The following is a 71,223-nucleotide window of genomic DNA, read 5'->3' as shown; positions in this document are numbered from 1 at the left end:
GTGTGTGTGTGTGTGTATATATGTGTGTGTGTGTGTATATATGTGTGTGTGTGTGTATATGTGTGTGTGTATATGTGTGTGTGTGTGTGTGTATATATGTGTGTGTGTGTGTATATGTGTGTGTGTGTGTGTATATGTGTGTGTGTATGTGTGTGTATATGTGTGTGTGTGTGTGTGTGTGTATATATGTGTGTGTGTGTGTATATGTGTGTGTGTGTGTGTGTGTGTGTGTATATATGTGTGTGTGTGTGTGTGTGTGTGTGTATATATGTGTGTGTGTGTGTGTGTGTGTGTGTCTCCGCTAAAGGAATCCGCACTGTCATATTTAAAATCACAAAATTTTGCACAGACACCCCATGTGACTCAGGGAACGTCATAGACTATGTTTTGAGGGGAAAATTTTATTCCGCACTTTATAGTTATTCTCCTAAAAACCTGCTTACATTAAAGTCAGTTAATAGGAGCTGTGGTTGGTTGCTATAGGCAACGAAGGACATTCTTAGTATAAGAAGCTTATGTGTGAGGTAATAAGATGTCAGTAGAGACAGAAACAGAGAGACAGACACACACACACACACACAGACAGACATACAGAGACAGACAGACAACCAAAAAGACACAGAGACACACACACAGAGACACAGATACACATAGAGACAGACCCACACAGAGACCGAGTTACACAGAGACACACACACACACACACACACACACCACACAGAGAGACACAGTGACTGATGCAAAGACACACAGAGACTGATACAGAGACACACAGAGACACACAGAGACAGACACCCAAAAAGACACAGAGACACACACACAGAGACACAGAGACAGACCCACACAGAGGCATAGATACACAGAGACACACACATATACAGAGACACAGTGACTGATACAAAGACACACAGAGACTGATACAGAGATACACAGAGACAAACAGACTGACAGAGACACACAGAGACAGACACAGGAACAGAGACACACACACAACAGAGACAGAGACACACAGAGACAGAGACACACAGACACAGAAACAGAGACAGACAGAGACAGACATACAGAGACAGCAACACACAGAAACAGAGACACACACAGGCACATAGAGACAGAGACACACAGAAACAAAGACACACAGAGACAGCGAAAGAGGCAGACAGATAAAGAGGGAGACAGACAGAGAGAGGGACAGTGAGAGAGACAGAGAGACACTTACTATCTCAGGCAACGCTTGGTACTACAGCTACGGTAGTAGATCCATATAAGTGAGAAAAATAAATAAATAAATGTGCATGGGCATCAGGGGCAGTGTGAAAAACAACACACTATCCGTGTGTCACTGTGGATTCACTGTGATTTCTTTTTTTCCATTCCCAATATTGTTGTTTGTAAACAAGCTCAGAAGGTTCTATCGGGGTGAGGGTCCGATCTCCGGGGTCTTCACTGCTGTGGGGACCTTGAATGCAGTTGTGTCTTGGCTCCGCTGATGAGGAAGACCGGCGCACTGAATCAGCAATTCAGCCCCTTCATTCTCAAGATTAGTCCATGCCCCAAGGTGGAGGCTTTATTAATCATGTAGTCATGTCATATCCTAACAATATAAATATTGAGATCTCCCTTTACCCCAGTCCTGCTCACACAGCTGAGAGGGTTTTGTTTTAATTTTACAGTTGCATCCAGTCTAAACAGTGCTCTGTAATGAAAACAGTCTGGACTGATACATTGTCACTGACTATCATGACGACAGGGAGATTTGTGATGGTGTCTTTAGCTCATAAAGAATTATCTGGACTGGATACAATTAATAATTTTTTAACAATAATAATAATTTTATTCATTTATATAGCGCTATTAATTCCACAGCGCTTTACATACATTGTAACAAACCCTCAGCTTTGTGAGCAGTCCTATGATCAGGATAGGTTTCCAGTCACTGAAAGAAGCAGAGATCTTGAAAGAGATGAGAAAGTGAGAAATAAAATTAAAATGTTGCAAACCTCTTCTTTGTTTAGAATTGCGCTTTACTTACATAACTCTCGCTCCTCCTATAATGTGAGCCTATATAGTAAGGCTGGGGGCCACACATGCAAACACACAGTACTCTATTCTTCCCGGATGGGGGGGTTTCGGGGGGGGGGGGGGCACCCTGTATTATATTCTTTCCCACATTCTTTGATCTTCTGTTCTTATCTGTTCTTCCAAGGTAATTATACAGATGTGACAATAATTAGTGATGTGGAAAGATAAGGAGCCCCACTGAAGGATTATGGCCGCGCTCCCCAAGGATGTTCCAAGCCCAAGGATCTGGCAGGCTTTTATCAATAGGGAACATTGTGAACTGCCTTGACCCAGTATAGATGCACGCACTGCGCTGCGGAGGATAATAAAGTCCATTATATTAATCATTTACTAAAAATATCATCCTAATATTCTAAGGAGGCAAAGCCCTAAAATGTTCTCCCCGGGAAATATATTTATTCCTGCCTCCAGTCTTCTGTGTTCCTCTGCATTATGGGTCGTGTACACCACCATATTTTCAGTATAAATGCCATCCGCATAAGCAGCAGACCACACTCGGACCAATGTTATTCTATGGCTGCTTTCACACTTGCGTCGGTTTGAATCAGTTGCAATCCATTGTGTGACTGATGCAACGGATGCGTTGCAGATAGTGACACAACTGATGTGACTGATGCTGCAAAATAACGATCCGTTGTTTTGTTTTTTTACTGTTTTACCGGCGGCCGCTGGGCAATCAGCCGATCGTTCGCAGTAGCCAGGCGATCAGCCAATCATTCACAGTAGCCGGGCGAACAGCTGATCGTTCACAGTAGCCGGGCCATCAGCCGATCGTTCACAGTAGCCGGGCCATCAGCCGATCGTTCACAGTAGCCGGGCGAACAGCTGATCGTTCACAGTAGCCGGGCCATCAGCCGATCGTTCACAGTAGCCGGGCCATCAGCCGATCGTTCACAGTAGCCGGGCGAACAGCTGATCGTTCACAGTAGCCAGGCGATCAGCCGATCGTTCACAGTAGCCGGGCGATCAGCCGATCGTTCACAGTAGCCAGGCGATCAGCTGATCGTTCACAGTAGCCAGGCGATCAGCTGATCGTTCACAGTAGCCAGGCGATCAGCTGATCGTTCACAGTAGCCGGGCGAACAGCTGATCGTTCACAGTAGCCGGGCCATCAGCCGATCGTTTGCAGTAGCCGGGCCATCAGCCGATCGTTCACAGTAGCCGGGCCATCAGCCGATCGTTCACAGTAGCCGGGCCATCAGCTGATCGTTCACAGTAGCCGGGCGAACAACTGATCGTTCACAGTAGCCGGCCGCCGGGCGATCAGCTGATCGTTCACAGTAGCCAGGTGAACAGCTGATCGTTCACAGTAGCCGGGCGCCGGGCGATCAGCTGATCGTTCACAGTAGCCGGGCGAACAGCTGATCGTTCACAGTAGCCGGGCGAACAGCCGATCGTTCACAGTAGCCGGGCGAACAGCCGATCGTTCACAGTAGCCGGGCGAACAGCCGATCGTTCACAGTAGCCGGGCGAACAGCCGATCGTTCACAGTAGCCGGGCGAACAGCCGATCGTTCACAGTAGCCGGGCGAACAGCCGATCGTTCACAGTAGCCGGGCGAACAGCCGATCGTTCACAGTAGCCGGGCGAACAGCTGATCGTTCGCAGTAGCCGGGCGAACAGCCGATCGTTCACAGTAGCCGGGCGAACAGCCGATCGTTCACAGTAGCCGGGCGAACAGCCGATCGTTCACAGTAGCCGGGCGAACAGCCGATCGTTCACAGTAGCCGGGCGAACAGCCGATCGTTCACAGTAGCCGGGCGAACAGCTGATCGTTCGCAGTAGCCGGGCGAACAGCCGATCGTTCACAGTAGCCGGGCGAACAGCCGATCGTTCACAGTAGCCGGGCGAACAGCTGATCGTTCGCAGTAGCCGGGCGAACAGCCGATCGTTCACAGTAGCCGGGCGAACAGCCGATCGTTCACAGTAGCCGGGCGAACAGCCGATCGTTCACAGTAGCCGGGCGAACAGCCGATCGTTCACAGTAGCCGGGCGAACAGCTGATCGGTCACAGTAGCCGGCCGCTGGGCGATCAGCTGATCGTTCACAGTAGCGGGGGAGGGGGGGGGAATCATGTGCATAACCCGCCTGGATATTATCTGGAGAAGTGCAAGTGTCAGTCAAAAACTGGATGAATTTTCAAATTTCATAAACTTGGATTTCACAGCCTAAACATCCGAGCTGCCCACCGATGGTATATACAGCCTGTGCCTCATAGTGCCAGTACTGCACTGACTTTACCTTTATACCAAAATCCTGAGGTTTGGTTCCTTTTAAAACAGCAGTTGATTCAAGGAACTATTAGGCTATGTGCGCACGTTGCGTAAATTCATGCAGTTACGCTGCGCTTTGCAGCGCAGCGTAACTGCATGCGTCCTGCGTCCCCTGCACAGTCTATGGAGATTGTGCAGGGGCCGTGCGCACGTGGCGTCTCAGAGCGCAGCGCTTCGGCTACTGCCGAAGCGCCGCGCAAAAAGAAGTGACATGTCACTTCTTTCCTGCGCTTTGCCGGCAGCTCCTGCTCTGTCTATGGCAGGAGCTGCAGGCAGAGCGCATGGAATCGGCGCTCACTACGGACATTTCTGCAGCGATCTAAAGCGCACATGTGCTCTTCAGATCGCTGCAGAAATATCTGCAGGGCTTGTACGCAACGTGCGCACATAGCCTTACAGTGTATCAATTTGTATACATAGTTCTCACCATTGAAATTGTAACACCAAGAAGGAAAAGTTGCGTAATTCTGGAAAATAGAGGATGGATAGATATGTTAATGATATGCAAAGGAGGGAAAATGGAAATATTTTCCAAATATCTGGATTTCTCCAATTTGGAGCCTAAGGCGGGCTTTGCAAGCCGATGCTGCGATGTCGCACGCGATAGTCCCCACCCCCGTCGCAGGTACGATATCTTGTGATAGCTGGCGTAGCGAAAATTATCGCTACGCCAGCTTCACATGCACTCACCTGCCCTGCGACCGTCGCTCTGGCCGGCGACCCGCCTCCTTCCTAAGGGGGCGGGTCGTGCGGCGTCATAGCGACGTCACACGGCAGGCGGCCAATAGCGGCGGAGGGGCGGTGATGAGCAGGATGTAAACATCCCGCCCACCTCCTTCCTTCCATATAGCAGCCGGCGGCAGGTAAGGTGAAGTTCCTCGCTGCTGCGGCGTAACACACAGCGATGTGTGCAGCCGCAGGAACGAGGAACAACATCGTACCATCGCTGCAGCAAAATTATGGAAAAGTCGGAGCTTGCACCGATGATACGATAACGACGCTTTTGCGCTCGTTCATCGTATCATCTAGGATTTACACACTACGACATCGCAAGTGACGCCGGATGTGCGATGTCGTAGTGTGCAAAGCCGCCCTAAGCCTCGTGCAGAAATGTTGGCACATACAGCCTCAGACTGTATAACTGAGGTTATTAAAGGGAACCTGTCAGGTCCAATATTCATCCAGATCCACGAGCAGTTCTGGGTACATATTGCTAATCCCTGCCTAACCGTCCCTGTATACACTAGCATAGATAAAGAGATCTTTAGAAAAAGTATTTCTAAATATCTTTTATCGTATGCTAATGAGCAAAGGGACTAGTCCTCTGGGCATTAGTTCCCCTGGCTAGTCGGCCCCATTAACATGTTAGTACGTCCCTGTGGGCTCCTGTGGGCATGCTATCATGCTAATGAATACGCATCGTCACAGGATGATCTCACTCACCTCTCCGCCGCCATTGCATCCGATGGGGGATTTCGGCTCATTGCGCATGACCCCAGAGTTTGGGTCGTGCACACAACTTCAGTTTGAAGCCAAGACGCGTACACCCGGCTTTATAGTGCGCATGACCACAACTATGGATCATGCACACTGAGCCGAAATCCCCCGTCAGACGTGATGGCTGCGGAGAGGTGAGGGGTGTACTAACATGCTAATGGGGGCGACTGGCCGGGGAACTAACGCCCAGGGGACTAGTGCCCTAGCTCATTAGCATAGAGTAAAAGATCTTTAGAAATACTTTTATCTATGCTAGTGTATACAGGGACGGTTAGGCAGGGATTAGCAATATACACCCAGAACTACTTGTGGTCCTGGGTGCATATTGCACCTGACAGGTTCCCTTTAATGCTTGTCATATGTTTTCCATAGGACATCCCCATGGCGCATATTGCTTGCACGACTTTGTGAAGCCTGCGTGGCCTAAACCTGCTCCCACTGCTGCAGCGTCTCCGGACAGATCTCCATTGAGCACATCTGGACGTGATTGGTCGGTGATTGCACAGGAGCTGCTGGCAGTGGATTTTGACGATTAACCAGGAGAATCTTCCTCAGATGACCATGAACCCCTTAACGACTGCCGATACATACCAATACGGCGGTCATTAAGGGGCCTTATTCCCTCATCGCCGTTTACCCCTGAAGAAGCCTCTTTGTTAGAGGCGATACACGTGAAGTTCTTCCCCTACTTTCTATTTGGGTGTTTTTTTCCACATCTTTTTTTTTCATTTTGCACATAGCCATAACTTGCTTGCGGTTGTATTTCAGGTGTGCAGTTTTGTTTGAGTCTTGTTTGGTTACCGGCGATACTTCCTACATCCCATCAGGTGTTCTCTTATGTGTTGCTCATTATATTAACTCTATTTGCATTGTGCCTCTTATCATATGTGGATCTTTTATAAACACCCTTATTATATTCATCTTTATGCCTTTGTCCTATTGCAGACAGGTTCTATGTTTTTTGAACCTTTGGGTTTTTTTTTATTTCTGGTTTTAATGGTTTTTATTGTTAGTGTATTTTTGCAGTTTTTCAATAAACATTAATTTATTGCTTCTACGCTTATGTTCTTTAGTGGGCTTATGGTGAATGGTGATCCCTTATTTAAGTGGTGCCCTCCCCCCATTGCTTTGCAATCATTAACCCCTTAACGACCGCCATTACGTATAAAACCGGCAGTCATTAAGGGGCCTTCTTCTCTCATCGGTAATAAGGCTATAGCGCCTCCTTGTGGCTGAAAATTGCACAGGTGATAGCTGTATATAACAGCAGACACCCCCAACTGGTTTTAGAATTGATCGGGGCTGATTAACCCCTTAAATACCACTGTCAATCACGACACCGGTATCAAAATGGTTAAAAACAGGTTAAAAGACCCCCTTTGACAGGATTGGCCACCCGCGATCATTGCCATGGTACCATGAGGTCATCGGATGACCCAAAAGTACGGTGACCTGTTAGATCCTGCTATGAGCACAGTCTAACAGGCTCTGTCAGTGAATCAGAAGTATATCAGTGCATGAGACCAGTGATCAAATAATAATTAATAATAATAATAATAATTTTATTCATTTATATAGCGCTATTGATTCCACAGCGCTTTACATACATTGGCAACACTCAGTGGCGTAACTAGAGTGTGATGGGCCCCGGTGCGAAAGTTGGACCTGGGCCCCCCTCCGGACGTTGGTCAGATGAATGGGCACCTGTAGCGTTTTAAATCCTGTCCTGTCTCTAATGCATAATTAAAAAATATAAATAGTTTTAAAAAAATTCTACTCATCTTGCCTCTGCTCCCACATCACCAAGTGTCCTCTGTAGCGAGCGCGGAGTGGCCTGCAGTTGACATCAGAGTGTGTCCTATAGAGCATGACGGTACTACCATGCTCTGCCCCCAGTCACGGTATGGACGTCAGCTGCCAGCCACTGTTTGCCCGGCAGCGGGTATAGCAGTGCAGGGACCCAGCGGGTCAATGTGCTGTGATGCATTTCAGCTGGATGTGCGCCCTCAGACGCTCATCCAGCTGAAGTAGGAGCTGGGGTTGGCGTGTCCCCTGTACCTTTGGGCCTGGTAACAATCTCTGCGTGTGTGATCGTTACGCCCCTGCCTGCTCTCCTCACCCCAACCACCAACTATAGGCTGCTGAAGTCAGCTCACGTATTGTAAAGATAAAGCACCCTCCCAGGACATACTGCATCAAATCTACTTTAGGCCATGTGCTCACATTGCGTTTTTATGTGCAGAAAATCTACACATAAAAACGCATGTTTGGAACAAAAAAAAGCAACTGAAAAAAATGAGCATTTTTTATTGCGTTTGCGTGTTTTTTCACCTACTTCTTTTTGAGCGTTTTTTAGTCATGGCAATCATGGGGGTTCAAGCGCTGTACCCCCGCGGTCGCCAGGTCCTGGCTCTCGCTGCCGGGAGCAGTACCCGCGCCGCTCTCGGCAGTTTAACCCTCTAAATGCTGCAATCAATGTGATTGCTACATTCAGAAGGCAGGGAGAGGCATCGCTTACCCCTCTCTGGCGATCGGGTCCCTGTAGTGCAATCACAGGGATCCGATCACTGCCATGGCAACCCTGGGTCATCACCATGATGACCCCGGTTTACTGAGGTATGGATCGCCTCACAAACCAGGGCACCTCCGTCACCAGAGTTCCCTGCAACAAGGTCCCGTGGTAAAGACCATGAGGCCTAGGTGCAGGAAACCCTGGTAACATCACAAGGTGAACTGAGTTCATGGCGGCGGATCTGCAGGACACACCGGTGATCCGCAGGCATGAACTCGATTCACCGTGTGATATCACCAGACTTCCCAGAAGCAATGTCCTGCAGTAAAGACTGAGATAAGGAAATGGCTGCAGGGAGCCCCAGTGACATCAAAAAAAGCATATAACACACAAATATTCAACGTGGGCATTACACATGCATTTTTTCCTGCATTTTTCACTGACTCCATTGAAGTCAATTGGTTAAAAAGCAGGAAAAAAATGCAGAAACAACTGACACGCTGCTTCTAGTTTCAGCAACAAAAACTGCAAAAAACAGCGTGGGCACAGCAAGTCAGGATTCTCAGACTTTGCTGAGATGATTTTTCCTTGCTTTTATAGATTAAAAAAGCAAGGAAAAACGCATGAAAAAAGCCACATGTGCACAAGGGCATCTGTGTATGTAGCAGAGCAGTGCACAGTAATTTACCTGGATTTAGATACAGGACCTGGCTGTGCGGCTTTCATCAAACTGCTGCACCCTTCCCCCACTGCCCACATTGTGCCTGATTCTGTGGGATGGCGACCCCAATCACCTGATCAGCCTCATCCCCCCCAAATCCCAAAGTGTCCAAAGCAGCATACATTATTACATTAAGATAACATAGAACGTAAAGAAGGTCAGATGCACTTTCCTGCCACAGCTCACCCCTCTCCACATGATCGCACATCAGTAAATAAACAATCAGACGCTGTCGGTGACTGCACAGAGCGATGGAAGGGAGGCAGAGTATATACAGCCTGCGCTGCTGCCCTCACCTGTTATATCTCCTGCAGAGGCCGGCAGCACAGTGTACAGTACTCACGTGCAGAGACTGGAGGGGGCAGAGCTCACGCTGCCCGGCCGCTGCTACTGAAAATGCAGGAACCGCTCTCACTGACAGGAGCGGCTGCTGATCTGCAGCGCGGGCCCCTAACCTGCGGGCCCGGTCGCAATCGCGACCCCTGCGACCGCGGTAGTTACGCCCCTGGCAACACTGTCCCCATTGGGGCTCACAATCTAGAGTCCCTATCTGCATGTCTTTGGAGTGTGGGAGGAAACCCACGCAAACACGGGGAGAACATACAAACTCCTTGCAGATGGTGTCCTTGGTGGGATTTGAACCCTGGACCCCAGCGCTGCAAGATTGCAGTGCTAACCACTGAGCCAAAATGAAAATATATTCATGTCCCACAATGGGAATAAGTGGAAAAATAAAAAAAAAATTAAATAAAATGTGTAAAAAAAAAAAACCCCCACAACAATGACAGCACACAAAAATCACGAAAAACAGTTTTGGCACTAAAACAGAGCCCTTGTGTTAAAAAAAAGGAAAAGTACACATAATTGGTATCGCTGTGTCCCGAACTGTCACTATTTATTCCAAACAACAAACACCATAAAAAAATGCACCAAAAATGACGCTTTTTCATCATACGGACACAAAAAAAAATGTAATACAAAGCGATCAAAAAGTCATATGTAAAAAAAAAAAAAAAATTGTATAAATGAAAACGTCAAACAATTTTAAAGTATTTGAGAGTACAGTTTATAAAATGTTATCACTTTTGGGGACTTTCCAGTATATGGGCCCCTCAAAGTCCATTTAAATCTGAATAGGTGATTAAAAGAAACAGGTTTTGTAAATTTGTTTGTGAAAAACAACCCCAGGAATTGTTAATAAATGTTTAACCCATCAAACATCCTAACAAAATAAAATGACGTTTGACAAATTATTATAAAGTAGACTTGTGGGAAATATTATTGATTATTTTGTACATTAACTGGTTTGAGGATATTAAAATTAAAAGTTTGAAAACTGCAAAAATGTCAAAATTTTCACCTAATTTTTTACAAATTAGCAAAAAAAATATATACCTAGGTTTACCACTAAGGATCATCCTGACATCAGATCCTTCCATTATAATTAGTATTAATAACCCGATTCCCGTGTGCACCCGGTGCTGAGCTCAGTGTGTCCGGCCGTCACAGGCTCCATAATGAGGCTCCTGCAGGTCGGGGCTATTAATCACTGAGGCTTCTGTTTCCTGCAGGATCTAATAATGAGGTTTGGTTTATTGTCTTCTTTGCTGATCAGATAAACGACAATCATTAGGTATCATCCTCAGGCAATGAATCCATGGTTTCTTGTCACTAATACCAAACCACCCAAAAATCATTGATGGATTCAGTCTCGTCCTCTGTAGTGAAACATAAATAATGAGTAAATTATAATAATATTTTTTATTGATATAACGCCAGCATATTCTGCAGCACTTTACAATACAAAGGGGACAATATCAGACATTACAGAGTAACAGGTCATACATCGAACGCATACAGCAAAACAGTAGTTACATCCATCCATATAGTGTTGTACATACTGCCTTATAGTGCTGTTAATACTTCCCTATGGTGCCCATATAATTCTCTACATACTGCCTTATGGTGCCCATATAGTGCTGTATATACATCCCTATGGTGCCCATATAGTGCTATACATACTGCCTTATGGTGTCCATATAGTGCTGTACATACAGCCCTATGGTGCCCATATAGTGCTATACATACTGCCTTATGGTGCCCATACAGGGCTGTACATACTGCCTTATCCATATAGTGCTGTATATACTGCCTTATGGTGTCCATATAGTGCTGTACATACTGCCTTATGGTGTCCATATAGTGCTGTACATACACCCCTATGGTGCCCATATTGTGCTATACATACTGCCTTAGGTGCCCATACAGGGCTGTACATACTGCCTTATCCATATAGTGCTGTATATACTGCCTTATGGTGTCCATATAGTGCTGTACATACAGCCCTATGGTGCCCATATAGTGCTGTACATACTGCCTTATGGTGCCCATACAGGGCTATACATACTGCCTTATGGTGACCATACAGTGCTGTACATACTGCCTTATGGTGTCCATATAGTGCTGTACATACAGCCCTATGGTGCCCATATAGTGCTATACATACTGCCTTATGGTGCCCATATAGTGCTATACATACTGCCTTATGGTGGCCATACAGGGCTATACATACTGCCTTATGGTGACCATACAGTGCTGTACATACTGCCTTATGGTGTCCATATAGTGCAATACATACTTCCCTATGGTGCCCATATAGTGCTGTACATACAGCAATATGGTGCCCATATAGTGCTATACATACTGCCTTACGGTGCCCATACAGGGCTATACATACTGCCTTATGGCGCCCATATAGTGCTGTACATACTGCCCTATTGTGCTCATATAGTGCTATACATAATGCCTTATGGTGCCCATACAGGGCTATACATACTGCCTTATGGTGCTGTACATACTGCCATTTACAACAGTGCCATACTTCGTTAAATCCGTACTGTACTCATGCATCATTAAATAATAAATTAAGCCCCATAACGCCTACAGACAGCTTCTTCCCATCACAGTGCAAATTCTTTGACCCCACTTCTGCTACAGGAACGCGATGCTGCCCCCTGCTGCCGGCCTCCAGTGAATCTAATGCTGTCCATTACATAATATTATACAAAAACTGATGCGTGGTGATCCTAAAGCCACTTTCACACTGCGTTCCTCTCCCTGTTCAGTGGTCCGTCGAGGCTTTCATCCGAACCCCTCCACAAAACAGGTTTTGGACATATGCACTGATGGGGCCACTGACTATAATTGTGCAGATGGGACTCACCATGTGCTCTGTCGTGGACCATTTTCAGCAGTATACACAAATTGGAGATGGACACCCATAGTAGACACTGGCTCTCTGCAAATCATGTTATCATGCCCACAGGCTTGGGATATCGTGCTGAGTGGGTCGACTAGTCTGGGGAAACTAATGCCCAATCAACTAGTCAAAGGGTAATTTACATATGAAAAATACTTAATAACCTTTTTACAATATGTGTTTAGGTGTCAGGCAGCATAGAGGGCTGGTGAGGCAGGGTATATAGTAATAAATATATAAATGTTGGTGGGTTGGAGGCATGGGGGGACCTGCCAGGTTCCCTTTAATGATTACTAATTAGTCATACGTTTTTCTTTCATTTGTAAAGGATCCATTTTTTGCTCACTGGATCCGTTTCAAATCTAAAGGTACCGTCACACATAACGAGATCGCTAGCGAGGTCGCAGCTGGGTCACGGTTTGGTGACGCAGTAGCGATCCCGTTAGCGATCTCGTTATGTGTGACACTTACCAGCGATCAGGCCCCTGCTGTGAGATCGCTAGTCGTTGCTGAATAGTTCAGGCCATTTTCTTCAAAGGCGATGATGTTCTGCTGGGCAGGAGGCATCGCTGTGTTTGACACTGTGTGACAGGGTCACAGTGACTGCTGAGATCGTTATACAGATCGCTACTGCGACCTGTATTGTTCCTGCATCGCTGGTAAGATCTGACTGTGTGACATCTCACCTGCGACCTCCCAGCGACTTACCTACGATCCCTATCAGGTCGCATCGTTTTCGGGATCGCTGGTAAGTCGTTGTGTGTGACTGGGCCTTTAGATAAATAGCAATCAGTTAATGGATGTTTTTCCATAGACTCCAAAGTTAAAATAAACCGGATCCTGCAAAAATCTATTTTTTCAAATGGACAAAAAGTGTGTACAACTTTATTGCCTACGGATCCGTTCCAATGGATGATTACTGGACATGTGAACTCAGCCTTTTAAGGACTCTTGCTGCCCCTCAGCCACTGCCAACGCCTCCTCCCCCAACGATCCTCAGCCTTTGCCCCGCCACCCATCCGCCTCTGTTAGCCCCCGCCGCCCCTCAGCCTCTGTCCCCGCCAATTCTCAGCCTCTGTCAATCCTCAGCCTTTGCCCCCGCCACTGGTAAGCCTCTACCCTCACCTCTCCTCAGTACTCATCACCCCACCGCCTCTGCCCCATTGCCCCTCAGCCTCCACCACTCTTCAGCCTCTGCCCCTGCTGCTCCTCAGCCTCTGCCTCCACCACTCTTCAGCCTCTGCCCCTGCTGCTCCTCAGCCTCTGCCTCCACCACTCTTCAGCCTCTGCCCCCGCCACTCCTTGGCTTCTGGCCCGGTCGCCCCCTGCCCCTCAGCATCTGCCTCCCCTCAGTCTCTGCCCCCGTCAACCCTCAGCCTCAGCCCCCGCTGCCCAGCCACCCCTCAGCCTCTGCCCCGCCGCCTCTCACCCTCTGCCGCCCCTCAGCCTCTACCGCCGCCTCCCCACAGTCTCTACCGCCGCCTCCCCTCAGTCTCTGCCGCCACCACCCCTCAGTCTCTACCGCCGCCACCCCTGTCTCTTCCGCCGCCGCCCCTCAGTCTCTACCGCCGTTGCCCCTCAGCCTCTGGCCCCGCCGCCCCTCAGCCTCTGCCGCCCCTGAGCCCCCGCCACCCCTCATTCTCTGCCCCCGCTGCATCTCAGCCTCTGCCCCCGCCGCCCCTCAGCCTCTGCCGCCCCTTAGCCCCCGTCACCCCTCATTCTCTGCCCCCGCTGCATCTCAGCCTCTGCCCCCGCTGCCCCTCAGCCTCTGCCGCCCCTTAGCCCCCGTCACCCCTCATTCTCTGCCTCCGCCGCCCCCCAGCCTCTGCCCCCGCCACTTCCTCGGCCTCTGCCCCCGCCACTTCCTCTGAGTAAAAAGCTGTGGAGAAGAAGCACAATAGGGTTTTACCCCAATAACACACAGGTAGAGATAGGGAGCAGTAATACTCACCAAGTGAAGTTGTGAAAGTCACAACTACTATACAGGCATGGAAAGTTTTGATCACGGCAGCAGAAACCCAGACTGCAGATAACAGAGAACAATAGAGGAAAATCGGGTTTTTTTGAGCCGCGCCAATGATCACTTCTCAGGTATTCAGATTAATGGATCTTTATTTTGCACAGGTCTACGCGTTTCTGGAGTCTCAGCTCCCTTCCTCAGGACCATCAGGCATAAGAACACATCAAATCACATCGATTGTAAATTGTCTAACTTTGCAATTCTTTAGACATCAGTCGGTCATCTGTGGCCTGGATAATGACGTGTAGTCTCCAGATACAAACGTAACGCACCTGATGTAACTACAATTCCCAGCATGCTCTCTGAGACAGGCACAGCTACAAAAGCATAAGCAGTAACTAGCTGCAGGGCATGCTGGGATTGACAGTAGTTTACACTTTTCTCCTCACTCTCCAATGGTGTAGGTTTTCTCATTTGCGGAAGTGACGTAATTTATAGTAGCTCCCACACACTGACTTCCGCTCTCTCCAGTAACCTAGCAACGCGTCGTCCGTTAGACCCGCCCTCAAGCTTTCCAACCAATCAGTTTTCTGGCGGCTGCAGCGGCGCTCTCCGTCCTTAACCCATCGATATCTGGACGGCAACTGCGTGCAATGCTGATCAATGAGGAGAGCGGAGGCTGAGGGGTAGGAAGGGTTAATAGGCGCAGAGCGGCAGATTCGTACTGTGCGCCGGGATCAGTACAGGGAAGACGGAGGCCAGAGCCATGGAGCAGCCGGTGAGTGCGGACTGGAGGGACTACAACTCCCAGCAGGAGTTCTGCATTTAGGATATGCTGACAATTGTGGTTCCACAGACGGTTCCCTGTGATGTCATCTTGTGCCACAGCTGTGACCCCCTCTAGCGCCTCAGGACTGCGGGGGGCAAAATGTGTGACCTGAGCGCCCCAATATCTGCGCGACCCCCGGGGAGGGTCCGTGCGCGCGCGACCTGTAGATTGGGGCCGTCCGTCCGTCTGCGAGCGACCTGTAGATTGGGGCCGTCCGTCCGTCTGCGAGCGACCTGTAGATTGGGGCCGTCCGTCCGTCTGCGAGCGACCTGTAGATTGGGGCCGTCCGTCCGTCTGCGAGCGACCTGTAGATTGGGGCCGTCCGTCCGTCTGCGAGCGACCTGTAGATTGGGGCCGTCCGTCCGTCTGCGAGCGACCTGTAGATTGGGGCCGTCTGTCCGTCTGCGAGCGACCTGTAGATTGGGGCCGTCTGCGAGCGACCTGTAGATTGGGGCCGTCCGTCCGTCTGCGAGCGACCTGTAGATTGGGGCCGTCTGTCCGTCTGCGAGCGACCTGTAGATTGGGGCCGTCTGCGAGCGACCTGTAGATTGGGGCCGTCTGTCCGTCTGCGAGCGACCTGTAGATTGGGGCCGTCTGTCCGTCTGCGAGCGACCTGTAGATTGGGGCCGTCCGTCCGTCTGCGAGCGACCTGTAGATTGGGGCCGTCTGCGAGCGACCTGTAGATTGGGGCCGTCCGTCCGTCTGCGAGCGACCTGTAGATTGGGGCCGTCCGTCCGTCTGCGAGCGACCTGTAGATTGGGGCCGTCCGTCCGTCTGCGAGCGACCTGTAGATTGGGGCCGTCCGTCCGTCTGCGAGCGACCTGTAGATTGGGGCCGTCCGTCCGTCTGCGAGCGACCTGTAGATTGGGGCCGTCCGTCCGTCTGCGAGCGACCTGTAGATTGGGGCCGTCCGTCCGTCTGCGAGCGACCTGTAGATTGGGGCCGTCCGTCCGTCTGCGAGCGACCTGTAGATTGGGGCCGTCCGTCCGTCTGCGAGCGACCTGTAGATTGGGGCCGTCTGTCCGTCTGCGAGCGACCTGTAGATTGGGGCCGTCTGTCCGTCTGCGAGCGACCTGTAGATTGGGGCCGTCTGTGAGCGACCTGTAGATTGGGGCCGTCTGTCCGTCTGCGAGCGCCCTGTAGATTGGGGCCGTCTGTGAGCGACCTATAGATTGGGGCCGTCTGTCCGTCTGTGAGCGACCTGTAGATTGGGGCCGTCTGTCCGTCTGCGAGCGCCCTGTAGATTGGGGCCGTCCGTCCGTCTGCGAGCGACCTGTAGATTGGGGCCGTCCGTCCGTCTGCGAGCGACCTTTAGATTGGGGCCGTCTGTCCGTCTGCGAGCGACCTGTAGATTGGGGCCGTCTGTCCGTCTGCGAGCGACCTGTAGATTGGGGCCGTCTGTCCGTCTGCGAGCGACCTGTAGATTGGGGCCGTCTGTCCGTCTGCGAGCGACCTGTAGATTGGGGCCGTCTGTCCGTCTGCGAGCGACCTGTAGATTGGGGCCGTCTGTCCGTCTGCGAGCGACCTGTAGATTGGGGCCGTCTGTCCGTCTGCGAGCGACCTGTAGATTGGGGCCGTCCGTCCGTCTGCGAGCGACCTGTAGATTGGGGCCGTCCGTCCGTCTGCGAGCGACCTGTAGATTGGGGCCGTCCGTCTGACCGCGAGCGACCTGTAGATTGGGGCCGTCCATCTGACCGCGAGCGACCTGTAGATTGGGGCCGTCCGTCTGACCGCGAGCGACCTGTAGATTGGGGCCGTCCGTCTGACCGCGAGTGACCTGTAGATTGGGGCCGTCCGTCTGACCGCGAGCGACCTGTAGATTGGGGCCGTCCGTCTGACCGCGAGCGACCTGTAGATTGGGGCCGTCCGTCTGTCCGCGAGCGACCTGTAGATTGGGGCCGTCCGTCTGTCCGCGAGCGACCTGTAGAGAGGGGCCGTCCGTCCGTGGGCGACCTGTAGAGAGGGGCCGTCCGTCCGTGGGCGACCTGTAGAGAGGGGCCGTCCGTCCGTGGGCGACCTGTAGAGAGGGGCCGTCCGTCCGTGGGCGACCTGTAGAGAGGGGCCGTCCGTCCGTGGGCGACCTGTAGAGAGGGGCCGTCCGTCCGTGGGCGACCTGTAGAGAGGGGCCGTCCGTCCGTGGGCGACCTGTAGAGAGGGGCCGTCCGTCCGTGGGCGACCTGTAGAGAGGGGCCGTCCGTCCGTGGGCGACCTGTAGAGAGGGGCCGTCCGTCCGTGCGCGACCTGTAGAGAGGGGCCGTCCGTCCGTGGGCGACCTGTAGAGAGGGGCCGTCCGTCCGTGGGCGACCTGTAGAGAGGGGCCGTCTGTCCGTGGGCGACCTGTAGAGAGGGCCGTCCGTCCGTGGGCGACCTGTAGAGAGGGCCGTCCGTCCGTGGGCGACCTGTAGAGAGGGGCCGTCCGTCCGTGGGCGACCTGTAGAGAGGGGCCGTCCGTCCGTGGGCGACCTGTAGAGAGGGCCGTCCGTCCGTGGGCGACCTGTAGAGAGGGGCCGTCCGTCCGTGGGCGACCTGTAGAGAGGGGCCGTCCGTCCGTCCGTTCGTGGGCGATCTTTAGATAGGGGCCAATCTCCCTTTATCACTGCCGGACATTCAGGAGTCTGTGAATGCAGAGAGCCCGTCACTGTGGACCCTGCAATGGCGGCTTCACATCCCATCAGACGTCCGTCCAGTAATCTGTTATTACCCCGGCTCACGTCTGACTTCTCTTCTCAGGAGGATCCGTCCCTGGAGCGGAATTTTAAAGGTCACAGAGACACCGTCACCAGTGTTGACTTCAACCCCAACATGAAGCAGATCGGTGAGTGACAGGAGAGCGCAGAGATTCAGGCAGGTGTGGGGGAACCCTGCACAGTAAGGCTATGTGCACACGCTGCAGATTAGGTGCAGTAATTTTCTGCACGCTGTGGCAAAAAAAACGCGTCAAAATCGGATGCGGTTTTTGATGTGTTTTTTTTTTGGGCCAGCAAGAAAGAAAAATGTCAATAAAGCTAGGTGAAGTAATAAAAAAAGAAAAAAAAATGATGTGCAGCTCCGAGCAGAGAGAGGCCGACAATTGACAAGAAGAAGATAAAGAACGGCTCATCCCGTGGCTCTGGTCTGGTGGCACACAGGGTAATATATGATGTTGATACCAGCTGTAATGTCAGTTGTAAAAGTTTATTAATAATAATAATAATAATAATAATTAATTAAGGCTACGTGTGCACGCTGCATCTGTTTGGTGACCAAAAAAACACATCAGTGGCAAAAACACACACAAAAAACACAGGTGTTTTTGGTTTTTTTTTTACCTCGTTTTTGTCCACGTTTTTCAAATCTATTGATGGATAGAAAGAAAAACATATAGAATAGAGAGAAATAACAGAATAGCTCGATAAATAGAATGATAGCTTGTCCAGCTGTTTTTTGGTTTTTGTTTTTATTATCTTTTTTGGTAAAAAACTGCCGTGGGGTCCCCCCCCCCGTTTTTTTTTTTTAAAACCAGCCAAGGTGGAGCACACAACTGCGGCCTGATATTATTATTAGGGTGGGAAGGGCCATGGTAATTTGACCCTTTCCAGCCTAACAATAACAGCCCCAAGCCGCCCCAGAAGTGGCTCATCCATTAGATGCGCTAGTTCTGGTGCTGAACCCGGCTCCTCCTGGTGCTTTTTCAATCGGGGTAATAAGGAGTTAATAGCAGCCCACAGCTGCCACTGAGTCCTAAATTAGTGATGACAGGCGTCTATGAGCGGTGACTGCACATTGCCTGCATCCTCAGTATTCTGTGACCGCCCGTCGTCTCCTTCGTCGGTATTCGGTGACCGCCCGTCGCCTCCTTCGTCTGTATTCGGTGACCGCCCGTCGCCTCCTTCGTCTGTATTCGGTGACCGCCCGTCGCCTCCTTCGTCTGTATTCGGTGACCGCCCGTCGCCTCCTTCGTCGGTATTCGGTGACCGCCCGTCGCCTCCTTCGTCGGTATTCGGTGACCGCCCGTCGCCTCCTTCGTCGGTATTCGGTGACCGCCCGTCGCCTCCTTCGTCGGTATTCGGTGACCGCCCGTCGCCTCCTTCGTCGGTATTCGGTGACCGCCCGTCGCCTCCTTCGTCGGTGACCGCCCGTCGCCTCCTTCGTCGGTGACCGCCCGTCGCCTCCTTCGTCGGTGACCGCCCGTCGCCTCCTTCGTCGGTGACCGCCCGTCGCCTCCTTCGTCGGTGACCGCCCGTCGCCTCCTTCGTCGGTGACCGCCCGTCGCCTCCTTCGTCGGTGACCGCCCGTCGCCTCCTTCGTCGGTGACCGCCCGTCGCCTCCTTCGCCGGTGACCGCCCTTCGCCGGTATTCGGTGACCGCCCGTCGCCTCCTTCGTCGGTATTTGGTGACCGCCCGTCGCCTCCATCACTTTTTTCTGTCACTTGTACTCAGGTTATGAAGGAGCTCAGCAGGAGATTGTCCCAAATATCTTAGAGAACTGACCCCCAATCTTCTGGGTATGAGGCTTGTGCGGATCCTTCTGTCTCTTCATATGATCCCAGACAGATGGATGATGTCCGGCTGCACAATAAATTTGGAGCTGATGAGACGCCTCCTGATTGTGTTACATGATGGAGAAGTATCTGCCTGGATTTCTCAGCATTGAGGATTCAAGAAATGGCAACATTGAGGAACATAAGCAACAGAACTGCCCCTCACACCTGCATCATTAACGTTCCGGGGGCTCCACAGCTTGAGTGGGCAAGAAGATAAACGCAACTGGAAAAAGTCAGAGGATAAAACCCATCATGTACTGCCCTTCTAAATCAGGCATACAGCAGTGCCGTCAACTCTGACCTGGCAGTGACCACCAGTAGGAGAAGCCACACCGTCTACTGCCGAGAAGTCTGGTCAGAAGTCACCATGATGGAGGAATTGTGGCCAAAAGCCTTCTACATTGAAACAAGCAAAACTCAACTGTGGGTGGAAACCTAGAAACTGGACTGAGGAGGAAAATGGGAAACACTCGATATGCAACAGAAGCAGATTGTTCCCTGGGGGGGGTCGTAGAGCGGCACAATAATGAGGGTCTGCAGGAGCAGTGACACACGGTGGAGGATCCGGCAGGTTGGGGCTTTATTTCAGCAAATTGAGTTGATTTGGGCAGGAAATTCTGGCGGAAACTTTATTATGTAACACCATCAGGAGACGTCTGATCACATCCAAATTTATTCTGCAGCAGGACCATTTATTTTACTTGCGTAGTACCAGTATATTCTGCAGCACTGTATAGATGTAATCACTGTCCTCTTTGGGGCTTGCAATGGAAATTCCCTGTTGGTATGTCTGTGGCGTATGGGAGAAGACAGAGAACCCGGAGGAAACCCACACAGACACAGGGAGAACATACAAACTCCAGTTTATCTGGGATCACAGGAAAATACAGAAGGATCCACACAAGCCTGATACACAGAAGATCAGGGGTCAGGTCTCCAAGATGTTTGGAACAACTTCCTGCCGATCTCCTTCATAATCTAAATACAAGTGACGCGAAGATGTGCTGGAGGCGACGAGCGGTCACCGAATACTGATTGGGATTTACATTTCTGCATTTTGTCAATTGATAAAAAATTAAACTATTAACACCTAATTATGAGAGGTCTTCCTTGCTTTGCACAATATATGTGTGTGTATACGTACAGTGCCTACAAGTAGTCTTCAACCCCCCGCAGATTTAGCAGGTTTGATAAGATGCAAATAAGTTAGAGCCTGCAAACTTCAAACAAGAGCAGGATTTATTAACAGATGCATAAATCTTACAAACCAACAAGTTATGTTGCTCAGTTAAATTTTAATAAATTTTCAACATAAAAGTGTGGGTCAATTATTATTCAACCCCTAGGTTTTAATATTTTGTGGAATAACCCTTGTTTGCAATTACAGCTAATAATCGTCTTTTATAAGACCCGATCAGGCCGGCACAGGTCTCTGGAGTTATCTTGGCCCACTCCTCCATGCAGATCTTCTCCAAGTTATCTAGGTTCTTTGGGTGTCTCATGTGGACTTTAATCTTGAGCTCCTTCCACAAGTTTTCAATTGGGTTAAGGTCAGGAGACTGACTAGGCCACTGCAACATCTTGATTTTTTTTTCCCTCTTGAACCAGGCCTTGGTTTTCTTGGCTGTGTGCTTTGGGTCGTTGTCTTGTTGGAAGATGAAATGACGACCCATCTTAAAGATCCTTGATGGAGGAGCGGAGGTTCTTGGCCAAAATCTCCAGGTAGCCGTGCTATCCATCTTCCCATGGATGCGGACCAGATGGCCAGGCCCCTTGGCTGAGAAACAGCCCCACAGCATGATGCTGCCACCACCATGCTTGACTGTAGGGATGGTATTCTTGGGGTCGTATGCAGTGCCATCCAGTCTCCAAACGTCACGTGTGTGGTTGGCACCAAAGATCTCGATCTTGGTCTCATCAGACCAGAGAACCTTGAAGCAGTCTGTCTCGGAGTCCTCCAAGTGATCATGAGCAAACTGTAGATGAGCCTTAACATGACGCTTTGAAAGTAAAGGTACCTTACGGGCTCGTCTGGAACGGAGACCATTGCGGTGGAGTACGTTACTTATGGTATTGACTGAAACCAATGACCCCACTGCCATGAGATCTTCCCGGAGCTCCTTCCTTGTTGTCCTTGGGTTAGCCTTGACTCTTCGGACAAGCCTGGCCTCAGCACGGGTGGAAACTTTCAAAGGCTGTCCAGGACGTGGAAGGCTAACAGTAGTTCCATAAGCCTTCCACTTCCGGATGATGCTCCCAACAGTGGAGACAGGTAGGCCCAACTCCTTGGAAAGGGTTTTGTACCCCTTGCCAGCCTTGTGACCCTCCACGATCTTGTCTCTGATGGCCTTGGAATGCTCCTTTGTCTTTCCCATGTTGACCAAGTATGAGTGCTGTTCACAAGTTTGGGGAGGGTCTTAATTAGTCAGAAAAGGCTGGAAAAAGAGATAATTAATCCAAACATGTGAAGCTCATTGTTCTTTGTGCCTGAAATACTTCTTAATACTTTAGGGGAACCAAACAGAATTCTGGTGGTTTGAGGGGTTGAATAATAAATGACCCTCTGAATAAACTTTTCACAATTTAAAAAAAAATAAAAAAAGAAATAACATTCTTTTTTGCTGCAGTGCATTTCACACTTCCAGGCTGATCTACAGTCCAAGTGTCACAATGCCAAGTTAATTCCGAATGTGTAAACCTGCTAAATCTGCAGGGGGTTGAATACTACTTGTAGGCACTGAACAGGAGCATATATGACTGAGTAAGGACAACCCGTCCGAAACGCGTCCTCCTAGCATGGCATAATGGACTTTTTAATGGTTTTTCAATAAAGGACTTTTAGTTTTAATCAAATGCACCGTGCTGGATCAACTTCTTTGAATCTTGGATACTTGTAGGCACTGTATGTACAGTACAGACAAAGTTTGGACACACCTTTTCATTTAAAGAATTTTCTTTATTTTCATGACTCTAAAAATTATAGATTCACATTGAAGGCATCAAAACTATGAATGAAAATATGTGGAATTAAATACTTAAAGTGTGAAACAACTAAAAATATGTCTTATATTCTAGGTTCTTTACAGTAGCCACCTTTTGCTTTGATTTCTGCTTTGCACACTCTTGGCATTCTCTTGATGAGATTCAAGAGGTAGTCACCGGAAATGGTTTTCCAACAGTCGTGAAGGAGTTCCCAGAGATGCTTAGCACTTGTTGGCCCTTTTGCCTTCACTCTGCGGTCCAGCTCACCCCAAACCATCTCGATTGGGTTCAGGTCTGGTGACTGTGGAGGCCAGGTCATCTGGCGTAGCCCCCCCATCACCCTCCATCTTAGTCAAATAGCCCTTACACAGCCTGGAGGTGTGTTTGGGGTCATTGTCCTGTTGAAAAATAAATGATGGTCCAACTAAATGCAAACCGGATGGAATAGCATGTCGCTTCAAGATGCTGTGGTAGCCATGCTGGTTCTGTATGCCTTCAATTTTGAATAAATCCCCAACAGTGTCACCAGCAAAGCCCCCCCACACCGTCACACCTCCTCCTCCTCCATGCTTCACGGTGGGAACCAGGCATGTAGAGTCCATCCGTTCACCTTTTCTACAAAGACACGGTGGTTGGATACAAAGATCTCAAATTTGGACTCATCAGAACAAAGCACAGATTTCCACTGGTCTAATGTCCATTCCTTGTGTTCTTTAGCCCAAACAAGTCTCTTCTGCTTGTTGCCTGTCCGTAGCAGTGGTTTCCTAGCAGCTATTTTACCATGAAGGCCTGCTGCACAAAGTCTCCTCTTAACAGTTGTTCTAGAGATGAGAAGGTGTGTCCAAACTTTTGGTCTATACTGTATGTATGTATGTGCGTGTGTGTGTATGTATGTATGTATGTATGTATGTATGTATATGTGTATATATATATATATATATATATATATATATATATATATATATATATATATATATATATATATATATATATATATATATATATATATATATATATATATATATATATATATATATATATATATATAATCTCAGTGCCTACAAGTAGTATTCAACCCCCTGCAGATTTAGCAGGTTTACACATTCGGAATTAACTTGGCATTGTGACATTTGGACTGTAGATCAGCCTGGAAGTGTGAAATGCACTGCAGCAAAAAAGAATGTTATTTCTTTTTTTATTTTTTTTTTTAAATTGTGAAAAGTTTATTCAGAGGGTCATTTATTATTCAACCCCTCAAACCACCAGAATTCTGTTTGGTTCCCTTAAAGTATTTCAGGCACAAAGAACAATGAGCTTCACATGTTTGGATTAATTATCTCTTTTTCCAGCCTTTTCTGACTAATTAAGACCCTCCCCAAACTTGTGAACAGCACTCATACTTGGTCAACATGGGAAAGACAAAGGAGCATTCCAAGGCCATCAGAGACAAGATCGTGGAGGGTCACAAGGCTGGCAAGGGGTACAAAACCCTTTCCAAGGAGTTGGGCCTACCTGTCTCCACTGTTGGGAGCATCATCCGGAAGTGGAAGGCTTATGGAACTACTGTTAGCCTTCCACGGCCTGGACAGCCTTTGAAAGTTTCCACCCGTGTCAAGGCCAGGCTTGTCCGAAGAGTCAAGGCTAACCCAAGGACAACAAGGAAGGAGCTCCGGGAAGATCTCATGGCAATGGGGACATTGGTTTCAGTCAATACCATAAGTAACGTTCTCCACCGCATGGTCTCTGTTCCAGACGAGCCCGTAAGGTACCTTTACTTTCAAAGCGTCATGTCAAGGCTCGTCTACAGTTTGCTCATGATCACTTGGAGGACTCTGAGACAGACTGGTTCAAGGTTCTCTGGTCTGATGAGACCAAGATCGAGATCTTTGGTGCCAACCACACACGTGACGTTTGGAGACTGGATGGCACTGCATACGACCCCATGAATACCATCCCTACAGTCAAGCATGGTGGTGGCAGCATCATGCTGTGGGGCTGTTTCTCAGCCAAGGGGCCTGGCCATCTGGTCCGCATCCATGGGAAGATGGATAGCACGGCCTACCTGGAGATTTTGGACAAGAACCTCCGCTCCTCCATCAAGGATCTTAAGATGGGTCGTCATTTCATCTTCCAACAAGACAACGACCCAAAGCACACAGCCAAGAAAACCAAGGCCTGGTTCAAGAGGGAAAAAATCAAGGTGTTGCAGTGGCCTAGTCAGTCTCCTGACCTTAACCCAATTGAAAACTTGTGGAAGGAGCTCAAGATTAAAGTCCACATGAGACACCCAAAGAACCTAGATAACTTGGAGAAGATCTGCATGGAGGAGTGGGCCAAGATAACTCCAGAGACCTGTGCCGGCCTGATCAGGTCTTATAAAAGACGATTATTAGCTGTAATTGCAAACAAGGGTTATTCCACAAAATATTAAACCTAGGGGTTGAATAATAATTGACCCACACTTTTATGTTGAAAATGTATTAAAATTTAACTGAGCAACATAACTTGTTGGTTTGTAAGATTTATGCATCTGTTAATAAATCCTGCTCTTGTTTTGAAGTTTGCAGGCTCTAACTTATTTGCATCTTGTCAAACCTGCTAAATCTGCAGGGGGTTGAACACTACTTGTAGGCACTGTATGTATGTGTGTGTGCGTGTGTGTATATAATATATATATATATAATATATTGTAATTTACACATTAATTGGTATGAAAGTGTTTGCTGCCTTCCTGATTTCTTATTCCTTTACATGTTTGTCACACTAAAATGTTTCACATCACCAAACAAATATAACTATTAGACAAAATAACACAAGTAAGCACAAAATGCAGTTTATAAATAGGTCTTTATTATTAAGGGAAAAGGAAATCCACACCTACAGGGTCCCATATGAAAAAGTAATTCACCCAACCCCCACCCATAGAACATAATTTAACTCGCCTCTTTTGAAAGTTGAGTTCCATTTCGGTAGCCACATGCAGGTCTGATTACTGCCACACCTGTTCTCAATCAAGAAATCACTTAAAAAGGACCTGCCTGAGGCCTCCGACACACTTCCGTGAAACACGTGCGTGTTTGGCCCGTTTCCGTATATACCAGAGACACGGACAAACGTGCACCAATGTTATGCTATGTTTGAGGCAGGGCTGTGGAGTCGGTAAGCCAAACCTTCGACTCTGACTCCGACTCCGACTCCTCAAATTCTCTTGCACCGACTCCGACTCCGACTCCGGCTCCGACTCCGACTCCGGCTCCGACTCCGACTCCTACATATATTGCTTATAGTTAGGTGAAAAATTTATTGTAGTACATGAATATGTGTATGTGAACATCAGACATTTAATAATTTTTATGATACAATAATCAAGATATTTGGATAGAACATAAAATATATTTATTGGAATACAACTTTAGAACACAAAAAACTGTAATAAATTGTAAATATGTAATACACTATAATATACAGTAGATTACATATATATCTTGTGTGTGTATATACACTATATATATATATATATATATATATATATATATATATATATTTTACATATTTACAATTTATTAGTTTTTTGTGTTCTAAAGTTGTATTCCAATAAATATTTTATGTTCTATCCAAATATCTTGATTATTGTATCATAAAAACAATTAAATGTCTGATGTTCACATTGTACTACAATAAATTTTTCACTTAAATATAAGCATTATACTAAATGTTATTATTTAGTAAAATATTCAGCACATTCTGCATTGCACTCCTGTCCCCAATTTATTATATATTTTAGGAGTCGGAGTCGGTGCATTTTATACCGACTCCGACTCCGACTCCACCAAAATGAGCTCCGACTCCGACTCCACGACTCCGACTCCGACTCCACAGCCCTGGTTTGAGGTCACCCGTGAGTTATTCCATACGGTCCGTGTCCGTGATACGTATGTGTTTCCGTTTTGAATGGAAGCATGTTCGTTATCTGCACGGAACACGCACACACGGACACAATAGAAGTCTATGGGTCCGTGCGCACACGTACGTGACACTGATGCATCTCCGTATGCTCCGTGTGCATTTTGTGCTTTTTTTCTGTGTCGGTCATGTCGGTCATTCTTTCTTTTTCTGTGTATGTCGGTCAATCTCCCTCAGTCTGTCGGTCGGTCTCTCTGTCTTTCTGTCTTTCTCTCACAGTCTGTCAGTCAGTCTCCCCCCTCTCTCATACTCACCGATCACCGGCGCGGCGCTGCACGGCTGTTAAAAAAAAAAACTCCGGCGGCTTTTACTATTTTGAAAAAGCCGGCCGCTCATTAATCAATCTCGTATTCCCTGCTTTCCCCGCCCACCGGCGCCTATGATTGGTTGCAGTGAGACACGCCCCCACGCTGAGTGACAGCTGTCTCACTGCAACCAATCACAGCCGCCGGTGGGCGTGTCAATATCGAGCAGTAAAATAAATAATTTAAAAAACAGCGTGCGGTCCCCTCCATTTTGATACCAGCCAGGGTAAAGCCATACGGCTGAAGGCTGGTATTCTCAGGATGGAGAGCCCCACATTATGGGGAGCCCCCCAGCCTAACAATATCAGCCAGCAGCCGCCCAGAATAGCTGCATCCATTAGATGCGACAGTTCTGGGACTCTACCCGGCTCTTCCCGATTTGCCCTGGTGCGTTGGCAATCGGGGTAATAAGGAGTTAATGGCAGCAGCCCATAGCTGCCACTAAGTCTAAGATTAATCATCTCCGGCGTCTCCCCGAGATACCTTCCATGAGTAATCTGTAAGTTACAGTAAATAAACATACCCGAAGAAATCCTTTATTTGGAATAATAAACACTAACAAATACCCTCGTTCACCACTTTATTAAACCCGAAAAACCCATCCATGTCTGGCGTAATCCACGGAGGTCCTGCGTCGCTTCCAGCTCTGCTACATGAAGGTGACAGGAGCTGCAGAAGACACCGCCGCTCCTGTCAGCTCCACACAGCAACTGAGGTGAGAAGCGCGATCAGCGATGATGTCACTCAGGTTACTCCCGGCTACCGCTGGATCCTCCAACTGTGACAGCAAGTCGCCCGAGTGACAGCGATGAAGTCACAGGTGAGTTGCGGTCACGGGTGGAGGATCCAGCTAGCCGCGGGTAACCTGAGTGACGGCACCGCTAATCGCGCTGCTCACTTAAGTCACTCAGGGGATTAGCGGTCACCGGTGAGTCCTGCACGGGTGACCGCTAATCAGTACGCGACACACAGACAGAGCCGCGGCATGACAATGAAGTCGGGTGAAGTTCATCCGGGTTCATTCTCATCACGCGTCACTGTCTGCTGTCAGCCGACATGTATCAACGACATTGTGCATCACACACGGACATTTCACACGGGCAACACACGGACATGTCACTTGCGTATCTCCCGCACACACGGGCATTCAACACGCACACACGGCTAGCATACGCAATACACACGGATGCCACACGTACCATAAAAACGGACTTGAAAACGGACCAGAAAAATGGAACGTAACACACGTGTGTGCTTTTCACGGATGTGTGTTGGAGGCCTGACAAAGTGAAGTAGACCAAAAGCAAGACCTCCTACTGCGATCCAAAGAAATTCAGGAACAAATTAGATCTGAATTACTTTTTTTCTATCGGTCTAGAAAAGGTTATAAAGTTATTTCTAAAGCTTTGGGACTCCAGCGAACCATGGTGAGAGCCATTATCCACAAATGGCGAAAACATGGCACAGTGGTGAAGCTTCCCAGAAGTGGACTGCTGACCAAAATTACCCCAAGAGCGCAGCAACGACTCAAAGACGTCACAAACAACCCCACAACAACATCCAAAGAACTGCAGGTCTCACTTGCCTCAGTTAAGGTCAGTTCATGATTCCACCTTAAAAAAAAAAGAGACGGGGCAAAAATGGTCGGCATGGCAGAGTTTCAAGACAAAAACCACAGCTGAGCAAAAAGAACATAAAGGCTCGTCTCAGTTTTGCCAGAAAACATCTTGATGATCCCCAAGACTTTTGGGAGAATATTCTGAGAACTGACGAGATAAAGTTTGAACTTTTTGGAAGGTGTATGTCCCATTATATCTGGCATAGACGTAACACAGCATTTCAGAAAAGGAACATCATACCCACAGTGAAATATGGTGGTGGTAGTGTGATGGGCTGGGGCTATTTTGCTGCTTCAAGACCTGGAAGACACAGTGGTAAATGGAACCATGAATTCTGTTGTCTACCAAAAATCCTGAAGGAGAATGTCCGGCCATCTGTTCCTGACCTCAAGCTGAAGCGCACTTGAGTTATGCAGCAGGACAATGACCCACAACACACCGGCAAGTCCACGTCTGAATGGCTTAAGTAAATAAAAATTAAGACTTTTGAGTGGCCTAGTGAAGGTTCTGACTTTAATCCAATTGAGATGCTGTGGCATGAGCTTAAGAAGGCGATTCATATACAGAAACCCTCTAATGTGGCTGAATTACAAGAAATCTGCAAAGATGAGTGGGCAAAATTCCTCAAGAGCATTGTAAAAGACTCATTGCCAGTTATCGCCAACACTTGATTGCAGCTGTAGCTGCTAAGGGTATCTAATATTTTACATTTGTTTGGTGATCTGAAACATTTTTGTTTGACAAACATGCAAAAGAATAAAAAATCAGGAAGGGAGCAAACACTTTTTCCCACCACTGTACATATATACAGCTGGTTAAATAAGTATTGAACACGTCACCAATTTTCTAAGTAAATGTTTCTAAAGCCTGCTTTACACGCTGCAATGTATCTTACAATGTGTCGGCGGGGTCACGTCGTAAGTGACGCACATCCGGCATTGTAAGGTATGTTGTAGTGTGTGACAGCGACGTGCAATTGCGATTGAACGAAAAACCGTTCATCGCATGCACGTCGTTCATTCCTGACGAATTGAACGTCAGATTGTTCATCGTACCCGGGGTAGCGCACATCGCAGCGTGTGACACCTTGGGAACGATGAACAGATCTTACTTACGTCCTGCTGCTCCCGGCCCACAATGCGGAAGGAAGGAGGTGGGCAGGATGTTTACGTCCCGCTCAGCTCCGCCCCTCCGCTTCTATTGGCCGGCTGCCGCGTGACGTCGATGTGACGCCAAACGTCCCTCCCACTCCAGGAAGTGGACGTTCGCCGCCCACATCGAGGTCGTATGGAAGGGTAAGTACGTGTGACGGGGGTTAATCGTTTGTGCAGCACGTTCAACAAATTGAACGTGCTGCACATACGATGGGGGCGTTGCAAATCGCATACGATATCGTATGCAAAATTGCAACGTGTAAAGCAGGCTTAAAGGTGCTATTGACATGAATTTCTCACCATATGTCGGTAACTGCCCATCCAATCCACACAGGCAAAGAAATCGAATAATAGATGTCCATGAATTAAGTTATGTGTAATAAGCAGAAATGACATAGGGAAACAGTATTGCGCGCTTGATGAATGAGTGGCACAAAAAGCCATCGAAAGTCATAACTCCAGCTGAAATCTATCAGTAATTAGAAAGCAATCCTGCCACTTAGTGAAAAATATCAGCTGATTAAACTTTTGGCCTATAAAAAGGTGTCTCATTACCAAGGTGCCACACAAGAAACATCTCATGATGGATAAAACCAGTGAGCTGTCTTTGCAACGTTATTGTGGCAAAACATATTGATTGCATTGGTTAGAGAAGAATTTCTAAACTGCTGAAGGTTCCAGTGAGCATTGTTGGGACATAATCCAGAAGTGGAAAGGACTTCATTTCACCATAAATCGTCCATGACCAGGTGCTCCCTGCAAGGTTTCAGACAGAGGAGTAAAAATAATTATCAGAAGAGTTGTCCAGGAGCCAAGGATCAACTGTGAAGAGCTACAGAAAGATCTGGAATCAACAGGTACAATGGTAAACAATAAGTAACGCACTCCCCCTCCATGGCCTGTATGCACGCTCCTGTATGCACACTCACCACACATGACTCCATTGCTGAACAAAAAGCAGGTTCAAGAGCGTTTAAAGTTTGATCAACAACATTTAGGCCATGTGCGCACGTTGCATTTTTTTCTGCGTTTTGGCTGCGTTTACAACTGCACTGTGTCATTGTCAAAATGCATGCATTCTGCTTCCCCAGCAAAGTCTATGAGAATCATGCAAAATCCGTCCGCACGATGCTTTTTGAAACGCAGCGTTTTGATTGTCAAGAATTTGCCAAAATCTCTGCGTTTAGAAAACCAGCATGTCAATTGTTTTGTCCGTTTTGGCAGTGTTCTACACCAATTGAAATCAATGAGTTGTAGAAAATCGCTGCCAAAATGCTAAGCAGTGCGTTTGCATTGCATTATTGTTGCGATCCGCATGTTTTTTTGACATAACAAAGGCAGGTCTTTGGTCTCTCTCTGTCCATGTCGGTCTCTCCCCCTCTCTCATACTCACCGATCCACGATCACCGGCGCGTCGCTGCACGGCGTTCACACTGTGGCGGCTTCTCTTTTGAAAATGCCGGCCGCTCATTAATCCATCTCGTATTCACTGCTTCACCCGCCCACCGGCGCCTATGATTGGTTGCAGTCAGACACGCTCGCACGCTGAGTGACAGCTGTCTCACTGCAACCAATCACAGCCGCCGGTGAGCGTGTCTATATCGAACAGTTAAAAAGAAAAAAATAAATAAAAAAAAAAAAGATGTGCGATTTCACCCCAATTTGGATACCAGCCAGGGTAAAGCCACACGGCTGGTATTCTCAGGATGGGGAGCTCCACGTTATGGGGAGCCCCCCAGCCTAATAATATCAGCCAGCAGCTGCCCGGAATTGCCGCATCCATTAGATGCAACAGTCCTGGGACTTTACCCGGCTCATCCCGAATTGCCCTGGTGTGGTGGCAAACTGGGTAATAAGGAGTTAATGGCAGCAGCCTATAGCTGCCACTAAGTCCTAGATTAATCATGGCAGACGTCTCCCCGAGATACCTTCCATGATTAACCTGTAAGTTAAAGAAAATAAACACATACACCCAAAAAATCCTTTATTTGTTATGAAAGACAAAAAAACACCCTATTTCACCACTTTATTAACCCCTCAAAAACACCTCCAGGTCCGACGTAATCCACGCAAGGTCCCACGACGCTTGCAGCTCTGCTACATTGGAAGCTGACAGGAGCGGTAGTAGAACACCGCCGCTCCTGAGAGCTCCATGCAGCAACTGAAGTGAGTCGCGCGATCAGCTGTGCTGTCACTGAGGTTACTCGCGGCCACCGCTCTCAGGTGGAGGACTGCAGCTGTGGCCGCGAGTAACCTGAGTGAAAGCTCAGCTGATCGCGCGGCTCACTGCAGTCACTCAGGGGATTTGCGATCACAGGTGAGTCCTTCACGTGTGACCGCAAATCAAGCCGCGGCACATGCACAGCCGCGCGATCACAATGAAGTCGGGTGAAGTTCATCCGAGTTCATTCTGATCGCGCGGCACTGTCCGCAGCCAGCCATGACAGTGACAGTGCGGTCCCACTCACTCTGCTGCAAGTCTATGGGGATGCTGCAGAGCCGAGTGGGACCGCACTGTCAAAAATGTGCGTTCTGGATGCTTTTCCCACTCTGTCTATGGCAGAGAAAGCATCCAGAACGCATGAATTCTCCAGGAATGTGCGTATGTTGCGTTCTGCTGAATGCGTCTCAGAAGGCAGCTTTTTCGGCTGCGTTCTGAGACACACAAGCAGTGACTTACACGCTGCGGAATAGAACGCAACGTGCGCACATAGCCTTAGACAAGACTGAAATACTGTGAGAATATAGTCTGGTCAGATGAGAACAACATTGAACTCTTTGGATACCATAATACATACAATGTTTGGAGGCCAAAAGGCAAATCACCCCCAAAACACCAACAACCTGCCCTGACGAAGCCGCTGGTGCGGCGATACGCGTCGGCCTCTAATCTAGAGCACCCGGCCTGACCGCCCTCATGATTTGACTGACCACCCCTGGACTTATGATTGGTGACTATATGACATCTATACTGTCCCCCTCTACATGACAGGACTCCGGCCGTATGGCCTCAGGTAGCTGACCACTTTGTATTGGACCGTTTCTGGTATACATTCGGTTTTCTCACATGCAGGCATCTTATGGGTGAATACTAGCAGTCACCCTTCGGCCTCTAAACTTGGTTAGATTTCCATCTCCTCTTTCCCACTACCTTCAAGGAGTCATTATACTCCTAGGACCAGTTCATGCTCATGGTCGCGTTAATGTGGGTTAGAATACGGATGTAATCAGTGCTCAGCACCTCTATTTACTAAATCGGACAATCATTTTGTGGTATAAATTGACGACCATTTATGGGCTTATGTGGTTCCGTATCCTTTATTGCACATACGGAATACAGCACACTGCACCCGTTGTGCGGTTCCTGTTGGCCGCATTGCAGCTGCGTCTCCACATTTTGTATACTAACGCATATCCTTTGCAGTTACTACTTTGGGGTTTTTGGATTGCCAAATTTTCACCACTATACGCCCTGGTACTTATATAGGATTTATGGTGTGGCTATTAAACCACATGGTTTTCGCCAGGGGCATATCACACTAATTATCATCAAGTGACTTATATTGGTCCCTACAGCATTCCTTATATGTCCTCCTGATACAGGACATGGGTTTGCAAAGTCCGGCTTACATTGTAATATGCGTGTACTTTCATATGTATTGTGATTAACATCTGCCATACCCTTTCAGTCCTTTGGTGCCACTACATGGTTTGTTATTATCTATAATGTATGATATGCAATACTTGTCCTTTCCAGGGTTTTGGTCTTTCTATCATTTTTGTATTTTTTGATATTATACTGTACTTCTTGACCATTTTGGTCATTTGTGATACACGTCACTTGTGGCATTGGGTCTCGCCTCAGTGGTGCTTCTATGTTGTGTTGTATGTTTTTTAATGGTTTTTAATACGTGTTTCTTATGTGCAATAATAAAGGTGTGTTTTTTACATTATATCATTGGTGTGCCTCTGCTTGCATGTGCGGATTCTTTTTCTCTCCTTGGTTCAAAACACCAACAACAGTGAAGTGTGGAGGTGGGAACATCATGGTGTGGGGCTGTTTTTCACCATACAGCACAGGCAAACTTCATATTGAAGGAAAGATGAATGGACAAATGTACTGAGACATTCTAGGTAAAAATCTGCTGCCATCTACCAGGATGATGAAGATAAAACGAGGGTGGACATTTCAGCAAGACAACGAGCAAAACACCACAGCCAAGGAAACTCTCAACTGGTTTCAGAGAATATAAAGCTGCTAGAATGGCCGAGTGATCTCCAGAGCTGAATCCAATAGAAAATGTATGGAAGGAACTAAAGTTCAGAATTAATAGAAGGAGCCCACGGTAATTCAGGATGTGAAGTGTGCTTGTGTGAAAGAATGGGCCGAAATCCCACCTGAGCAATTCAGGTGACTATTATTTTCTCCATACAGGAGGCATCTTGAAGCTTCATCACCAACAAAGGCTTTGGTCTGAAGTATGAAATAAATTTCAGGAAGTGTGTTGAATACTTTTCTCTGTGTCATTTCTCATTATTACTCATAATTAATGTATAGCTATGGATTTATTTTTTTGCCTGTGTGGATTGGATGGGTTGTTACTGACAGTAGGTGAGAAAATCATGTCAACAATATCACCTTAAGAAATATATTTACTTAACCTCATAACGACGGCCGTACGACTTAAAGCGGCGGCAAAACAGGGTACTTATTCTGTTCCGCCGCTTTAAAGCGGCGGCCCGAAAAAACCCTGTAGTGCCCCCCAGCGACCGAAAATCTCAGGGGTTTCAGCTACCGGGGGTAGCTGAGACCCCCCCAGATTATGAATCGGGGTGTTTTTTCTGGACCCCGTTAATGCGATCGCCGGTATACACCGTATACCGGCGACAACATTAAAAAAAAATAAATGGCCGGTAAAATTGATTTATTTCTCATCTGACGTGATCAAACATGTCAGATGAGAAATAAATGTGAGCCCTTAGTGCCCCCAAAGCCCCCGGTACCGGAGAAATCTATCCAACACCCCCCCCCCCCCCGGAAAATCCAAGATGGCGCCGACGCGCGCTGAAAACTCCCGCCGCCGCCGGCTCTGCATTCATTTCCCTCCGATCTGAAATAATCAAACATTTCAGATCGGAGGGAAATGTCCTCCCCCTGACCCCTCCTCCGGTACACCGGAGATCTCTGGTCCCCGGAGCCCCCTCCGGGTCTCCAGAGCCGCCTCCCCCCTCCCCCCTCCGGAGCGTGGAAGATGGCGGCCGCATTCATCCTGCTCTTTCTGCCGCATGTGACACGTCACATGCGGCAGAAAGTTGTCCCCCGTCACCCCCCCCCAGCCCCCGGTTTTACGTTACCTGGCTGCTGGTGCTCCGGCCCCGCGATCACGCCGCCTCCTTCTTGAAAGCTGGCGGCGCATGCGCAGACAGCGGCTGTCAGCTGGATCCCTGCAAGCAGGGACGCTGACGTCGCTACTGCACAGGCTGCTCCACTGTGGACCGGGGGAGGGTGAGTGCGGTAATCTGCAGCCACACTCCTCACATGGAGAGACTGCTGTTCTAGAAAATGGGGGGTACGTTCTGTGAGCGTGCCCCTCATATTCTAGAATGAGGTTACTGCAGGTCACTCTGCCCTAGGTTGGACCGGGGCAGTGTGAGTGCAGTATTCTCAGATTACTGCACCCACACTGCTCATGGAGAGCTTGCTCTTCCAGAAAATGGGGGATACGTTCCCTGAACGTGCCCCCCATATTCTAGAAGATCCAGAGTCGGCGTGGGACCTCCAAAATGGCTTACAGCGACCGAAATTTATTTATTTTCAATAAATTGGTAAAAGAGGAATGTTTCGGGGAGGTTTTTTTTTTCAAAATTTTTTTTTGTCTTTATTTTTTTCTATTACTTGACTGGGTTAGTAATGTCGGGTATCTGTTTTAGATGCCGTGACATCACTAACCCCAGGGCTTGATGCCAGGTGACATTACAGCTGGTATCAACCCCGTATATTACCCCGTCTGCCACCGCACCAGGGCGCGGGATGAGCTGGAGCGAAGCGCCAGGATTGGCGCATATAATGGATGCGCCACTTCTGGGGCGGCTGCGGCCTGCTATTTTTAGGCTGGGAAGAGTCCAATAACCATGGCTCTTCCCACCCTGAGAATACCAGACCCCAGCTGTCCGCTTCACCTTGGCTGGTGATCTAATTTGGGGGGGACCCCACGTTTTTTTGTTTTTTTTTTTAAAAACCGCCTGGGGAGCCCTCCAAATTGATCACCAGCCAAGGTGAAGCTGTCAGCTGTGGTTTGCAGGCTACAGCTGTCTGCTTTACCCTAGCTGGCTATCAAAAATAGGGGGGACCCCACGTCGTTTATTTTAATTATTAATTTTTTGGGGGGCTAAATACAAGGCTAGGCACCCTTTAGTGCCACATGAAAGGCACTAAAGGGCAACAGCTTAGAATATGCAGGGGGTGGGACGTTATATTTGTTTGACATCTATCCATTCATCCATTGTAGCATTTTAGGCTGTGCGCCCACAATCGGGGTTTGCAGCGTTATGGGCGCTGAGTGTGTCCATAGTGTTTTCCCTGCATCCATGGCGCTGCATTGTGCAGTAGAAGCACAGTGGAAGGATTTTTAGAAATCCCGTGCCCAATGTGCTTCTTTTCTCCGCAGCATACACTGACGTGTGGTGCAGCTTCCCGAGCCTCAGCATGTCAATTTATGCTGCGGAGATGAGTGTTCTCTGCAGGTAGCATAGAGCTCCACAGCGGCCTGAACCCAAATTGTGGGCATGGGCAGCTGCGTTCTCCCGTGGACAACACTCACATCTCTGTAGGAAGGCTGACACTGTGTACTAGACGCCGTGTCGCTGGATCATGGCCACGTAGCCTAAAAGTGAGACATTTGTTGCTACATCAACATTTTTGTGAAGTACCTGTGGATTCAAAATGCTTACTATACTCCTGAATAAAATCCAGTTTCCAAAATAGAGTCACTTGTGGGGGGTTTCTAATGTATAGGTACCCAAGGGGCCCTGCAAATGTGACATGGTGCCCGCAATTTATCTCAACTTTTCCAGAATTCAAATGGTACTCCTTCCATTCCAAGCCCTCTTATTTATCCAAACAGGGTTTTTGGCCACATGTGGGGTATCCCTGTGCTCATAAGACATTGGATAACAACCTGTTGGGTCCACGTTTTGTTGTTGTCTCTTGAAAAAGTGAGAAATTTGATGCTGAAGCAACATTTTTGTGAAAAAAAATGAAAATTTTCAATATGGCAACCTAAGCTTATCAAATTCTGTGAAGTATTCGTGGATTCAAACTGCTCACTATACACCTAGATAAAAGCCTTGAGGTGTCTTGTTTCCAGAATGGAGTCACTTGTGGGGGACCGCCACTGTTTAGGCACCTCAGGGGCTCTCCAAATGCAACCTGGCGTCCGCTATTGATTCCAGCCAATTTTGCAGTCAAATGGCGCTCCTTCCCTTCCGAGCCCTGCCATGCGCCCAAACAGTTGATTTCCACCACATATAAGGTATCGCCAAACTCAGGAGAAATTGCACAATAAATGTTATGCTGAATTTTTTCCATTTACTCTTGTAAAAAAAAAAAGCTACCTGGTTGAAATAACAATTTTGTGGTAAAATTTTATTTTTTTTTTTTTTCATGGCTCAACGTTATAAAATTCTGTGAAGCACCTGGGGGTTCAGGGTACTCACCAAACATCTAGATAAATTCCTTGAGGGGCCTAGTGTCCAAAATGGGGTCACTTGTGCGGGTTTCTGCTGTTTAGGTACCTTAGGGGTCCTCCAAATGTGACATGGTGCCCGCAATCTTTTTCAGCCAAATTTCCTTTCCAAAATTCAAATATTGTTCCTTCCGTTCCAAGCCCTCCCATTTGTCCAAACAAAGGTTTCAGACCACATGTGAGGTATCACCGCGCTCATAAAAAAGTGGTTAACAAACCTTGAGGTCAAATTTTTGGAATTACCTCTTGAAAAAGTGAGAAAATTGATGCTAAAGCAACATTTTTGAGAAAATTAATAAAATTTTCAATATGACAACGTAACGTTAACAAAATCTGTGAAGTACCTGTGGATCTAAAATGCTCACTATACCCCTAGATAGAAGCCTTGAGGGGTCTAGTTTCCAAAATAGTGTCACTTGTGAGGGATTTCTTCTGTTTAGGTACCTTAGCGGACCTGTAAATGCAACATGGTGCTCGCAATCTATTTCAGCCAAATTTGCTTTCCAAAATTCAAATATTGCTCCTTCTGTTCCGAGCCCTCCCATTTGTCCAAACAGAGGTTTCTGACCACATGTGGGGTATCGGCGTGCTCATAAGAAAGTGGGGAACAAGTTTTGGGGTCCATTTTGTTGTGTTATTTCTTCTAAAAGTGAATAAATTTTGGTTAGAGCAACATTTTTAGGTAAAATTTTAATTTTTGCTTTTTTTCATATCACATTGCTTTTGTTCATGTGAAGCACCTAAAGGGTTAATAAACTTCTTGAATGTGGTTTTGAGTACTTTGGGGGGTGCAGTTTTTATAATGGTGTCTCTTTTGGGTATTTTCTGTCATCTAGGCCTATTGAAGTCACTTCAAATGTGATGTGGTCCCTAAAAAAATGGTTTTGTAAATTTTGATGTAAAAATGAGAAATCGCTGATAAACTTTGAACCCCTCTAACTTCCTAACAAAAAAAAATGTTGTTTCCAAAATTGTGCTGATGTAAAGTAGACATGTGGGAAATGTTATTTATTAACTATTTTGTGTCACAGAAATATCTGGTTTAACGGTATAAAAATTCAAAAGTTGAAAATTGCTAAATTTTCAAAATTTTTGCCAATATTCAATTTTTTTCATAAATAAACGCAAAAAATATTGTCCTAAATTTGGTACTAACATGAAGTCCAATATGTGACGAAGAAACAATCTCAGAATCACCGGGATCCGTTGAAGCGTTCCAGAGTTATAACCTCATGAAGTGACACTGGTCAGAATTGCAAAATTTGGTCTGGTCATTAAGGTGAAAATTAGCTCCGTCACTAAAGGGTTAAATAAAATTGTTGACGTGTTCAATACTTATTTCACCCACTGTGAGATATTATATATGTGTACATACATTACATTACTTATCCTGTACTGATCCTGAGTTACATCCAGTATTCTACTCCAGAGCTGCAGTCACTATTCTGCTGGTGCAGTCACTGTGTACATACATTACTTATCCTGTACAGATCCTGAGTTACATCCTGTATTATACTCCAGAGCTGCACTCACTATTCTGCTGGTACAGACACTGTGTACATACATTACATTAGTTATCCTGTACTGATCCTGAGTTACATTCAGTATTTTACTCCAGAGCTGCACTCACTATTCTGCTGGTGCAGTCACTGTGTACATACATTACATTACTTATCCTGTACTGATCCTGAGTTACATCCAGTATTCTACTCCAGAGCTGCACTCACTATTCTGCTGGTGCAGTCACTGTGTACATACATTACTTATCCTGTACAGATCCTGAGTTACATCCTGTATTATACTCCAGAGCTGCACTCACTATTCTGCTGGTACAGACACTGTGTACATACATTACATTAGTTATTCCGTACTGATCCTGAGTTACATTCAGTATTTTACTCCAGAGCTGCACTCACTATTCTGCTGGTGCAGTCACTGTGTACATACATTACATTACTTATCCTGTACTGATCCTGAGTTACCTCCTGTATTATACTCCACAGCTGCACTCACTATTCTGCTGGTGGACATATGTAATGGTGTAATGATATATTTGCAGCCAGTGGATCCATGGACTCGTGTGTGATGGTTTGGAACATGAAGCCTCAGATGAGGGCGTACCGCTTTGTGGGCCACAAGGACGCAGTGATGTCTGTGGAGTTCTCGCCCTCCGGTCACCTCTTAGCTTCGGCCTCCAGGGATAAGACCGTCCGTCTTTGGGTCCCCAGTGTGTGAGTATCAGGGTCTTGTTCTTTATGAACATCTGCAAGATCTCTGCTTGTTGTCAGTGATGGGAAACATTCACAGTTCTGAACTCTCTTCCTGATCGTGGAGCTCTTCCCCCCCCTAGTGGTGGATTTAGTTATTGCTCCTGACTTGCACTCCCCTCTCCTCTTCCTCCTTTACTTTGGCACAGGCAGTGAATGTTCTCTGTTTGCACCAGGGTTGTTCCTGCCATATGATTTATGGTCCCTGCCCCCCTAAGGGAGCAGTTTAGGCAGTAAATGTTGGGATTCCCAAAGTTTTACTCCTATAGAAAAAAGCAAGAGATGTGAGACCAGACATCAAGAGTGAGAAGAGTCCAGAACAGACCAGTGGAGTGAGGTCAGACCTGTGCATCTGCAGGATTGATTAGCCGTGTCTGATCTCCTCCGGGCCGGACGGTCAGTCCTGGGGGCTCATCCTTTTTCAGCACCCATGACTGCACCACGAGAATGTAAGGGTGCCGTCATGGGTTCAGAAAAAACACATTACCGGTAAGTAATCATGTATTTTTCCAGCACACATGACGGCACCCTTACATTCTCGTGGTGCCGTCATGGGTTCAGAAAAAACACATTACCGGTAAGTAATTACGTATTTTGATGCCGTTTCCCTCTGTTCAGACCACCCGACATTACACGTGTCACTTTATTTTCCAGGAAGGGAGAGTCCACTGTGTTTAAAGCCCACACGGGCACGGTGCGGAGCGTCGGCTTCTCTGGAGACGGGCAGTCCCTGGTCACTGCGTCCGACGACAAGACGGTGAAGGTGTGGACGGTTCACAGGCAAAAGTTCCTGTTCTCCCTGAATCAGCACATAAACTGGGTGCGCTGTGCCAGGTACGGGCTCGGTAGTGGGACTTCATGGTTTCCCACAGCAGCACAGAGGATGGGATACACCCTGCCCCAATATTACACATATACACATATAGTTCCTCACTGTCTCTTTGGTGCTTTGATCGTCTCAAAATCAGATGCTCAGTATTCACTTAACTTTTGGCCATTTTTGACCCCGTAGGCTCCTGCCTATGGCCAGTAAGTCACTGGGCCTGTCTATAACCAGCCTCGTGAGCATCATGGTCACAGTCCTGCACCTTCTGTACTCTATAGATGAGTGCACAAGACAATGGTCGCTCTTACACTGAGGTCTGAATGTCCACGTGACAGCCCACGTGGTCCCAGGTAACTGTGGCTGCAAACACCTCCAGGCCTTGTAAAGTAGATAGCAGGGTTTGCAGACCTGACTGCCTGCGCACTCTTATCCTCTGCAGCACTACTCTCATTTTCTCCTCCTGCAGGTTTTCCCCGGACGGTCGGCTGATCGTGTCCGCCAGTGATGACAAAACCATAAAACTGTGGGACAAGACCAGTCGGGAGTGCACACACTCATTCTGTGAGCACGGCGGGTAAGGAGCGCTCAGACACTAAACTACAATTCCCAGCATGCCTAGTGAGGGTTAACGGGTCTCCCAACCCCCACATCATCCATATGCATTTACATAACAGAGGGCTATTGATGAGAATCGGGATGCATTCCTCACCATTTTCCATATCTCTGCTTGCTGTCAGTTCAACACTTTCCACAGCTGAGGGATTGTTACAGTTGTATGTGCTCTGATACATTGTAACAAACCAAGAGCTGCATCTCCCTCATTAGAAATAGTAATTTCTTGCAGTCTGTGGGGTCCCTGCACTGACACGTGGGCGGCTCGTGTGCTTTGTGCTCCAGGTTTGTGAACTTCGTGGACTTTCACCCCAGCGGGACGTGCGTGGCGGCTGCGGCCACTGACAACACTGTCAAGGTTTGGGACATCCGGATGAACAAACTCATCCAGCACTACCAAGGTACGGTGTCCTGCAGCGAGGGCCCCCGGGGTCCCCACCTACAGCTATCTGTGGAATCACACACAATATGTGCCTTATCCAGCTAGATGTCATGGGAAACAGTCAGCAAGGCTGCCGACAGATGGCGCCTCAACAGCTTATTGGGGAGTTATGTTATTAAAGGGACATGCACAAGTGTCACCACTGGACGGCCTGATACTTGGTGGTTCATCATAACTGGAGTTTGGGTGCATTCGGCTTCCGTGGTGACAACTTTGGTGGTGATGAGAGGCAGGAGGCTGAGGGGCAGGTGGGGCCGAGGCGCCCTGATGAGGGGTGGGGGGCATGGGGCCGAGGCGCTCTGATGAGGGGTGGGGGGCGTGGGGCCGAGGCGCCCTGTTGAGGGGTGGGGGGCGTGGGGCCGAGGCGCCCTGTTGAGGGGTGGGGGGCGTGGGGCCGAGGCGCCCTGTTGAGGGATGGGGGGGGGGGCCGAGGCGCGCTGATGAGGGGCGGAGGGGGGCCCGAGGCACGCTGATGAGGGGCGGAGGGGGGCCCGAGGCGCGCTGATGAGGGGTGGGGGGGGGGCCCGAGGCGCGCTGATGAGGGGCAGGGGGGACCGAGGCGCGCTGATGAGGGGCAGGGGGGTCCGAGGCGCGCTGATGAGGGGCAGGGGGGACCGAGGCGCGCTGATGAGGGGCAGGGGAGGCCGAGGCGCGCTGATGAGGGGCGGGGGGGAAGCAGAGGTGCCGCTTCCATAATATATAATACTCCGTCCGTTGCTCAGACGATACGGCGTCCAGTAATGATAGTAAGTGTGCCCCAGAGATAACACACAATGTGATGCCACGGTGCCGAAAACTCCAAGCACTCCACCATTTTTCCGTGGCATGTGAGCACACAGAGAGCAGATGACGTTACCGTCCCTTTAAGCAGCACGTTGTGTATGAGGCTGCACATAGGGCGGAGGAGGGTTGGAGCGCGGTTTTCGCTGAGTCACTGTGAGGCGGGCGGACGTGAAAGCTGTTGTAATCCCCAGCATGCTCTGAGGCTACGCAGCTTTACCGGCATGCTGGGAGTTGTAGTGTCACACCAGCCCCTGGTTACAATCCAGACGCATTCTGGACCTTCAGACATTAGTAATGGACATCACAAAGCTGTTTCCTCTAGAACCCTGGTGATTACAGATCAATATGGCCGCCATAAAATGGTGCTCCAAATCCAGCAGGTGACCTGGCCGCCGCTCTCTGCTGACTTGGGGCCAATGGGTGTGATTTTGGGCTACATGGTGACCCCCCACCCCCCCACCCCACCCCACCCCTGGTCAGGGTAATGTACCCCCCTTTCCGGTTAGGGTCATGTGACGATGGACGCTGTGTTTCGGTGTGTTGCAGTACATAGCGGGGCGGTGAACTCGCTCTCCTTCCACCCGTCCGGTAATTACCTCATCACTTCCTCCAATGACTCCACCCTGAAGATCCTGGACCTCCTGGAGGGGCGGCTGCTGTACACGCTGCACGGCCACCAGGTGAGAATACGCCGTATACCTTTACTACGGTCCAGTCCGTGTGTAATGGAAGAGTCTGTAAATTACTAATGTCCTTTGGTTTTATTCTGTATTCTGTACTGTAGTCAGGATCTCTGCTTTCTGTCAGTGACTGAAAACTTATTCCCATTTATTTTGCAGGGGGCAGTGACTTGTGTCAAGTTCTCCAGAGACGGAAAGTTCTTCGCTTCCGGAGGCTCCGATGAGCAAGTGAGTGCAAGACGCTGAGCAAGTGAGTGTGAGTGCAAGACGCTGAGCAAGTGAGTGTGAGTGCAAGACGCTGAGCAAGTGAGTGTGAGTGCAAGACGCTGAGCAAGTGAGTGTGAGTGCAAGACGCTGAGCAAGTGAGTGTGAGTGCAAGACGCTGAGCAAGTGAGTGTGAGTGCAAGACGCTGAGCAAGTGAGTGTGAGTGCAAGACGTACATCCTGGGGAGCGATGAGGAGTTTGAGTACTGTTGACACCTGGGGGCAGATGTGCCATGTCAAGGTGCTCTGCTGACCCCGGGGGAAGCCGTGCCATGTCAGGGTGCTCTGCTGACTCCGGGGAAGCTGTGTCATGTCGGGGTGCTCTGCTGACTCCGGGGAAGCTGTGTCATGTCGGGGTGCTCTGATGACTCCGGGGGAAGCCGTGCCATGTCAGGGTGCTCTGCTGACTCCGGGGGAAGTCGTGCCATGTCAGGGTGCTCTGCTGACTCCGGGGAAGCTGTGTCATGTCGGGGTGCTCTGATGACTCCGGGGGGAGACGTGCCATGTCTTTGCGCTCTGTCGACCCAGGGGGAAGCTGTGCCACGTCGGGGTGCTCTGTTGACTCCAGGGGGAGACATGCCATGGGTGGTTGCTCTGCTGAGACCGGGAGAAGCTGTGCCATAATGGGGTGCTCTACTGACACTGTGGGGAGACGTGCCATGTCAGCGTGCTCTGCTGACACCAGGGGAAGCCGTGCCATGAGTGGGTTCTCTGCTGACATCGGGAGCTGTGCCTTGGGCAGGTGTTCTGTTGACATCAGGGGATGTAGCGCCATATGCGGGTGTTCTGCTCACACACACCAGTGGCGGAGCCGTGACGTTTGCCGCTCTCACTGGGAGCCTGGGATATTTGGTTCTCACACCGGTTGGGGGTTGCAGCCCCTGATGCTTGCTGCTGTCACTGGGGGGAGCGGTGACATTTGCTGCCGTTCACATTCCTTCCTTTCTCTTTTTAGATTATGGTCTGGAAAACAAACTTCGATTCCTCCACATACAGCGATGTCCTGAAGCAGAACAGGAGAGATGTTTTCATGAATGGTGGAAAATCCAAAGTGAGTGCGGCCGCTCTTCAGACTCCGCACTCTGCGGACCCTGTGCATGATCCGGTAAGGCTCAGCCGTAGTGATGAGCGGGCACTGCCATGCTCTGGTGCTCCGTAGTTAGAGCAGTCGGACCTTGGATGGGCTCGACTTCAGTACTGAGTATAATGGAGATCAATTTTTCAGGAAGATCTGGAAAAATGCTTGCGTTCCCCATTGACGTCCATTATGCTCGGAGCAGGCGTTGAGCCCGTCCAAGCTTCCAACCTGTTTTTTTGAGTATGGAGCACCCCAGCATGGCAGCGCTCGCTCATCAATATTCAGCTGTACGAGTTCTCCGCTCCACCCCCCAGCAACTATCACTGGGGAATGAGGATGCACATACCTGGCATTGACCTTCAGTCCCTGGTGTCCGCGCTGAGGGTCTCCATGTGGGTAATGTCTGTTCTACGTGGTATAACAGGTTATTTTTGGTTGTTTCCAGCCCCCAGTGACTGCGGAGGACAGAGGCAGCCCCGACCCACCCGGCCCCCGACCGGATGACTATAGCATGAGGAACGTCGCCAACACCCTGGAGCACATTGTGGGACAACTAGATATCCTGACTCAGGTGCGGAGCACCATTAACCTCAGATCCCCCTCATATCATGTATTGTCTCCTCCGTTCATCCTGAGCCACCTGGTGCATGATCACAAAAATGTCACTTTCACAAGCAGGCTAGATGCAATATTACAGATCTTATAATTCACAACATATAATGACCGGCGCTGATCCTGATTATAATCTAATCTTTCTCTTCCAGACTGTGGGGATTTTAGAGCAGAGACTTTCCCTGACCGAAGATAAACTGCGAGAATGTATGGAGAGGCGGCCCGCCCCCGAAGCCTGAGGGAGCGCCAGGCCGCGGGCCCCCGAAGCCTGAGGGAGCGCCAGGCCGCGGGCCCCCGAAGCCTGAGGGAGCGCCAGGCCGCGGGCCCCCGAAGCCTGAGGGAGCGCCAGGCCGCGGGCCCCCGAAGCCTGAGGGAGCGCCAGGCCGCGGGCCCCCGAAGCCTGAGGGAGCGCCAGGCCGCGGGCCCCCGAAGCCTGAGGGAGCGCCAGGCCGCGGGCCCCCGAAGCCTGAGGGAGCGCCAGGCCGCCGGCCCCCGAAGCCTGAGGGAGCGCCAGGCCGCGGGCCCCCGAAGCCTGAGGGAGCGCCAGGCCGCCGGCCCCCGAAGCCTGAGGGAGCGCCAGGCCGCGGGCCCCCGAAGCCTGAGGGAGCGCCAGGCCGCGGGCCCCCGAAGCCTGAGGGAGCGCCAGGCCGCCGGCCCCCGAAGCCTGAGGGAGCGCCAGGCCGCCGGCCCCCGAAGCCTGAGGGAGCGCCAGGCCGCGGGCCCCCGAAGCCTGAGGGAGCGCCAGGCCGACGGCGCCGATACTCATCTTCCATCTCTGTGCTCAGAACTTTACTCTTCCTTTTTTTAGTGTAAATATTAAATACTTTAATAAAATCTTTTATGTTTTTCATGGATTGAGGCGCAGTAATTGTCGCTCCGTCCGCTCGGGTCACTTCCCGCAGTTATGCCATCTTATATAAGGGCCCGGGTGACAAATCTGCGGAGTTACACGCACTCGTTACTGCTGCAATCACTTCCTCATCGGCCGCTCCATTTCCACATTTCTAGTTCCACAAGTTTAACAGGAAGCTTCTTATGTGTAACTTCCACATTGTAACGACCCATCGCCACAAGTACGGGGACAAGAGGCGCAATCAAAGAAACCTGATGGCTCCCCAGGCCCCCAAACCGCCCCCCTTTACTTACTGTACCCCCCTCCCCAGATGGTCACCTACTTATTAGTATATCGCCATCAAAGTTCTAAAATAGTTTTGTAGCATCTGATGAAATCAATAAGACGATAAAGGGGGCATAAGGGGACCAGTGAGTGCAGGGAGCTGTTATTTAAGGAGGGTAATGTCACTTTAACTGGAAAGCGTTGAAGTTTTATTTAATTTCTTTAATATATTCAACATCTTTGTTTATTATCAACTAATGAAAATGGCAAAACATTTCTCTTTTGGTTTCTATTTTGTTAATATCTCCATACATTCCATTCTGTATTATACTCCAGAGCTGCACTCACTATTCTGCTGGTCCAATCATAGTGTACATAGACGCATGATGATGATGATGATGATGATGAAGGGCGATCCGGGCTACGGTGGGGCCCACGGCCAGTTTGCCCTCCATTATATTTTCTGCGGGAACACATACTCTCCTCCTTTCCGTTTGCCCCGGGGCAGATCTCTCCGGGCAGGGAGTCTACCTGGCACTAGGCTGCCAGCAATACAGAGCAGCAGTGCGGCTGCAGGAGCTCCCATCGCTGGCACAATGATGTAACCAGCCGCATCAAGAAGTGCAGCTCTGGGGGAACAAAAGCAAAGTATTTTTTTTTTTCTTTTCTAATTATGTGTAAGGGATGTGTGGGAGCTTATACTGTATATAGGGGGCTCAATGTGTAAATAGGGAGTTTTGTGGGGGTTTATACTGTATATAGGGGGCTATGTGGGGCTGAATGTATATAGGGAGCTATGTAGGGATTTATACTGTATATAGGAGACTATATGGAGCTCATATGGTTTATAGGATGGCTATGTGGGGGCTCATACGGTTTGTAGGAGGCTGTGTGGGGGCTCATACGGTTTGTAGGAGGCTGTGTGGGGGCTCATACTGTATATAGGAGGCTATGTGGGGGCTCATACTGTATATAGGAGGCTATGTGGGGGCTCATATGGTTTGTAGGAGGCTATGTGGGGGCTCATACTGTATATAGGAGGCTATGTGGGGGCTCATACTTTATATAGGAGGCTGTGTGGGGGCTCATACGGTTTGTAGGAGGCTGTGTGGGGGCTCATACGGTTTGTAGGAGGCTGTGTGGGGGCTAATACGGTATATAGGAGGCTATGTGGGGGATCATACTGTATATAGGAGGCAATGTGGGGGCTCATACAATATATTGAGGCCTATATTGGGGCTAATGCTGTATTCAGGAGACTGGGGGCTCCTACTGTATATAGGGGGCTATGTGGAGGCATGTGCTGTATATACTGTAGAAGGGTAGGTGGGGCTCATACTGTGATAGGATATGGGGGGGAGCTCATACTGTGTATAATATACTATGTGGGGGTTCATACTGTACACAGGAGCTATGTGGGGGGATCATACTGTATCGGTGGTTATGTGGGGGGCTTATACTGTATCTAGGAGGCTATTCTGTATTATAGGAGGCTATGTGTAGGATCATGATGTATACAGGTGGTTGTCAGTATACTTAATTCTGCTCAATATACCATTAATATAAAATATAATATTGAGCAGAATTAATTTCAGCCATTTGGTTCGGCCTCCACACCAGTCTTATGATCCATCATGTGACCCCTCGATAAAATTAATTGCCCACCTCCGCTCTGTATGTTAGGTATAGCACTGTACATAAGGGGAAACAAATTACTCTGTGCGCCGCTATCTCTTATATTTTGTCTGCAGATGTGCACCTCTGGGTTAGATCATGCAATATGTCACATACGGTAATTATCAAGAGGATCATGTCACATTATACATCGGGGCCTCTAAACTATCCAGGCCCCTGGTACTGTTAATTCACCCTTATGTACATACATTACTTATCCTGTACTGATCCTGAGTTACATCCTATACTCCAGAGCTGCACTCACTATTCTGCTGGTGCAGTCCCTGTGTACATACATTACTGATCCTGAGTTACATCCTGTATTATACTCCAGAGCTGTACTCACTATTCTGCTGGTGCAGTCCCTGTGTACATACATTACTGATCCTGAGTTACCTCCTGTATTATACTCCAGAGCTGCACTCCCTATTCTGCTGGTGCAGTCCCTGTGTACATACATTACTGATCCTGAGTTACATCCTGTATTATACTCCAGAGCTGCACTCACTATTCTGCTGGTGCAGTCACTGTGTACATACATTACATTACTTATCCTGTACTGATCCTGAGTTACATCCTGTATTATACTCCAGAGCTGCACTCACTATTCTGCTGGTGCAGTCACTGTGTACATACATCACATTACTTATCCTGAGTCACATCCTGTATTATACTCCAGAGCTGCACTCACTATTCTGCTGGTACAGTCAGTGTCCATACATTACACGGTGTATCACCCTCCGGAGCTGCACTCTGCACAGCGCTGCCGTCTCCCCGCCCCCGGCTCTCCCCAGTGACAGGCGCGGCTCCGGTGCTGGCTCCTCCTGGAGGAGGGGATCCCGGGTGTGTAGTGCGCGGTCCGGCGCTGGCCCCCGATGGCGGTGGCGCCCCCCAGTAAGAGCGTCCGGTGGCTGCGGGAGGCGCTGGAGTCGGGCGGCCGCGGGCTGCTGTTGCTGGACTGCCGGCCCCAGGAGCGCTACCAGGCGGCGCACATCGAGGCGGCCATCAGCGTCACCGTCCCCGGCCTGATGCTCCGCCGCCTCCGCACAGGCAGCATGTCCGTCCGATCCGTGATCGCAAGCGACCCCGAGGCCTTCTCCAGCCGCAGACAGGCGGACACCGTGCTGCTGTACGACGAGGCCACGCTGGACGGCGCGGACACCCAGAGCTCCGTGCTCGGCCTCCTGCTCCAGAAGCTGCGGGAAGACGGCTGCCGAGCCCACTACCTGCGAGGTGCAGTCCAGGGGGCGGGGCAGGCTGGGATGTGTAGTCTGGGGGGCGGGGCAGGCTGGGATGTGTAGTCTGGGGGGCGGAGCAGGCTGGGATGTGTAGTCTGGGGGGAGGAGCAGGCTGGGAGGTGTAGTCTGGGGGGCGGGTCAGGCTGAAAAGTGTAGTCGGGAGTGGGGCAGATTGGGAGGTGTAGTCAGGGGAGCTGGGAAGTGCAGAAAGTGAGGTGATGTTGGGGGCGAGACAGGTTAGGAGGTGTAGCCCGGGGAGCGGGACAGGCTGGGAGGTGCAGTCCGGGGGGTGGGACAGGCTAGGAGGTGTAGCCCAGGGAGCGGGACAGGCTGGGAGGTGCAGTCCGGGGGGTGGGACAGGCTGGGAGGTGTACTGCGGGACAGGCTAGGAGGTGTAGCCCGGGGAGCGGGACAGGCTGGGAGGTGTACTGCGGGACAGGCTAGGAGGTGCAGTCCGGGGGGTGGGACAGGCTAGGAGGTGTACTGCGGGACAGGCTAGGAGGTGCAGTCCGGGGGGTGGGACAGGCTGGGAGGTGTAGTCCGGGGGGCAGGACAGGCTAGGAGGTGTACTGCGGGACAGGCTAGGAGGTGCAGTCCGGGGGGTGGGACAGGCTGGGAGGTGTACTGCGGGACAGGCTAGGAGGTGCAGTCCGGGGGGCAGGACAGGCTAGGAGGTGTACTGCGGGACAGGCTAGGAGGTGCAGTCCGGGGGGTGGGACAGGCTGGGAGGTGTACTGCGGGACAGGCTAGGAGGTGTAGCCCGGGGAGCGGGACAGGCTGGGAGGTGTAGTCCGGGGGGCAGGACAGGCTAGGAGGTGTACTGCGGGACAGGCTGGGAGGTGCAGGCCAAGGGGCGGGACAGGCTGGGAGGTGCAGGCCAAGGGGCGGGACAGACTAAGAGGTGTAGTCTGAGGGGCGGGACAGATTGGGAGGTGTAGTCTGGGTGGCAGGACAGGCTGGGAGGTGTAGTCCAGGGGGTGGGACAGGCTAAGAGGTGTAGTCTGAGGGGCGGGACAGATTGGGAGGTGTAGTCTGGGTGGCAGGACAGGCTAGGAGGTGTAGTCCAGGGGGTGGGACAGGCTAAGAGGTGTAGTCTGAGGGGCGGGACAGATTGGGAGGTGTAGTCGGGGGCGGCACAGGCTGGGATGGGAGATGTAGCTTGGGGGGTGGGGCAGGCTGGAAAGTATAGTCAGGGGAATGGGGCAGGTTGGGAGGTGTAGGTGAAGGGTGGAAAGGGTAGTCCAGGTGGGGAGAGGAAGGCTGGGAGGTGCAGTCCAGAGGCCGGAGGAGGCTGGGAGGTGTAGTCCGATGGGTGGGGCAGACTGTGAGGTGTAGTCCGGGTAGGCTTGGACTTGAGGTGAGATATGACTATTATGACTTCTGATCCTCCGGTTGTCGCACGTTGTGTGCAGATGACGGTTCCGTTTTCTCTACCCTCTGGTGGTCTCTTTCCCGTCCCGCGCTCTTTGGCGACGTCTCACAGTAAGATCACAGCGGGCTGCGGGTGCAGATATGAGAGGTGGAATTATCTGAATGTTGTAAATTTTACCTTTTTTACAAAGTCATTCTTGTCACTGTTTGTCGCTGATCCTGCGGTGCCGGGGACTCGCGTGTACATATCAGAACAGCTAAGAAAAGTTCTGCGCCTTCCTATAGACTTTGGGAATGAGATTTAAAAAAAATATATATTTTCAAGACCTCTGGTTGCTGTCAGGGAATAGGGACATTTTAAAACTGCACCCGGAGGCCTAAGACTCATCATGACCTGATATTTTTGACAGCTGAGGGTTTGTTACATTGGTATTCAGTCAGCACAATAATCTGCAGAGTGATGGATATTACCTGCACTGATACATTGCAGCAAACTCTCAGCTGTTACAAGTCAGTATGGGTTTTGTTCTATGGCAGCAAACAGGAACTTGGGAATCATGTGAGGAATTGAAACACAAAAGGTATTAGGAAGGTGCAGAACTTTTCTTCAAGAATTAAACTTAGTTTCTGAAATGTAAATGGCACGAGACGATCTCAGAGACGGAGACTGAGGAGCTGTGTGTGCGCGCGTAGCTGAGCTGTGTGTGCGCGCGCGCGTAGCTGAGCGTGTGTGTGCGCGCAGCGCGCGCGTGTAGCTGAGCTGTGTGTGTGTGCGCGCGCGTAGCTGAGCTGTGTGTGTGTGCGCGCGCGTAGCTGAGCTGTGTGTGTGTGTGCGCGCGCGCGCGGGCGTAGCTGAGCTGTGTGTGTGTGTGCGCGCGCGTAGCTGAGCTGTGTGTGCGCGCGTAGCTGAGCTGTGTGTGTGCGCGCGCGCGCGCAGCTGAGCTGTGTGTGTGTGCGCGCGCGCGTAGCTGAGCTGTGTGTGTGCGCTCGTAGCTGAGCTGTGTGTGTGTGTGTGCGCGTAGCTGAGCTGTGTGTGCAGCTGAGCTGTGTGCGCGCGTAGCTGAGCTGTGTGTGTGAGCGCGCAGCTGAGCTGTGTGCGCGCGTAGCTGAGCTGAGCTGTGTGCGCGCGTAGGTGAGCTGTGTGTGCGCGTAGGTGAGCTGTGTGTGCGCGTAGGTGAGCTGTGTGTGCGCGTAGGTGAGCTGTGTGTGCGCGTAGGTGAGCTGTGTGTGCGCGTAGGTGAGCTGTGTGTGCGCGTAGGTGAGCTGTGTGTGCGCGTAGGTGAGCTGTGTGTGCGCGTAGGTGAGCTGTGTGTGTGTGCGCGTAGCTGAGCTGTGTGTGTGCGCGCGCGCGTAGCTGAGCTGTGTGTGCGCGCGCGCGCGCGTAGCTGAGCTCTGTGTGCGCGCGCGCGTAGCTGAGCTGTGTGTGTGCGCGCGTAGCTGAGCTGTGTGTGCGCGCGCGTACCTGAGCTGTGTGTGCGCGCGCGTACCTGAGCTGTGTGTGCGCGCGCGTACCTGAGCTGTGTGTGCGCGCGCGTACCTGAGCTGTGTGTGTGCGCGCGTAGCTGAGCTGTGTGTGCGCGCGCGCAGCTGAGCTGTGTGTGTGCGCGCGCAGCTGAGCTGTGTGTGTGCGCAGCTGAGCTGTGTGTGCGCGCGTAGCTGAGCTGTGTGTGTGCGCGCGTAGCTGTGTGTGTGCGCGCGTAGCTGTGTGAGTGCGCGCGTAGCTGAGCTGTGTGCGCGCTCGCGTAGCTGAGCTGTGTGCGCGCTCGCGTAGCTGAGCTGTGTGCGCGCTCGCGTAGCTGAGCTGTGTGCGCGCTCGCGTAGCTGAGCTGTGTGCGCGCTCGCGTAGCTGAGCTGTGTGCGCGCTCGCGTAGCTGAGCTGTGTGCGCGCTCGCGTAGCTGAGCTGTGTGCGCGCTCGCGTAGCTGAGCTGTGTGCGCGCTCGCGTAGCTGAGCTGTGTGCGCGCGTGTATAGCGGAGCTGTGTGTGTGTGTGTGCGCGCAGCTGAGCTGTGTGTGTGCGCGCAGCTGAGCTGTGTGTGCAAGCGCAGCTGAGCTGTGTGTGTGCAAGTGTAGCTGAGCTGTGTGCGGGCGCGTAGCTGAGCTGTGTGTGTGTGTGTGTGTGTGCGTGCGTGTGCGCATAGCTGAGCTGTGTGACTATAGCGGAGCTGCGTGCAGGTAGCTGAGCTGTGTGTGTGTGACACTAGCAGAATACTGAATTTGTCGGTTTACTCCATGTACATGGCTTTGTGGGATTCCGGGCCGCACATTGTGGGATGACAGACCAGGCTCTGCTGCACCTGTAAAGTCTGTGACAATGTGCTGTGCACACTCCGCCGCTCCTCCTGCACCATTATAATCCACCCTCAAGTGCTCAGCTCATCCACCATCTTTCCCTGAGAATTTTTGGTGGAGCTGAGTTTACACTGTACCTTGTTGCCAGGCTTTCCTTGGAGCAGATGACGCTCTAGTTGTGCCCCGGCTTTCCTTGGAGCTGATGACGCTCTAGTTATGCCCCGGCTTTCCTTGGAGCTGATGACGCTCTAGTTATGCCCCGGCTTTCCTTGGAGCTGATGACGCTCTAGTTGTCGCCCGGCTTTCCTTGGAGCAGGTGACGCTCTAGTTGTGCCCCGGCTTTCCTTGGAGCAGATGACGCTCTAGTTGTGCCCCGGCTTTCCTTGGAGCAGGTGACGCTCTAGTTGGACCCCGGCTTTCCTTGGAGCAGATGACGCTCTAGTTGTGCCCCGGCTTTCCTTGGAGCAGATGACGCTCTAGTTCTGCCCCGCCTTTCCTTGGAGCAGATGACGCTCTAGTTGTGCCCCGGCTTTCCTTGGAGCAGATGACGCTCTAGTTGTCCCCCGGCTTTCCTTGGAGCAGATGACGCTCTAGTTGTGCCCCGGCTTTCCTTGGAGCAGATGACGCTCTGGTTGTTGCCAGGCTTTCCTTGGAGTTGATGACGCTCTAGTAGTCGCCCGGCTTTCCTTGGAGCTGATGACGCTCTAGTAGTCGCCCGGCTTTCCTTGGAGCTGATGACGCTCTAGTTGTCGCCCGGCTTTCCTTGGAGCAGATGACGCTCTAGTTGTCCCCCGGCTTTCCTTGGAGCTGATGACGCTCTAGTTATGCCCCGGCTTTCCTTGGAGCTGATGACGCTCTAGTTGTCGCCCGGCTTTCCTTGGAGCTGATGACGCTCTAGTTATGCCCCGGCTTTCCTTGGAGCTGATGACGCTCTAGTTGTCGCCCGGCTTTCCTTGGAGCAGGTGACGCTCTAGTTGTGCCCCGGCTTTCCTTGGAGCAGGTGACGCTCTAGTTGGACCCCGGCTTTCCTTGGAGCAGATGACGCTCTAGTTGTGCCCCGGCTTTCCTTGGAGCAGATGACGCTCTAGTTCTGCCCCGCCTTTCCTTGGAGCAGATGACGCTCTAGTTCTGCCCCGCCTTTCCTTGGAGCAGATGACGCTCTAGTTGTGCCCCGGCTTTCCTTGGAGCAGATGACGCTCTAGTTGTCCCCCGGCTTTCCTTGGAGCAGGTGACGCTCTAGTTGTGCCCCGGCTTTCCTTGGAGCAGGTGACGCTCTAGTTGGACCCCGGCTTTCCTTGGAGCAGATGACGCTCTAGTTGTGCCCCGGCTTTCCTTGGAGCAGATGACGCTCTAGTTCTGCCCCGCCTTTCCTTGGAGCAGATGACGCTCTAGTTGTGCCCCGGCTTTCCTTGGAGCAGATGACGCTCTAGTTGTCCCCCGGCTTTCCTTGGAGCAGATGACGCTCTAGTTGTGCCCCGGCTTTCCTTGGAGCAGATGACGCTCTGGTTGTTGCCAGGCTTTCCTTGGAGTTGATGACGCTCTAGTTGTCGCCCGGCTTTCCTTGGAGCAGGTGACGCTCTAGTTGTGCCCCGGCTTTCCTTGGAGCAGGTGACGCTCTAGTTGGACCCCGGCTTTCCTTGGAGCAGATGACGCTCTAGTTGTGCCCCGGCTTTCCTTGGAGCAGATGACGCTCTAGTTCTGCCCCGCCTTTCCTTGGAGCAGATGACGCTCTAGTTGTGCCCCGGCATTCCTTGGAGCAGATGACGCTCTAGTTGTCCCCCGGCTTTCCTTGGAGCAGATGACGCTCTAGTTGTGCCCCGGCTTTCCTTGGAGCAGATGACGCTCTGGTTGTTGCCAGGCTTTCCTTGGAGTTGATGACGCTCTAGTAGTCGCCCGGCTTTCCTTGGAGCTGATGACGCTCTAGTAGTCGCCCGGCTTTCCTTGGAGCTGATGACGCTCTAGTTGTCGCCCGGCTTTCCTTGGAGCAGATGACGCTCTAGTTGTGCCCCGGCTTTCCTTGGAGTAGATGACGCTCTAGTTGTGCCCCGGCTTTCCTTGGAGCAGATGACACTCTAGTTGTGCCCCGGCTTTCCTTGGAGCAGATGACGCTCTAGTTGTGCCCCGGCTTTCCTTGGAGCAGATGACGCTCTAGTTGTCCCCCGGCTTTCCTTGGAGCAGATGACGCTCTAGTTGTCCCCCGGCTTTCCTTGGAGCAGATGACGCTCTAGTTGTCCCCCGGCTTTCCTTGGAGCAGATGACGCTCTAGTTGTCGCCCGGCTTTCCTTGGAGCAGATGACGCTCTAGTTGTGCCCCGGCTTTCCTTGCAGCTGATGACGCTCTAGTATTCGCCCGGCTTTCCTTGGAGCAGATGACGCTCTAGTTGTCGCCCGGCTTTCCTTGGAGCAGATGACGCTCTAGTTGTGCCCCGGCTTTCCTTGGAGCAGGTGACGCTGTAGTTGTCGCCCGGCTTTCCTTGGAGCTATTGACGCTCTAGTTGTGCCCCGGCTTTCCTTGGAGCTGATGACGCTCTAGTTGTCGCCCCGGCTTTCCTTGGAGCTGATGACGCTCTAGTTGTGACTTGGCTTTCCTTGGAGCAGATGACGCTCTAGTTGTCGCCCCGGCTTTCCTTGGAGCTGATGACGCTCTAGTTGTGACTTGGCTTTCCTTGGAGCAGATAACGCTCTGGTTGTTGCCTGGCTTTCCGTGGAGCTGATGATGCTCTAGTTGTGCCCCGGCTTTCCTTGGAGCAGATGACGCTCTAGTTGTGCCCCGGCTTTCCTTGGAGCAGATGACGCTCTAGTTGTCGCTAGGCTTTCCTTGGAGCAGATGACGCTCTAGTTGTGCCCCAGCTTTCCTTGGAGCAGATGACGCTCTAGTTGTGCCCCGGCTTTCCTTGGAGCAGATGACGCTCTAGTTGTCCCCCGGCTTTCCTTGGAGCAGATGACGCTCTAGTTGTGCCCCGGCTTTCCTTGGAGCAGATGATGCTCTGGTTGTTGCCAGGCTTTCCTTGGAGTTGATGACGCTCTAGTAGTCGCCCGGCTTTCCTTGGAGCTGATGACGCTCTAGTAGTCGCCCGGCTTTCCTTGGAGCTGATGACGCTCTAGTTGTTGCCCGGCTTTCCTTGGAGCAGATGATGCTCTAGTTGTGCCCCGGCTTTCCTTGGCGCAGATGACGCTCTAGTTGTGCCCCGGCTTTCCTTGGAGCAGATGACGCTCTAGTTGTGCCCCGGCTTTCCTTGGAGCAGATGACGCTCTAGTTGTGTCCCGGCTTTCCTTGGAGCAGATGACGCTCTAGTTGTGTCCCGGCTTTCCTTGGAGCAGATGACGCTCTAGTTGTGTCCCGGCTTTCCTTGGAGCAGATGACGCTCTAGTTGTGACTTGGCTTTCCTTGGAGCAGATGACCCTCTGGTTGTTGCCCGGCTTTCCTTGGAGCTGATGATGCTCTGGTTGTCGCCCAGCTTTCCTTGGAGCAGATGACGCTCTAGTTGTGACTTGGCTTTCCTTGGAGCAGATGACCCTCTGGTTGTTGCCCGGCTTTCCTTGGAGCTGATGACGCTCTAGTTGTCGTCCGGCTTTCCTTGGAGCAGATGACGCTCTGGTTGTTGCCCGGCTTTCCTTGGAGCAGATGACGCTCTAGTTGTTCCCCAGCTTTCCTTGGAGCAGATGACGCTCTGGTTGTTGCCAGGCTTTCCTTGGAGCTGATGACGCTCTAGTTGTGCCCCGGCTTTCCTTGGAACAGATGACGCTCTAGTTGTGCCCCGGCTTTCCTTGGAGCAGATGACGCTCTGGTTGTTGCCCGGCTTTCCTTGGAGCGGATGACGCTCTGGTTGTTGCCCGGCTTTCCGTGGAGCTGATGACGCTCTAGTTGTCCCCCGGCTTTCCTTGGAGCAGATGACGCTCTAGTTGTCGCTAGGCTTTCCTTGGAGCAGATGACGCTCTAGTTGTGCCCCGGCTTTCCGTGGAGCTGATGACGCTCTAGTTGTGCCCCGGCTTTCCTTGGAGCTGATGAGGCTCTAGTTGTCGCCCGGCTTTCCTTGGAGCAGATGACGCTCTAGTTGTGACTTGGCTTTCCTTGGAGCTGATGACGCTCTAGTTGTCGCCCGGCTTTCCTTGGAGCTGATGACGCTCTGGTTGTTGCCCGGCTTTCCTAGGAGCAGATGACGCTCTAGTTGTGCCCCGGCTTTCCTTGGAGCAGATGACGCTCTAGTTGTGCCCCGGCTTTCCTTGGAGCTGATGACGCTCTGGTTGTCCCCCGGCTTTCCTTGGAGCAGATGACGCTCTGGTTGTTGCCCGGCTTTCCTTGGAGCGGATAACGCTCTGGTTGTTGCCTGGCTGTCCGTGGAGCTGATGATGCTCTAGTTGTGCCCCGGCTTTCCTTGGAGCTGATGATGCTCTAGTTGTGCCCTGGCTTTCCTTGGAGCAGATGACGCTCTAGTTGTGCCCCGGCTTTCCTTGGAGCAGATGACGCTCTAGTTGTCGCTAGGCTTTCCTTGGAGCAGATGACGCTCTAGTTGTGCCCCGGCTTTCCTTGGAGCAGATGACGCTCTAGTTGTGCCCCGGCTTTCCTTGGAGCAGATGACGCTCTAGTTGTCCCCCGGCTTTCCTTGGAGCAGATGACGCTCTAGTTGTCCCCCGGCTTTCCTTGGAGCAGATGACGCTCTAGTTGTCGCCCGGCTTTCCTTGGAGCAGATGACGCTCTAGTTGTGCCCCGGCTTTCCTTGCAGCTGATGACGCTCTAGTAGTCGCCCGGCTTTCCTTGGAGCAGATGACGCTCTAGTTGTCGCCCGGCTTTGCTTGGAGCAGATGACGCTCTAGTTGTGCCCCGGCTTTCCTTGGAGCAGGTGACGCTCTAGTTGTGCCCCGGCTTTCCTTGGAGCAGGTGACGCTCTAGTTGGACCCCGGCTTTCCTTGGAGCAGATGACGCTCTAGTTGTGACTTGGCTTTCCTTGGAGCAGATGACGCTCTAGTTGTGACTTGGCTTTCCTTGGAGCAGATGACCCTCTGGTTGTTGCCAGGCTTTCCTTGGAGCTGATGACGCTCTAGTTGTGCCCCGGCTTTCCTTGGAGCAGATGATGCTCTAGTTGTGCCCCGGCTTTCCTTGGAGCAGATGACGCTCTAGTTGTGACTTGGCTTTCCTTGGAGCAGATGACGCTCTAGTTGTGACTTGGCTTTCCTTGGAGCAGATGACCCTCTGGTTGTTGCCCGGCTTTCCTTGGAGCTGATGACGCTCTAGTTGTCGCCCGGCTTTCCTTGGAGCAGATGACGCTCTGGTTGTTGCCCGGCTTTCCTTGGAGCAGATGACGCTCTAGTTGTTCCCCGGCTTTCCTTGGAGCAGATGACGCTCTGGTTGTTGCCAGGCTTTCCTTGGAGCTGATGACGCTCTAGTTGTGCCCCGGCTTTCCTTGGAGCAGATGACGCTCTAGTTGTGCCCCGGCTTTCCTTGGAGCAGATGACGCTCTGGTTGTTGCCCGGCTTTCCGTGGAGCAGATGACGCTCTGGTTGTTGCCCGGCTTTCCGTGGAGCTGATGACGCTCTGGTTGTTGCCCGGCTTTCCTTGGAGCGGATGACGCTCTGGTTGTTGCCCGGCTTTCCGTGGAGCTGATGACGCTCTAGTTGTCCCCCGGCTTTCCTTGGAGCAGATGACGCTCTAGTTGTCCCCCGGCTTTCCTTGGAGCAGATGACGCTCTAGTTGTGCCCCGGCTTTCCTTGGAGCTGATGACGCTCTAGTTGTGCCCCGGCTTTCCTTGGAGCAGATGATGCTCTAGTTGTGCCCCGGCTTTCCTTGGTGCAGATGACGCTCTAGTTGTGACTTGGCTTTCCTTGGAGCTGATGACGCTCTAGTTGTCGCCCGGCTTTCCTTGGAGCTGATGAGGCTCTAGTTGTGCCCCGGCTTTCCTTGGAGCAGATGACGCTCTAGTTGTGCCCCGGCTTTCCTTGGAGCTGATGACGCTCTGGTTGTCCCCCGGCTTTCCTTGGAGCAGATGACGCTCTGGTTGTTGCCCGGCTTTCCTTGGAGCTGATGACGCTCTGGTTGTTGCCCGGCTTTCCTAGGAGCAGATGACGCTCTAGTTGTGCCTCGGCTTTCCTTGGAGCTGATGACGCTCTGGTTGTCCCCCGGCTTTCCTTGGAGCTGATGACGCTCTAGTTGTGCCCCGGCTTTCCTTGGAGCAGATGACGCTCTAGTTGTGCCCCGGCTTTCCTTGGAGCTGATGACGCTCTGGTTGTCCCCCGGCTTTCCTTGGAGCAGATGACGCTCTAGTTGTCGCCCGGCTTTCCTTGGAGCTGATGACGCGCTAGTTGTCGCCCGGCTTTCCATGGAGCAGATGACGCGCTAGTTGTCGCCCGGCTTTCCTTGGAGCTGATGACGCGCTAGTTGTCGCCCCGGCTTTCCTTGGAGCTGATGACGCTCTAGTTGTCGCCCGGCTTTCCTTGGAGCAGATGACGCTCTAGTTGTCGCCCGGCTTTCCTTGGAGCAGATGACGCTCTAGTTGTCGCCTGACTTTCCTTGGAGCAGAGGACGCTCTAGTTGTCGCCCTGCTTTCCTTGGAGCAGAGGATGCTCTAGTTGTCGCCCCGGCTTTCCTATAATCCCTGGGGTTTTCTGCGTCTCTTCCCTGCAGTGGATATGACGTTTCCTTGTTGACAAGCTTCAGCACGCCGGGGGTTACTCATCTCCTGCGACGCACGCTGCGTGGGCGTCATAACGCGCGTGTGTAATGAGGACGGGTGGAGGCGACTTGTCACATCACGTCCTGCAGGGAGAGACGGCTCCTGGTGTACATCTAAAGTACCCCCCGTCCGAATATTGTGCTAAAAAAAAAATAAAATAAAATGACCTCTAGAAATTCTGGGTGTTGTGCGCCTGGGACCCCGATCTCCGGTGATGTCATGTTGTCAGTTTTGTTACATTGTTTCATGCCAGATTTAAAAACATTCTGTTGATACAAATTATCAGTTGTCGCACGTTCACCACCGAGGTCGGGGTCCGGTTTCCATCCCTTCTGACCTTTCTTTTTGCGCTCTTGCAGGTGGATACAGTACGTTCCAGAGGGAGCACCCGGAGCTGTGCGAGCTCGGCCTGGAGATCCCCTCCCCCACCGATCCATCACCGGACTCTCTGCTCGGATTGGGCAGTTTGAGGATAAGTTCCGAAGGTTCTGACGGAGAATCTGACCGAGAGCCGAACAGCGCCACGGAATCGGAAGGGAGCCCGGCTCTCAGCAACCAGCCCACCTTCCCCGTCCAGATCCTCCCCTACTTATACCTCGGCTGCGCAAAGGATGCGGCGAACCTGGAAATCCTGGGGAAATATCACATCAAGTACATCCTGAACGTGACGCCCAACCTGCCCAACGCCTTCGAGAAGAACGGAGAATTCAAGTACAAGCAGATCCCCATCTCCGACCACTGGAGCCAGAACCTGTCGCAGTTCTTCCCGGAGGCCATATCCTTCATCGGTACGTCCCGGCCTCACTGATGGCGCCGCATTCCCCCACTGTGATAATGCATAGATCACTGTTGGCTCTAATGAGCCCCAGGTACTATTTGCTTGCTGTCAATGAATGGAAACCTTCTCCAATCTATTCACAACTGAAGTTCTGTCACTGTTGTATCCACTATAGACAATCCAGACTCCTACAGTTTCCTGCACTGATACATTGTAACAAATGATCAGCACAGCAGAGATATTTGTACTAATGTGTTTTTCACAGACGAGACCTGGTCACATTGTACCCAATCGCCAGTGGTGAGATGTACCGTATTTTTCGGATTATAAGACGCACTTTTCCTCCCAAAAATTTGGGAGGAAAATGAGGGGTGCGCCTTAAAATCCGAATATAGCTTACCGGGAGGTGGAGAATTGGCGCGAGGGGGCCTCTCTGTGCGGGTGGCGGTGGCTGTGCTGACAGTGGAAGCTGCGGTGGCTGTGCTGAAAGTGGAAGCTGCGGTGGCTGTGCTGACAGTGGAAGCTGCGGTGGCTGTGCTGACAGTGGAAGCTGCGGTGGCTGTGCTGACAGTGGAAGCTGTGGTGGCTGTGCTGACAGTGGAAGCTGCGGTGGCTGTGCTGACAGTGGAAGCTGCGGTGGCTGTGCTGACAGTGGAAGCTGCGGTGGCTGTGCTGACAGTGGAAGCTGCGGTGGCTGTGCTGACAGTGGAAGCTGTGGTGGCTGTGCTGACAGTGGAAGCTGTGGTGGCTGTGCTGACAGTGGAAGCTGTGGTGGCTGTGCTGACAGTGGAAGCTGTGGTGGCTGTGCTGACAGTGGAAGCTGCGGTGGCTGTGCTGACAGTGGAAGCTGCGGTGGCTGTGCTGACAGTGGAAGCTGCGGTGGCTGTGCTGACAGTGGAAGCTGCGGTGGCTGTGCTGACAGTGGAAGCTGCGGTGGCTGTGCTGACAGTGGAAGCTGCGGTGGCTGTGCTGACAGTGGAAGCTGCGGTGGCTGTGCTGACAGTGGAAGCTGCGGTGGCTGTGCTGACAGTGGAAGCTGCGGTGGCTGTGCTGACAGTGGAAGCTGCGGTGGCTGTGCTGACAGTGGAAGCTGCGGTGGCTGTGCTGACAGTGGAAGCTGTGGTGGCTGTGCTGACAGTGGAAGCTGTGGTGGCTGTGCTGACAGTGGAAGCTGCGGTGGCTGTGCTGACAGTGGAAGCTGCGGTGGCTGTGCTGACAGTGGAAGCTGCGGTGGCTGTGCGGCGGGTGTCCCAGATGCTCTGGCTTCAAATGATGGCGCCCGGAGTCAGCACGTGCGCAGATGGAGTCTTGGCCGGGAGCTCTATCAGCACATGTGCCGCTTCGGGCGCCATTTCTTTGAAGCCCAGACTGCCGACAGAGCATCTGGGACACCCGCCGCACCGACCTGCTCCACACAGCCACCGCATCTTCCGCTGCCAGCACAGACCCCACCGCTGCCAGCACAGACCCCACCGCTGCCAGCACAGACCCCACCGCTGCCAGCACAGACCCCACCGCTGCCATCACAGACCCCACCGCTGCCATCACAGACCCCACCGCTGCCAGCACAGACCCCACCGCTGCCAGCACAGACCCCACCGCTGCCATCACAGACCCCACTAACACCGCCCCTGCCTCCTGTGACTCCTCTCCATCACCACTGCCGCACCCCCCTCCAGTATGACACCACCAGAGAATAAGACTTACCCCATTTGTTTGGTTTTTTTTATCTCTAAATCTGAGGTGCCTCTTATAAAACGAAAAATATGGTATTAGGTTTGGTAACGTTTTAGGCCTCTGAATGGAGACGATGATTCTTCCCATTCACAGCAAGCACAGATCTTTAAAATGGAGAGGAATTGACTTCTCACAGCTGAGAGTTTGTTACACTTGTATCCAGCTGCGAACGGGGGGGGGGGGGGGGGGGGGGGGGGGGGGGGGGGGGGGGGGGGGGGGGGGGGGGGATTTTGGCTTGATGTGTTTTAGCTCACAGTTCTAGATTGGATGCAATTCTCATAAAATATCCCGACCGGCGAAATCCATCTATTAAGGTTTCCATTCACTGCCTGCAAGCAGAGATCTTAACTGATGAATCTCCAAACTGATAGATTAATGAGCTACAATAAGGGGGGGGGGATTGTGCTTCTGATCTGTTTTAAATGGTATTGTAACAAAATCTCAGCTGTGAGCAGTCTCAATCCACTAATGTTTCCATTCACTGCCTGCAAGCAGAGATCTTCACTAGATGAATGGGTTTGTTACACTTGTACATCTCCAAACTGATATATTGTAATGAGGTATAATAAAGGGGGATTGTGCTTCTGATCTGTTTACATAGAATTGTAACAAAATCTCAGCTGTGAGAAGTTTCCATCTATTAATGTTTTCATTCACTCCCTGCAAGCAGAGATCTGGCACCTTATTTACTCCAACCACATCCAGAGCTGCAATCGACATACTGATGGCTTTCACTTGCCAGAGAGCAATGAATTGTGAAGGCTCAGATAGTAGTTTTGCAAAATTCTGATAAAATCAATGACTGCCCAGCAGAATTAGGATCTCAGCTCTGGAAGTGTTAGCTACGCAGCTCCAGATTTGATTATGAATGCAGCTCTTGGTGTAACTAGAGTATTACAAATTGAAAAGCTGCTGATGAAACCTGTTATATGCGGTGGTTTTGTTACAGTGTATCAGCGCAGAGCTCACACAGCGCTATCTTACGTGTGTACTTTAACCCTCAGCTGTGAGAAGTTTCCATCCATTAATGTTTCCATTCACTGCCTACAAGCAGAGATCTTGCATCTTATATAGTGCAACCACATCTAGAGCTGCACTCGACATACTGATGGTTTTCACTTGTATTGTGAAAGCTCAGATATAGTTCACTGGTCAAGGAGTGCCCAGCAGAAGTAGGATTACAGCTCTGGAAGCATTAGCTATGTAGCGCCAGATGTGACTGAACTATGAATGCAGCTCTGCGTGTAACTAGAGTATTACAAATTGAAAAGCTGATGTTGATGAAACCTGTCCTGTCTTAGTTGTGTTTACACAGCTGGTGGCTTTGTTACAATGTGTCAGTGCAGATCAGAGACGTGAGGAGCTCACTGAGCGTTATCTTACATGTGTACTGTAATTCTCAGCTGAGATTAGTTTCAATCCATTAATGTTTCCATTCACTGCCTGCAAGCAGAGATCTGGCACCTTATATAGTCCAAACACATTCAGAGCTGCAATCGACATACTGATGGTTTCACTTACCGGAGAGCAATGGTGAAAGCTCAGATAGTTTTGAAAAATTCTGATAAAATCAATGACTGCCCAGCAGAATTAGGATTACAGCTCTGGAAGCGTTAGCTATGCAGGTCCAGATGTGACTGGAGTAACTCAACTATGAATGCAGCTCTGGGTGAAACTAGTGTTGCAAATTGAAAAGCTGATCTTTCATTCAAACTTCTGTCATTACAGATGAGGCTCGGACCAACAAGTGCGGGATCCTCGTCCATTGTCTCGCAGGTATCAGCCGCTCGGTCACGGTCACCGTGGCGTACCTCATGCAGAAGCTCAACCTTTCGCTGAACGACGCCTACGATTTCGTGAAGAGGAAAAAATCGAACATCTCGCCGAACTTTAACTTCATGGGACAATTGCTGGACTTCGAACGGACCCTGGGGCTGAAGAGCCCCTGCGACATCCGCTCGCCCACCACCCAGCTGTACTTCACCACCCCCACCAATAACAACCTCTTCCAGCTGGACAGCCTGGAGTTCACATGATAACTCCTCCTGGCAGGGGAGCCATCGGGGACGAGTCTTGTATGTTCACCCTGTGTCATCTGCAAGTTCCTGCATTTTACCTCCGGAGCAGAAATCTCTTCCAGTTTCATCTTGCACTTAACGTTGAGACTCGAACGTCTGTTTCCTATTTTCTCTTTGTATCCTGGGCCGTATTCTGCTGAAATTTCTTTTATCCGGTATCAGATCCCGGATTATCGGAAATTCTAGATAGGGCGGCGGCATTAGGTGGCGGGTAATTAATATGCGACTAATCAGCTAATAATCGGTGGGTGGAGTCGATAATTAGATTTTTTTTTTTCTACGCGATGATTCTGCTTCTTTTTTTTTTTTTGTATAAAAATTGTATTTTTTTTATTTTTTTGTATACGCCAAATGTTTCTATTGACCAAATGCTGTTTGCACAGTTCGCGGGAAGACGACGGATGAGAAGCCGCTGGCGCCGCTGCTCTCGGTCCTCTGTGATTGGGCGTCACTTTCTGCAGCCACCGCGAGGTGTTGTCTTGTGCCATATGCTGAGTATTGAGCGTCGTCTACGGAGCGAGCGAGCGAGAAGTGTTTATACCGGGCTTATTCTATGCAAATCACGCGGGAGCCATCAGTGTTCCTCGCTCCGCCATTTACAGAGCGTTCCCCTTTAATTTGGGACAAGTATTAAAAACCCCACCGGGGTTCTTGCACCTTCTCCTTTATTTTCTTGGCCAAAGTACCTGCTCCCCTCTGAACCTCATAGATTTAATCCCCCACACCTGGATGAATCACATCCTAAATGATGGGCAGTATTATATATTCCAGAGCTGTATTCATAATTCTGCACCTTCAGAGCTGAAATCTCTCAGCATTCCTTCCCATCTTGTTCACTGGTGTTATTCTTACACCAGGCTCCAAATTTTCCTTCTTTATAGATTAGCTAAAATGTTGGAGGCTTATCTATCTGCAAGCTTGAGGACTGTTTCTGAAAAAAGCAGTAGAGTGGCGAGTGCAGCTCTGAAGTGCACCTCTCTCACACCATGAACTTATAAATGTGTTATTTATCATACTGCGGCTGCATTGGTGAGCCTCATACAGTAATAGACACATTAAGTCCTTGCATCATATACTTCAGAGCTTCACTCGCTATTCTGCAGCTTCAGAGCTGAAATCTCTCAGCATTTCCCTTCTTGTTCCGTGGTGTCATTCTTGCACCTGGCTCCTAATTTTCCTTCTTTGTAGGTTAGCTAAAATGTTGGAGGCATATCTGTCATATCTGTCATCTGTTGGTGGCATATCTGCTATATATCCCCACAAGCTTGCTGTTTCCAAAAATAAGCAGCAGTATGGTGAGTGCAGCTCTGAAGTGGTCCTCTCTTATACAATCATCTTTCATAGATATCATTTATCACGCTGTACTTGCATTTAGTAATCCCTGTACAGTAATATACATTAAGCCCTTTCTCATATACTTCAGAGCTGCACTCACTATTCTGCTTCAGAGCTGAAATCTCTCAGCAGTAACCTTCTTGTTCAGTGGTGCCATTCTTACATCAGGCGCCAAACTTTCCTCCTTTGTAAGTTAGGTAAAATGTTGGAGGCATATCTGTCCACAAGCTTTCTGACTGTTTCTGAAAATAAGCAGCAGAGCGGTGAGTGCAGCTCTGAAGTGCACCTCTTATACCATCAACTTTTATAGATATGTCATTTATCATGCTGTGGCTGCATTTAGTGAGCTCTGTACAGTAATACACATTAAGGCCTCGCTCCACGTACTTCAGAGCTGCACTCACTATTTTGCTGCTTCAGAGCTGAAATCTCTCAGTATTCCCTTTTTGTTCAGTGGTGTCCTTCTTGCACCAGGCTCCAACCTCTCATTCTTTGTAGGAAGTTAGCTAAAATGTTGGAGGCATATCTGTTCTCAAGCTTGCTGACTGTTTCTGAAAATAAGCAGTAGAGCAACGAGTGCAGCTCTGAAGTGGTTCCTTCTCACACCATTAACTTTTATAGATGTATCATTTATTACGCTGCGGCTGCATTTAGTGAGCCTCATACAGTAATAGACACATTAAGCTGTCACGCCACGTACTTCGGAGCTGCACTCAATATTCTGCAGCTTCAGAGCTGGATTCTGAATGATATCCATATATGAGCTGTAGGAAGGGGGAGCTCTTCCTCTGGGACATTCGCCCTCCGCTCTGCCATATTTCGTGCGTTACTGATGAAGAGGTATAATTACAGCGATATCTGCTCCTCGCACTTTACTTTGCTCCGGAGAACCCCTTTATCCACCTCTTGTTACTCCTCTTAGCCGGAGAAATGATGGGACTTGTAGTCCGACAGCAGCTGGAAAGTCACAAAATGTCCTTGATTACATTGTATTGTCAGAGGTGCAGTAAAGCGAGACCGCCGAGTGTTGCAAGATTTCAGGTTCCCCCCCCCGGTCCCCAGTCGGACGCTGCAGTCCCGGTGCTACAATATTGGTGCCATGTCCTGTAGAGTTATTAACCCCTAATGGTAATGATTGTATTTTGTCAGTATCGTATTGACGAGCGCCTTGTGTCTGACCACTGCCAAGACTCGTCTTATGTTGTGCCTTGTGCGTCTTAAAGCGCTCTCCAGCCGCGACCCTACACCCTTTCCTGAAAACATGAGCACCTTATACAGAACCTCAGCCACTTCCGCAGATAATGCGCAGTTCCCCTTTAAATATCATTTCACAGCTCATGTCCTGCTGCTTTGGCGTCTGTTGGATTATTCGCGGTTGCGATGCATTGCGGGAGACGCAACTTTTACACCAGCCCCTACTACATCTCCCACAATCCAATGCAGCACGGCGGTAACCGGCAGGATGGCGACTCCAGAACCAATAAGGAAAAGACGTGAAAAGCTGAGAGATAATGTTTGGAGGTGGAGCTGCACTTTATGGAGTTCTGCTCTGAGGTTAACAGTGTTCCACTACCACCAAGAAGCCATAGGGTCTAAATCTGCTGGGACATACCATGAGGGGGGGCAGATGCCCACTGGTGTCAACGCTCTTGTGCCAAGTAATGCCCATAATAAAGTAGAACCCCACAGATCCGGCGGCTCCATGTTGGATTGGGGTAGGGGGCTGACATCAATCAGCTGTTTATAAATTAGTCTTAATATTTTTTTTATTAATATCTGGTTTCCTTAATTTTTTTTAAACTTTTTCTGTCTTTTTTTTTAATTCTTTATTTCATTGTTTGTTTTAGATTTTATTTTTCCTATTTAATTTTTTCTTTAATTATTTTTGTCATTTTTTTAATGTTTTTTTCACTTTTTTATTTTTCTAAATATTTCTTTCCTTATTTTTTTTTATTATGCCTTAATTATACTTTTCAAATTTCATGACTTTTGTTCCCTTTTTTATTTACATTTCTTTTTTTCATTTTTCCCATTTTTTTTTTTTTAAGTTTTGTTTCCTATTTTATTTCACATTTGTTTTATTTTTAATCTTTTTTTTACTTTTTTATTTTATTGTTTTTACGTTTCCCTATTTTTTCAGTTTCATTTTTGTTTCCATTGTGTTTTTTTTTAAGTATCCTCATTTATTTATTTTTTTTATTTTTCTTCTTTTTTTTCTATTGTTTTCCTACTTTTTTCTTTTTCTACTATTATTTTTTTCTTTTTATACTTTTTTTGTTCTTTCTTATTCTTTCGCTTTCTTCTTCTTCTTCTTCTTCTTCTTTTTCATTCTTTTGCATTCTTTTTTTTTTCATTCTTTTTCTTTTTCATTCTTTTTTCTTTTTCATTCTTTTTTCTTTTTCATTCTTTTTCAATCTTTTTCATTCTTTTTCAATCTTTTTCATTCTTTTTCAATCTTTTTCATTCTTTTTCAATCTTTTTCATTCTTTTTCAATCTTTTTCATTCTTTTTCAATCTTTTTCATTCTTTTTCAATCTTTTTCATTCTTTTTCAATCTTTTTCATTCTTTTTCAATCTTTTTCATTCTTTTTCTTCTCCTTTCTTATTCTTTTCTTCTGTGCTGAACCTTCCGTTCTGTTGGATGTGGTGGATTTTATCGGATACCTATATTTATACTTTATATACTCGGTCTAATCAGCATTTGTACAGCGCCCGTTGTTTCTATGGAGCGTGAAGTATAATGTCCGTTTTTATATGGATCAGATGCTTTATAAATCTGGGACTTTTTCCACTGGTTTCACTTTGTTTTTTTTATTCTTCTGCAGAAAGAAATTGCATAAAATGTATGAGAATGTCCTTGTTTTGAATGTTCGATGCGATGAACGTGCACAGAGAGCGCGCGGCCACACGCCGTACAGAAGGGGCGCGATATGGAGGCTGCTGAGATACAGCAGCTTAAAGGGGGGAGGGTGAAGGGTCCTCTGTATAATACAGGTGGGAGATAAATTGTATATATCATGTTGGAGTCACTCCCAATTCATAATCCCTCTCCCACAATACCTCCTTGTATTGTCCCTGCTCCTTGTCTGGGACTGTTGGGACCTGTCACTCCCACCACGACCCCCCGCACTTAACAGCGTGCCGGCCGTGCGCTCTACGGACCAACGGTTGTGGTTATATGGCTTCTTATTTTCAGAATGTAAGAAAGATGATTGTTGTTTATACTCAAATAAACATATTTTTCTTTATGAAGACAATGTCTTGTTATGACGATTGTTTAAAGCAACAATATGTGCTCCAGAGCTGTTTTTCCTCATACAGAAGGGCCTGATTATTTCACCATGAATGCTTTCTTTTTCCGCCAAGTCACATAGGATGTACAAGTACACACAGATTCATATTCTGAGAATGCAAATTGGCAGAATAGTGAGTGCAGCTCTGGAGTATAATACAGAGTAACTAATGTTATGTATGTGAACAGTGACTCCACCAGTAGGATAGTGAGTGCAGCTCTGGAGTATAATACAGGATGTAACTCAGGATCAGTAATGTAATGTATGTACACAGTGACTGCACCAGCAGAATAGTGAGTGCAGCTCTGAGGTATAATACAGGATGCAACTCAGAGTCAGTATAGGATAAGTAATGTATGTACACAGTGATTGCAGCAGCACAATAGTGAGTGCAGCTCTGGAGTATAATACAGGATGTAACTCCGGATCAGTACAGGATAAGTAATGTAATGTATGTACACACAGTGACTGCACCAGCAGAATAGTGAGTGCAGCTCTGGAGTATAATACAGCATGTAACTCAGGATCAGTACAGGATAAGTAATGTAATGTATGTACACAGTGACTACACCAGCAGAACAGTGAGTGCAGCTCTGGAGTATAATACAGGATGTAACTCCGGATCAGTACAGGATAAGTAATGTAATGTATGTACACACAGTGACTGCACCAGCAGAATAGTGAGTGCAGCTCTGGAGTATAATACAGCATGTAACTCAGGATCAGTACAGGATAAGTAATGTAATGTATGTACACAGTGACTGCACCAGCAGAATAGTGAGTGCAGCTCTGGAGTATAATACAGCATGTAACTCAGGATCAGTACAGGATAAGTAATGTAATGTATGTACACACAGTGACTGCACCAGCAGAATAGTGAGTGCAGCTCTGGAGTATAATACAGGATGTAACTCAGGATCAGTACAGGATAAGTAATGTAATGTATGTACACAGTGACTCCACCAGCAGAATAGTGAGTGCAGCTCTGGAGTATAATACAGGATGTAACTCAGGATCAGTACTAAGTTTCATTCTTCCGTAAATTCTATAATGAGCACAGCATTAAATGTGGTATGTGAACAGTAGTGATTTAGATTGTATAGTGAGAAGAAGCCGCTGTCTCCATCTGGTGGTGGTAATAAATACTGCAGTGACTGTATTTCGGGTGTATTAGAAATTCTATACAGATATATGGATATTCCGGTCTATAGACCAGTGAATGTCCCAGTTTGGCGTGAGAACCTAGTCATAATGTGGTGAAATATGCGTATGTGCATATTTTCTTTTATACTTATCAGCTGGTGGGGGGCACTGGTTTCCCTCTTTTGGTGATTGTGGAGAAAGTCTGAACCCATTTAACGTTATTCAGTGCCAGGATTTACACTGCATCGCTGCTCCTTTGAGGTTCAGCTCAATTCCTATTAGGCTGGGTCCAGACGGCCAGTGATGTCTGCACAGTGTGAGCGTGATTGGCTTCGCGAGCTCATCCATATTGGGGTCGGTGCTGTCGCTGCGTACACTCTTCTGTTCCGACTAGGTAAAAGCACAATTAGACCACTTCACATGTCTGTGTTTCTGGTTTGTGTGACTTTTTTTTTTTTTATCCATAGATGCCACACTTACCTATTATAACCTATGGTGCTGCTCACATTTCTATGTTTTTATACGGACTGTGTCTGTGTGAACTATACGGAGACACGTCCATTTTTATTTTCCAGCAGCACGGGTGACAAGGGACAATACAAGTCTATGGGTCTGTGAAAAACACATACAGTACATGGATGGCATCTGTATAAAATAATATAAATATTTATTTTTATATAGCGCTAACATTACGCAGCGCTTTACATATATCAAGAACACTATCCCCATTGGGGCTCACAATCTAGAGTCCCTATCTGTATGTCTTTGGAATGTGGGAGAAAACCAAGAACCTGGAGGAAACCCACGCAAACACGGGGAGAACATACAAACTCCTTGCAGATGGTGTCCTTGGTGGGATTTGAACCCAGGACTCCAGCGCTGCAAGACTGCAGTGCTAACCACTGAGCCACCCTTATAATCTGTGTGCCATCTGTTTGCTGTACATGTTTAACATTGAAAGTATAGAAGCTTTGTAATTTCATTTTCTTAAACCTTACTGGAAAACCATGGATGACACACATATTTAAAAATACACACGTGGCTGGGTGATAAAAATAAACACAGATGGTCAAAATGGACCATGGTAATGAACACCAATTTTATGAATAATTAGAGAAAAATACTGCTAATAGACCGAAAGACTAATTTCTCTAAAATCAATTTTTATTTATAAATATTAAAATAATTAAATCAAGCCATATTTTTCATATGCAGCTATATCGGTCAGTGAGCACACACCCGGTCGTGCAAAGCTAGATGTACTTAAAGGGAGTATTAATCTAGGAGGGTGAGGTATAGCCCAAGATGATTTTAAATGGACCATGCCACGCATATATGTCTTTATACGGACCTGTGACGGGGCCCTTAATTTGTTTGAGGCCCTTCACGGACACAGACTGAAACCCCTCAGCCGTGGAACCCTGCACCCATCCGTATAGACCCATGCTCTGAGTCCGCCGTTATGTTCTGGCCATACATGTACTGGCAGTGATGGCGTGACAAAGCCCGTGCCCCACC

The 71,223-nt window shown here is 49.6% G+C and overlaps 2 protein-coding genes across 3 annotated transcripts; both read left to right on the top strand.

Annotated features, from left to right (window-relative positions):
• Positions 1 to 14,860: 14,860 nt before the first annotated feature.
• POC1A (POC1 centriolar protein A) lies at positions 14,861 to 45,838 on the top strand. Of its 2 annotated transcripts, none has more exons than XM_075320776.1 (11): positions 14,861 to 15,078; positions 17,860 to 17,944; positions 39,480 to 39,651; positions 40,342 to 40,521; positions 40,980 to 41,087; positions 41,411 to 41,526; positions 42,897 to 43,030; positions 43,190 to 43,258; positions 44,250 to 44,345; positions 44,818 to 44,943; positions 45,137 to 45,838. In XM_075320776.1, exons 1-11 carry the CDS (start codon positions 15,067 to 15,069, stop codon positions 45,221 to 45,223), a joined length of 1,185 nt encoding a protein of 394 aa, XP_075176891.1. In that variant the 5' UTR covers positions 14,861 to 15,066; the 3' UTR covers positions 45,224 to 45,838. The 2 variants fall into 2 exon arrangements, with proteins under 2 accessions (XP_075176891.1, XP_075176889.1); XM_075320774.1 differs by having other exon boundaries at positions 14,862 to 15,078; positions 44,250 to 44,399.
• Positions 45,839 to 48,589: 2,751 nt separating this feature from the next.
• Positions 48,590 to 65,075, top strand: LOC142249763 (dual specificity protein phosphatase 7-like). The gene is made up of 3 exons (XM_075321620.1): positions 48,590 to 49,008; positions 59,701 to 60,129; positions 63,585 to 65,075. The coding sequence occupies exons 1-3, from the start codon at positions 48,651 to 48,653 to the stop codon at positions 63,890 to 63,892; spliced, it is 1,095 nt and encodes a 364-aa protein (XP_075177735.1). The 5' UTR covers positions 48,590 to 48,650; the 3' UTR covers positions 63,893 to 65,075.
• The last annotated feature ends 6,148 nt before the right edge of the window (positions 65,076 to 71,223 follow it).

Source organism: Anomaloglossus baeobatrachus, chromosome 8, assembly GCF_048569485.1.
Source record: "Anomaloglossus baeobatrachus isolate aAnoBae1 chromosome 8, aAnoBae1.hap1, whole genome shotgun sequence".
Lineage (NCBI taxonomy): Eukaryota > Metazoa > Chordata > Amphibia > Anura > Aromobatidae > Anomaloglossus > Anomaloglossus baeobatrachus.
The sequence above is the reverse complement of the archived record's forward strand: the minus strand, read 5'-3'. Positions and strand labels throughout refer to the sequence as shown.

Excerpts from the sequence above, each read along its gene's own strand:
- POC1A (XM_075320774.1), top strand. Across the intron at positions 44,400-44,817 it reads CGGACCCTGTGCATGATCCG|CCCCCAGTGACTGCGGAGGA; the intron begins GTAAGGCTCAGC and ends GGTTGTTTCCAG. Across the intron at positions 44,944-45,136 it reads AACTAGATATCCTGACTCAG|ACTGTGGGGATTTTAGAGCA; the intron begins GTGCGGAGCACC and ends TTTCTCTTCCAG.
- LOC142249763 (XM_075321620.1), top strand. The coding sequence starts at position 48,651 with ATGGCGGTGGCGCCCCCCAGTAAGAGCGTCCGGTGGCTGCGGGAGGCG. Across the intron at positions 49,009-59,700 it reads CCGAGCCCACTACCTGCGAG|GTGGATACAGTACGTTCCAG; the intron begins GTGCAGTCCAGG and ends GCGCTCTTGCAG. Across the intron at positions 60,130-63,584 it reads GGAGGCCATATCCTTCATCG|ATGAGGCTCGGACCAACAAG; the intron begins GTACGTCCCGGC and ends CTGTCATTACAG.